We start from the raw sequence: 72089 nt of genomic DNA, 5'->3' as shown, positions 1-72089 counted from the left end.
TGGAGTGATGCTTTTCAAATTAGAAGAAGCAAAGAACATCTCTGAGCAAAGAAGCTAGTCATGGCTTGGAGGATAATCAGATCTTAAAAGTTATGATGAGCCGGGCTCAGTGGCTCAGCCTGTCATCCCGCACCTTTGGGAGGCTGAGATGAGTGGATGGCCTGAGCCCGCGGGTTCGAGACCCGCCTGGGCAGCGAGACCTCATCTCTACAATAAATCAAAAAATCAGCCGGGCGTGGTAGCGCATGCCTGTAATTCCGGCTACTCGGAAGGCGGAGGCGGAAGGATTGCCGGAGCCCAGCAGGCGAGGCTGCGGTGGTCGGGAGTGGCCACTGCACTCCAGTCTGGGCGACAGAGTGAGACTCCAACCCCCCCAAAAAAAGTTATGATGGACATGGGTTGGAAAGGGGGAGGAAGAAAGGCAATGAAGAAGAAATAGCAGCTAAGACAATGCAGAGATGAGGGGTTTTGGTGGAAGGAAATGGTAGAAATGAGACCAGGTAGACAGAGAGGCTGCTGTGAGAATATAGAGGAATGAGATCAAATATACAAAGTGAGAAAGTAGATAAAGAGAATTTCATTTTCAATCTAGAAAGATAATAAATAACTTCAAGAAAGCAGCATGGTTACTATACCTGAAAGAAATGGGGGCGAGGGGAGAGGCTCTGCTCTCAGTAAAGGACGATGACTGTGTATCCCTGGAGTCATCTGAGCAAATCAAGTAATTTCACAGTATTGATCATTGTTCATGCATCAGGCACTAGATTGGGTTCTTTCACTCAAACTACCAAGCCTACTTACCAAAACCACAGCAAAAAATCTCTCAGCTGTTCTCCTGTTCTCCCTGTTTCCACTGTGACAATCCCCCAGTCTCTTTTCCACAAAAAAAAATCCACCTTGTTCATCTAAACTTAGAAGAGATATGTTGCTCTTTTGCTCAGAACGCCTCAATGGCATTTCCTCTTCAGAGACGGAAATCACTAAATCTTAGAAAGACTTATTAGACCTCAGATGAAGTAGTTTCTGCTCACCTCTCAAGCTTCACTGTGCACTCGTTTATACACTTGGAATTCCCCAACCATGCTGTCTTTTAAAAGCCAAGAAATATTTCAAATATACAAGGAGATATAAAGAATTTCACATTGAACATGAGATCAGTTTTTCTAAAGTAGATACCTAAGAGTAGATTTGCTAGATCGAAGTATATGTACATCTTCAACATCAGCACGTAGTGTCAGCTGATCTCCAGAATACCAATGTACACTCTTATAGGGGTGTTCTCAGTTTTACATCTACTTGTGAAAACTGAGTATTGACAGATTTTGAATTGTTTCTATTTGTCCTGTGAAATGGTATCACAGTGTCATTGTAATTTATATTTTGTTCACTCATTCATTCGCCTATTCTAGAAATATTTCTTGGACAAAATAATAGGGGAACAGTATGAGTCTAAATGGACGCTATTCAAATGTATCCAACCCAGAAGGGGGGAGAGAGAGAAGAAGAAGAAGAAGCAATATTTGAAACTATAGTGACTTCATTTAAAAAATAGAATAAAGTATTGAAAGCTCAATCAATAAAAACTGGACCACCAGATGCATATAAATAAAATTCTGCCACTTAGGCAGGTCACATTTAAACTTCAAAAAACCCAAAGGCAAAAGAAAAAATTTAAACCAGCCAGGAGGAAAGATACAGTTGATGGACAATTTCCTTGTCAACAGGAAAACTTTGAAGCCAATTTTGTGTGGCGCAAATAAGATAACCTCCAAATATGGAAAACCCTCCTGTCCTTGCCCTGGCTTTCTTCCCCTTTGTCCCTCCTTTTTCTCCTCTTTGTCTTTCTTTCCCTTTCTGAACAATTCTTAGGTGGGACAGAACAAAGTTCGTCAGGTGGGACAGGACAAAGCACGTAATTGCTCTGAAAGCGAAAGAGACCACAGTGGCTCTGGGAGGACATTTCGAGGCTGAACAGGATGACGAGGACATCAGACGAGAGATAGAACCACATTGGGTTTTGTAGCAGAGTGGGAATGAGTGGCAGGAGAGATGGGACTTTGATTACACAAAGGGAGAATTCATCAAACAAATTAACTGAGCGTAATAGGAGTCAAGTTTCTCTCTGTTGGAAAAGATGGGTACATATGAATCATGACAAAGTAACACAGCAGAGAAAAGTGGACACGGTGGCCTTTAAAATAAATGATGTAGTGTCCACTGGATATTCACACGGAAAACAAAGAATTGCCGTTAATACCTAACACTGCAAAAAATACAATTCCACTTGGATTAAAAAAACTCAATGTGAAAAGCAAAATAGTAAATCTTTCAGAAAATCACATAGAAGAAATATTCATGACCTTAGAGTCCCAAACATAGGACACAAATAGGACCTACAGAGCAGGAAAAGATATTTGCAACTCGTATAATTGACCAAGAACACATGTTTAAAATAGTTTTTAACCTACAAATCATTAAGAAAAACTCAAGCAACCAATTGAAAAATAGTCAGAAGTCTTGCATAAGCACTTCAAAATAGAGAATAGCCAAATGTGTGGTAAGTAGATTAAAGTACACTTGACCCTATGAGTCATCAGGAAACTGAAATTTTAACCATTATGAGATATTACTGCATATCCCCTCAAATGACTAAAGTAAGAAAGTGAAAGCCCTGTTGGAGAGAATGTGCTGTAACCAGAATTCTCATATAATGCTGGCGAGAATGTAGATAGTTAGCAATCCTTTAAAAAAAACTGTTTGGAAGTATATTCTAACTTTGAACATTCTCTTGCCTTAAAACTCTTCAATCATTCTCTTGAAAAAGCACAGCAAGGAATATATATGCCAAAAGATATGGACAACAATGTGACACAACGCATCAATTTTTCTAATATCCCAAACTGAAAATACACAAATGTCTATCAACAAAATAACAGATAAAAAAATTACTGCATGGTAGCACAATGGATTAGTATACTACAATGAAAGTGAAGGAACCATTGCTATAAGCAATAACATATATGAATCTCATAAACATAAGGTTGAACCAAAGAAGCCAGACATGAAAGCGTACAGGCAATACCATTTCATCCCTACAACTTTCACAATTGGGCAAACTAATTAACAGTGTGAGAATCAGAATAGTGTTTATTCTGCAGAAAGAATAAGGAGGGAGCAGTTGAGGAAGGGCACATAAGAGGTTTCTGAACTGCTAGTCATGTTCTGTTTCTTAATTTCGTGTTCACTTTGTGATCATTCATTGGGCGGTAACATGCTTTATGCATTTTCTGCTCATAGGTTGTACTTCAACTAAAAGTATTTAGAAAATTAATACTAATTGGCATAGATTAATATAAACCAAAGTAGATTAAAAGATGAGTAAACAGTATAATTCCAACTCTAAAATCTTCTTTAGTAATAAATTTTTATAATTGTCATTATTTTCCTTTACTGAACAAATACTTATTGTCTACTGGTTGCCAGGTACACCCACCATACACCCAGTGATTACTCATAAAGGCCAGATCCCTGTCTTCAGGAAGTTTATCTAGTATAACCTTTCTGTAATGCGTTTATGTATTTATGATTGACCCTTGAACAATAGGGACTGAACTGGGCCACAAGTATTCTTCCACCTCTGCCATCCCAGACACAGCAGGACCAGCCCTTCCCCTGCTTACTCAACATGAAGACGATAAGAATTAAGACCTTGGTGATGATTCACTTCCACTTAGCAAATAGTAAATGTATTTTCTCTTTCTTATGATCTTCTTTATGACATTTTCTTTTCTCTAACTTACTTCATTATAAGAGTACAATATAGGCCAGGCACGGTGGCTCAGCCTGTCACCCCAGCACTTTGGGAGGCCAAGACGAGAGGATTGCCTGGGCCTGGGGTTTCAAGACCAGCCTGGGCAACTTGGTGAGACCTTGTCTCTATAGTAAATCACAAAAACTAGCTGGGCTTGGTGGCGTGCATCTGCAGGTCCAGCTACTTGGAAGGCTGAGGTGGAAGCATTGCCCAGTCCAGCAGGTTGAGGCTGCGGTGGCTGGAAGTGTGCCACTACACTCCAGCCTGGGCAACAAGAGTGAGACTCCAACTCAAAAAAAAAAAAAGAATACAATATTTAATACATATAACATATATAATATACACTCATTAACTGCTAAGGTTAAGTAATCGGTAAGGTTTCCAGTCAACAGTAGGTTATTAGTAGTTAAATTCTTGAAGAGTCAAAATTGATACATGCAAATTTTCAACTGTGTAAGGGTCAGTCCCTCTAACTTCCACATTGTTCAAGGGCCAATGGTATTAAATAAATAACTATTGAATGCCTGCAATATGCTAAACTGGGAAAATATTCCATCATTTAAAAAACAAACTTGCATTTATTTACATAGCAGATTTACTCCAGAACGTTTATCAGTCTGATTAGAAGCAGGGATGTAGAAGAACTGGAAAACAATCAAAGTTATCTCAGTGATGCATTTAATGTATAATATGAAGTACTACTAATTGAAAATAAAATGAAGGAAGGAAAGAAATAGGATTACAGGATTTCAATACAATTTTATTACATTAATTGCCTATAATTACAGTAAGCAGTCTAGAGAAATGGGGACAGTTTCTATAAGCTTGGCCAAAAAAGACAGTTAAAAATGATTTTAAGTAACATAGAGGTTATCAAAATATTTATTTGGAATTTCTTGAAAATGCATTTTTCCTTTTTGGTGAGTAAAGCATTTTCACTCTCACTCCCAAACGTGCTCAGGTGCCCGTACGCTCTACAGCGGTCCTGTGTTCATTGGTAGAACTAACATCAGCAAACAGCACTGGGTATTTCAGTGCCCCAAAATCCATTAACTCATTTGTATTTATCTCACCAACATCATCCAAAAGATGCAACAAGTCACAGTGTCCTTCTGAGTTCAGTGCTCCGACTAGTGGTTATCAGTCCCAACTGCACAATTTTTGGAAAACGTACAATTCTGGTCCAGCTTTGACTAATTTTGAGTTAGCAGAACTGCAATGGAACGCAAGTACCACCAACGTTAATTTAAACCTGTCAATTACCAAGAATTCTAAAAACAGAATCTAAGTTTGTAAGTTTGTGACTGTTATCTGCACTGCTATTTTCTCTTTCTGAATTTTCTTTAGTATTTCAGCAGATAGCAAGCAAATAGCAAAGTTTACTCAAGATATTTCATTGAATGACTTTATAAGATTACTGAAAAAACAGCAGAAATACCCTTTTAAAACAAAATGGTGAGAACACATTTATAAATTACTTTTAAATAGCAAAATAATTTAAATGGAAAATGACGAAATGAAAATAATTTCACAGTCCGAAAAGAAATATAGTACTACATTTGCTACACACTCAACATATAGAATGTCGTTTCCCTATTACCTAGAATTTATGTATTAAGCAACTAATACATAAATGTGAGAATGAAAGACTATCCTCACATTTGGTAACTTATCTATTTAATCAGAGCAAATTTCTACATTGAATTTACTCACTATATTTGAAAATTGTCTTATCTAAAACTCCACAAAAAACAGGGAGACCCCACATTAAGTGTTTAGGTCTACTAAGTAGTATTTTTTAAACCTAAGTGTAGTTTTGAGGGTAAAATTCATTGTAATTACTGGGTTCATTGAACTGATCAATGAGTTAATCTTGTTTTAGAAGTGGTTGTTTTTGGTAGTTGTTGGAGTTATATGTTGGCAGCGGGCCATAGAATCTTCTATCATACTGCTGGTAGATACAGGCTCTGGTATGAGAGTGGTGATGGTAATATTAGAATTTAATTTTTAGGTATAACTAACAACAGTTGCAAGAAAAGAGGTCATCAGGGAGTTGCCATTTCTGTCCAGTGACAGTGGTAACATAACTTACTAGATTTACTAGAAACAGTGATCGCTGTTGGCTTATGAATAAGTAGTGGAAGACTTTGTAGTGCTTATAGGTTCAAGCAAGAAGGTATTGAAAGGTTCAGGGAAGTTTTGTCTGTGGAAGTTGTATATATAGTAGAAATTGTGGTGCTGTAGAAACGATATTGCAGTAGAAACAAACATGTCTTTGTGGGATCAATTGATGTGGTGGTCTTCATTATGAAATTTCAGTAGGCATCATGGTGGTAGCAAATTGTCGTGATGTGATATGGTTACTGTGGTTATAGATTCATCTGAAGGATCAGTGGCAGTCCTGGCAGTATTGTGATCGTAGAGTATGTAGATGTTGTGGCTGTATTTTCTATTGATAGGCCAGGATGGTTACAGAGATTATAAAATCAGCTGATAATTGAGTTAGCACTATTTGTGTTGATTTTACTTTTGTCTGAGCCACTGGCAGTAGAAATTAAACATGATAGTTTATTTGTGTCAGCAAAAAACAGATTCAGACACTGAGGGGAAGGTTGCTACTGTGAGTGGGGCAAATTCAGAAGTGCAGGCAGTAGTGCCTTGGGATTCTTCGGAAGCAGTGATAATGAGTAGTATAATTTGAAATGAGAGCTGAGTTAAGGATTGAGATTGTTGGATGATCTATATGAGTGTAGCTTCAGCTAAAGTGGGAGTGGTGACCACTGTGGAGACAAAAGTGTGGAACTGTGATTGTAATATCATAATGGTCGTTCAGTAAACAAGGTGATGGCCTTAAACCTCAGTTACTATGAGCTGGGCAGTCATGGCTTTGGGCTCAATTGAAAGCATGACTGTGGTTGGGGCAGTGCATTCTGTTGAGGAACAAAGCCTGGAGTCCCAGTGGTAGGCTCAGACTAAGAGGGGGCGCTCACAGTTGTGCCAGCAGTTTCAGATGGAGTGCTACCGATAGTTTCTGGTGAGTTCAACTAAAGTAGTGGATGCTCTTGATGTTCTAAGTCACCTGAAGTGGAAGTTCAATTGGTTCTGTCTACAGACTCATTAAAGATGAGGGGCATGAGGCTGTCGTAAGTACAGTTGATGTGCTATATGTGGTTGTGTGGTTTGTGGTTAAATTGAATGAATGGCTACTGCTGTGGTAGTTTCGTCTTTTGAAGCAATAGTTCCGGAGACTATGGCTACAGACATGTTGAAATGACACCTGATGGCTATGATAGTCATGGTAGTTTCAGTGGTGGTCATTCCTGTTACATCAGTTTGGTTTAAACAACAGTCGTGGCCAAAGTGGCAGTAGGCTCCACACAGCTGCTAGCAGTGGTTGCTAAGGTAACCAGTTCGGTTGAAGTGTTGATAGCTATCGTGGTGGTGTGTTCAGTAGAATTGGTAGTGGGGGACACTGTTGTTTTAGGCTCACAGAAAGTGCTGGCAGTTCCACTCTTGGTTATTTCACTTAGGGACTGGCTACTGTTGTGCTTATGGATTCAGTAGAACTTGCAGTGGTGGCTATGGTGGTGGTAGCCTCAGGGGAAGTGCTAGCAGCTGGAGTGGTTGTTTCAGCTGAAGTTCCTGTTTCCATTGCAGTTGTAGGTTCAGTGGAGGAGATACTGGGGGCCACTGTGGTTGTAGCCTTTGTGGAAGTGCCAGCTGTTGTGGTGGTGGTTGTTTGGGGTGCAGTGGTGACTGCAGGTGTAGTGGTGGGATCCAAGAGAGTGGTGGCCATTATGGCTGTAGCCTCAGTAGAAGTTACTGCCGGTGTTGTGGGAGACAATTCTGTTGTAGTGCCAGCTGTAGTTGTGCTTGTGGGTTCAGTAGAACTGGTGGTAGCCTCAGTGGAAGTGCCTGCAGTTGTTGTGGTGGTCACTTCAGTTGAAGCACTTGTTTTCACTGATGTTGTGGGTTCAGTGGAAGAAACACTGGTGGCCTTTGCGGTTGTAGCATCAGTGGAAGTGCCGGCTGTTGTAGTGGTGGCTGTTTGGGGTGCATTGGAGACTGCAGGTGTAGTGGTGGTTTCCAAGGAAGTGGTGGCCATTGTGGCTGTAGCCTCAGTAGAAGTTGCTGCAGGTGTTGTGGGAGATGATTCTGTTGTAGTGCCGGCTGTAGTTGTGCTTGTGGGTTCAGTAGAACTGGTGGTGCTGACAATTGTGGTGGTAGCCTCAGTGGAAGTGCCTGAAGTTGTTGTGGTGGTCATTTCAGTTGAAGCACTTGTTTTCACTGATGTTGTGGGTTCAGTGGAGAAAACACTGGTGGCCTTTGTGGCTGTAGCATCAGTGGAAGTGCCGGCTGTTGTGGTGGTGGTTGTCTGGGGTGCAGTGGAGACTGCAGGTGTAGTGGTGGTTTCCAAGGAAGTGGTGGCCATTGTGGCTGTAGCCCCAGTAGAAGGTGCTGCAGGTGTTGTGGGAGATGATTCCATTGTAGTGCTGGCTGTAGTTGTGCTTGTGGATTCAGTAGAACTGCTGGTGCTGGCAATTGTGGTGGTAGCCTCAGTGGAAGTACCTGAAGTTATTGTGGTGGTTGTTTCCATTGAAGTGCTTGTTTCCACTGATGTAGGTTCAGTGGAGGAGGTACCTGTGGCCACTGTGGCTGTAACATCAGTGGAAGTGCCAGCTATTGTCGTGGTGGTTGGTTGGGGTGAAGTGGTGACTGCAGGTGCAGTGGTGATCATTTCAGTTGACGTGCTTGTTTCCACAGTGGTTGTAGGTTCAGTAGAGGAGGTACTGGGGGATATTGTGGTTGTAGCATCAGTGGAAATGCCGGCTGTCGTGGTGGTTGTTTGGAGTGCAGTGGAGACTGCAGGTGTAGTGGTGGTTTCCAAGGAAGTGGTGGCCATTGTGGCTGTAGCCCCAGTAGAAGGTGCTGCAGGTGTTGTGGGAGATGATTCCATTGTAGTGCTGGCTGTAGTGCTGGCTGTAGTTGTAGAAGTGGTGGCCATTGTGGCTGTAGCCCCAGTAGAAGGTGCTGCAGGTGTTGTGGGAGATGATTCCATTGTAGTGCTGGCTGTAGTTGTGCTTGTGGATTCAGTAGAACTGGTGGTGGTGGCTATTGTGGTGGTAGCCTCAGTGAAAGTGCCTGCAGTTGTTATGGTGGTCGTTTCCATTGAAGTGCTTGTTTCCACTGATGTTGTAGGTTCAGTGGAGGAGGTACTTGTGGCCACTGTGGTTTTAGCTTCAGTGGAAGTACTGGCTGTTGTGGTGATGGTTGGTTGGAGTGAAGTGGTGGCTGCAGGTGTAGTGGTGGGTTCCAAGGAAGTGGTGGCCATTGTGGGTGAAGCCTCAGTAGGAGTTTCTGCCGTTGTTGTGGGAGATTTTTCAGTTGTAGTGCCTGCTGCTGTTGTGGCTTTGGGTCCAGTAGAACTGGTGGTGGTGGCTGCTGTGGTTGTAGTCTCAGTGGAAGTGCTGGCAGTCACTTTGGTCACTTCAGCTGAGGTGCTTGTGTCCATTGTGGTCGTAGGTTTATTAGAGGAGGCACTGGTGGCCATTGTGGTTGCAGCTTCAGGGGAAGTGCTGGCATTCATTGTGGCTGTTGATTGGAATGAAGTGGTGGCTACAGAGGTAGTGGTGGGTTCCAGTGAAGTGGTGGCTAGTGTGGTTGCAGCAATAGTAGGTGTTGCTGCAGCAGTTGTAGAAGACTCAGTGCTGGCTGCTGCTGTGCTTGTGGGTTCAGTAAGACTGGTAGTGCTGGCTGTTTGGGTGGTAGCCTCAGTAGAAGTTTCTGCAGTTGTTGTGGGAAACTGTTCAGTTGTAGTGCCTGCTGCCGTTGTGGCTTTGGGTCCAGTAGAACTGGTGGTTGGGGCTACCGTGGTTGTAGCCTCAGTGGAAGTGCCTTTAGTTGTTCTGGTGGTTGTTTCACTTGAAGTGCTTGTTTCTATTGTTACAGGTCCAGGGGAAGAGTTGGTGGCGGCCATTGTGGTTGTGGCCTCAGTAGAAGTTGCTGCAGTTGTTGTGGGAGATGGTTTAGTTCCACTGCTGGCTGCTGATGTGCTTGTGTGTTCAGTAGAACTGGTAGTGCCAGATGGTATGGTTGTAGCTTCAGTGGATGTGCTTATCATTGTTGTGGTGCTTTTTTCAGGTGAAGTGCTTGTTTCCATTGCAGATGTAGTTTCAAAGGAGGAGGGACTGGTGGCCACTGTGGTTGTAGCATCAGTGGAAGTGCTGGCTGTTGTGGTAGTGGTGGGTTGGAATGAAGTGGTGGCTGCAAGTGTAGTGGCGGGTTCCAGGGAAGTGGTGGCTATTGTGGTTGTAGCCTCAGTAGAAGTTGCTGTAGTTGTTGGGGGAGATAGTTCAGCTGTAGTGCTGGCTGCTGTTGTGCTTTTGGGTCCTGTAGAACTGGAGGTGGTGGTGGCTGTTGTGATTATGGTCTCAGTGGAAGTGTTGGCAGTTGTTGTGTTGGTTGGTTGGAGTGAAGTGGTGGCTGCAAGTGTAGTGGTGGGTTCCAAGGAAGTGGTGGCCCTTGTGACTGTAGCCTCAGTAGAAGCTGCTGCTGGTGTTATGGGAGACGATTCTGTTGTAGCGCTGGCTGTAGTCGCGCTTGTGGATTCCGTAGAACTTGTGATGCTGGCAGTTGTGGGGATAGCATCCGGGGAAGTGCCTGAAGTTGCTGTGGTGGTTGCTTCGGTTGAAGTGCTTCTTTCTATTGTTGTAGGTTTAGTGGAAGAGTTTGTGATAGCCATTGTGGTGGTAGCTTCAGTAGAAATTGCTGCAGTTGCTGTGGGAGGCTGTTCAGCTGTGGTGCTGGCTGCTGTTGTGCTTTTGGGTCCAGTGGAACTGGTGATGGTGGCTGTTGTGGTTGTAGTCTCAGCGAACGTGTTGGCAGCTGTTGTGGTCATTTCAGTTGAAGTGCTTGTTTCCATTGTGGTTATAGGTTTGGTGGAGGAGGTATTGGCGATCATTGTGGTTGGAGCAGCAGAGGAAGTGCTGGCAGTTGTTGCAGTAGTTGGTTGGAGTGAACTGGTGGCTGTAGATGTAGTAGAGGGTTCCAGCAAAGTGGTGGCCAGTGTGGTTGTAGTATCAGTAGGAGTTGCTGCAGCAGTTGTAGAAGACTCAGTGCTGGTTGCTGTTGTGCTTGTGGATTCAGTAAAACCGGTAGTGCTGGCTGTTGTGGTTGTAGCCTCTGTGGAAGTGCCAGCAGCTGTTGTGGTGGTTGTTTCAGTTGATGTGCTTGTTTCTATTCCTGTTGCAGGTTCAGTGGAAGTGGTAGTGGTGGCCGCTGTGATTGTAGTCTCAGTAAAAGTTGCTGCGTTTGTGAGAGATGGTTTAGCTGTAGTGCTGGCTGATGTTGTGTTTGTGGGTTCAGTAGAACTGGTGGTGCTGGTTATTGTGATTGTAGTCTCTATGGAAGTGCCTGCAGTTTTGGTGGCGGTGGTTTCCGTTGATGTGCTTGTTTCCAATGTGGCTGTAGATTCAGTGGAGGAGATCCTGGTGACCATTGTGGTTGTAGCCTCAGTGGAAGTGCTGGTGGTTGTTGTGTTTGTTGGTTTGAGTGAAGTGGTAACTGCAGATGTAGTGGAGTGTTCCCGTGAAGTGGTGGCCATTGTGGTTGTAGTACCAGTAGGAGTTGCTGCAGTAGTTGGGAAAGGTTTTTCAGTTTCAGTGCTTGCGGGTTCAGAAGAACTTGTGGTGGTGGTGATTGTGGCTGTAGCCTCAGTGGAAGTGCCTGCAGTTGTTGTGGTGGTCATTTCAGTTGAATTGCCTGTTTCTATTGCAGTTGTAGGTTCAGTGGAAGAGGTAGTGGTGGCCATTGAGGTTGTAGCCTCAGTAGAAGTTGCTGCAGCCATTGTGGAAGACTTTTCGGTTTCCGTGCTGGTTGCTGTTGTCCTTGTGGGTTCAGTAGAACTGGTGATGGTGGCCATCGTGGTTGTAGCCTCAATGGAAGTACCTGCAGTTGTAGGGGTGGTTGTTTTAACTGACGTGCTTTTTTCCATTGTGGTTGCAGATTCAGTGTGGGCAGTAGTGGTAGCCATTGTTGTTGCAGTGTCTGTGGAAGTGCTAGCAGCTGTCGTGGCGCTTGGTTGGAGCAAAGTGGTGGCCGCTGTCTTAGTAGTGGGTTTTGAGGAAGCAGTGGTTGCCCATGTTGTTGTAGCCTTAGTAGGAGTTGCCACGTTTGTTGTGGGAGACTGTCCGGTGGCCGTGCTGGCCGCTGTTGTGCTTGTAGGTTTGGCATAAGTAGCAGTGGTGGCCGTTGTGGTTGTAAGTTCTGTGGATCTGCCTGCTGTGGTGGTAGTGGTTGGTCCAACTGAAGTGGCAGCTGCTGTTGTGGCCATGGTTTCAGTGGATGCAGTAATGGGGGCCACTGTGAACGTGGCCTCTGTTGAAGTCCCTGCATTCATTGTGGTAGTCTCTTCAGTTGCAGTGCTGTCCCCTTTTTTTGTGGTTGGTTCAGTAGAAATAATACTAGTGGTCACGGTGGCTGTGGTTTCAGTGTAAGTGCCTGTGGTCCTTGCTGTAGTCTGTTCAGTTGAAGTGGCAGCTGCCATTGTGGCTGTAGAATCTACAGAATCAGTCGTAGTGACCATAGTGGTTGTCACCTCAGGGGATGTTCCTGCAGTCTTTGTGGTGGTTGTTTCATTGGAAGTGGTGCCTGGTGCTATTGTAGTTGCAGCTGAAGCATTAGCAGTGGTCATTGAACCGGTAGGTTTTGTTACAGTTCTTGCAGTGGTGGTTACCATACTAGGCTTAGTTGAAGTGGATGTTGTGGTAGATTCTATTGCAGTAGAGGTCACCATAGGTTCAGAACTTGTTAAGGTTTTTCCAGTGGTAGACGAGGGTGTCCCATGACTTTGGGGAAACTGGATAATGATAGAGGCATTATTATTTTTCCCATTATACACCAGGGACACTATGAGTACTCCAATTGCTGTTGTTATCACACAGGCTAGGAGGCACGCCAGGAAGATTTTGCACAGAGACCCGTCACTAAAGAAATTTCGTGTTACCTACAGAGGATAAATTTTATTTTAGAATAAAATTACTAAAAAATAATTTTTAAAAATTAATGTCATTAATCATCCTTTTTATAGCATAATTTCTTCGGGTAGTTTTATAGTATCCACTCTTACATTTAAGTCTGGAGTTGATTTTTGCATATGGTGTGTGATAAGGGTCTGATTTCATTCCTCTCTGTGTGGATATCTAGTTTTCGCAACACTGTATTTTGAAGATCCTATCCTTTCTCCAGTGTGTGACCTTGATATCTTTGTTGAAAACCAATTGATCATAAATACATAATTTTATTTCTGGGCTCTCAATTCTATTCATCTGTCTATATGCCTTTTTTTATGCCAGTACCATTCTGTTTCAATTATTATAGTTTCATAATAGATTTTTGAAATAGATTATTTCATTGAAAGAATGTATAACTATAAAAACTATCTTAAGTAACAAATGCTGTGCAAATTTTAGTTTTCATTAGGATAGTCTTTGTCTTTTTGTATCTTTAATATCAGAACAAAGAAATTTCCACTGACCTCTCATGCTTTCTTATTTGTATGATTATATCTTTCCAGTTTAAAAATAACAAATGCCATTTCAGCAACTCCTTATACTGCCCAGGATACAGAATGGTTTCCGATCAAGGTTGAAAACATTTGAAATCAGAGCCAGGATGATTACAGGAGGTCCCACAGTTAAGCTCAGAGTCAGTCAGGAAAGCAGAGTGAGACATAAGGCAGATCACCCACAGATCAGGGTCAGGGTCTATAACACTTGACAATCTTCTACCTGAGGAAGGTTTACAAACAATGTCATTCACTGCGGATGAATTTGATGTGTTTTCACCTGCTCGGTACTTCAAAATTGAGAGCTCCAAATTTTTCTTTGTTTTCTATGACCCTCATCTATTTTCCATGAACTCTCTATCAAGATCATCAGCTCCTTAAACGAAGATACCCATAATCTTCTACCTCTCATATTCCCTCTCAGTGACTTAACATGTTCCAAGGATACTATAGATTCTCCAAAAAAGGTCGATGTTAATTGATTGAATGCTTTTCCCCCCAGTACTGGATCAAGAGTATTTTCATGTGGATTACATCTTAACCAAGTAAAACAGTGTTGCCCTAAGCATTACCTGACCGTGTTGAAATTCTCTGTTTGGAAATTCTGAGTGCCCAAGGGTTTCTGAGTCGGTGCAGACAGCAGTTACATTGGTACCAACATCACCAGTTATCTCAGCTGGTGCAGAAAACCAACATCCTGAATTGTGAGTTTCGTGATTTCGTGGGCTCCGGCATGACTATCGACAGAAAAAAATGGAAAAAGATGTCAAGTATACATTACCTATCGAGGAGTCTGGCTCTGGGCCCAAATCCTATGTGCGATCCTTCAGACCCAACAGAGGCCACTGTGAACTCTTCACCAGGCAGCCTCAAAGATTAAAGCCGCACCCTGCTCCCTCCTCTCCATCTCCCCCCTCCCCTCCCTCCACCCCCCACCCCACGACCCCCTCCCAGATTGGTGCGGCTACTGCATGGCGGTCTCTGGAGCTCTGGAGGGAGGTGCAGTCAGGAATTCTGCCTCTCCTTTCTCCACCACACCGCAGATCAATCTTGCTCTTGGGCATCTGGATCCCTAGCCCAGGTATTTCATCTGGAGGCCTGCTTGCTCAGTGAGGGGGTGCATGAGGTGCTTGCCTCAGCTGAGACATTGTTTAGGCACGTGGGTGGAGACTTCCTTGAAGAATCGTTCTCCACTCTGACTCAGTACTCGGCTCTTTTCCTCTTCTAGCCTTCCCCACCCTGTCCCCCAGCCCTCTGGTCCATACAATGGCAGAAGCCTTTGGTTCAAGGATCCCTTGACCATGGGATGATCCCCATCTGTGTGCTGATCTGTGCTGATCCAGAGAGCCCTTGCCAGTGTTGTTACATGGAGGAAAAAAAATGAAACATTTATGGCTACTGGTACCCTCTCCTATTTGACCTCTTGCTTATACTACTGCAGTAAGTGAAAAAGGGCTTAATCGTTACTTTCAGTTTGGCCCGAAGTCCTAATTGACCACCTGGACAACTAACAGCTCCCAACACCCATCGTGTGACACAGTCACTGCCCTTCTACCTGTGTATTTAAAAGATGGAAGAACTATGGAAGAGATGCCATTTAGCGATCACCCAACGTGAATTTTCTGGTTTCCATGTGCTCTAACCTCTCAGATCATACGCTACCGTTGATTGGCAAGGCACAACAGTTTCGTTTGAATTTGACGAAACATGCCCGAATATATACAAAGAGAATTAAATGCTGGAAAATGTTTGCGTACAACCATACTCATCATAGCCTTTATGGAGTGGGTGGCCCAAAGGAGAAAGAAAACGGTGCTGAGGAAGTATAAACCGAACGTTTCACTGTATCTATAATGGCTTATTTCTGATGTTCTTTGGTACATGGATGCTTACTACTATTCTTTAAATCTTTTAAACACATTTAAAATGTGCCTGGGTGTGGTGGTTCACGCCTGTGATCCCAGCACATTGGGAGGCCGAGGAGAGCAGGTTGGTGGAGCCCAGAAGTTCGAGACCAGCCTGGGCAACATAGAAAAAACACGTCTCTACAAAAAACCAAAACATTAGTCAGCTGAGTGGTGCTTGGGATGCTGAGATGGAAGGATCGCCTGAGCTTAGGAGGTCAAGGTTGCCATGAGCCATGATCATTGTGATGTGCCACTGTACACTGACCTGGGTGACAGAGTGAAATCCCAACCCCAAAATAAAAAATGAATAGAGCCTATATAGCAAAAAAAATTCAAAAGAATATTTCTAAAATGCACAAAAAGTTGTGTTCAAAGGAAAAGGTTGGGGGTTATATTTTTCTTAAAGAGGTTAGTTAAAAGAAAAAAGAATTTCAGACACTGTTTTGAGAAAAAGGACTGTAATCTGTGTTAAATATTCATGGGAGTATAAACTTAATTGTAAATTTGTTACATCCGAAAAATAGTATAGAAATATCTAGACTCTTCTCATAAGACAGCAAGAGTGTTAGCTAAATATATTCTCTTAACAACATTTATTAAATATCCAATCCTAAAGACATTTTGAAACACTGCTGGCATTGACAATTTAGACAATCGCTAACCAAACTAAATACATGTATAGACACTGATCAATGAAAGGCTACAAGTAAGAATACAAGAGAGTGTAATTGTGATTCAATATAGTCAAGAAGGAATACACTGGGTGTAAAGAATTAGCCATGGTCTATTTTACTAAATATATGATAGCATGCCAAAGAAATAAAGAAAATAGTTAGCAGTGATATCAAATAAGAGAAAATCTGATATACATGGGTACTTTACAAAATTCCATCTGTTTTTCAAAAGCTAACTGAAAAATCACAAAGATTTATCTTTTATGAAAGCTTCGTATATTCTTCAGCTATTTAGTATGCTAAAGGTGATGAACTTGGACTTTTTTTTTTTACTTTTGTAACTAAATAAAAACTCACTTGCCAGATCACCTTGCCAGAATTTCTTGAAAGTTCTTTAAAGGAAGTTGGTGGGCATCTATCAAATAATGGAGAACACATCTGGAGTTTGGGGGTAATATCATTCTTGCTGTCTTGGTTCTTCTGTCTCTTAATAAAAGTGGAGTCTCTGAAGTTTAAAATTTGGGCAATTAGGTAGCTGTGAATTAGGGTTAGCTCTTGATAGCAGCCAGTAATCTTCATTAGGCATCTGATATGCATTAGCTGTGCTTATGGGGTAACATTTTTAATTCTCAGTTCAGAGATTTAAAGAGATGGATGTACCATTTTTTATTTCCTAAAAGGGAAAAGCAAAGTCCTAAATTTTATTTTTATGTGACTTTCAGTTGCCATTTTAATGGGTAAAAGTGGCCCTCAATGAAAAAAAAAATTCCTATCACTATGTCCAAATATCCAGGTGTAAAGTAAAGCATTCAGTCAGTGCTAAGAGATGTCAACTTTATTTGAAAACTCAGTGCTGTCTAGGAGAACACTCAAGATGACTACCTGCTTCCTTGCCGTTACCACTGGGATCTTTTTATTTTCGTGTCTTGACACTGTGAAGACACAGTGACAGATTTGCAGGGGTTGAAGGAACATAAAGATCCACTTCGGGGTAGAGGAGTGTTGATCTAGAATCAGGAGAACAATTCCTCTGCTTTGTAACTTCCTCGTTAGTGCATGGGAAGAAAAATCTTTATCCACACAAAATGTAGCTATTCATTCAAACTTATACTGGTTTCATTTAGCACGCTGCCATGTCTTTCTAATACCAGGGGCTTTAGTCATAGACAAACAGTTATATAAAGCACAGTCATAAAACATACAGTACTAAATTATCTCTTCTAAAAATAATAGTTTGTAATTGAATTTTAATATTTCATTTTAGGGTCAGGCTCAGTGGCTCAGCCTGTCATCCCAGGACTTTGGGAGGCCGAGGCAGGTGGATTGCCTGAGCCTGAGGATTCGAGTCCAGCTTGAGCAACTTGGCGAGACCCTGTCTCTACAATAAATTTGAAAAAGAAAAATTAGCCAGGCATGGTAGCACATGCCTGTATTTTCAGCTATTTGGAAGGCTGAGGTAGAGGGATAGGTGGAGCCCAGCAGGTCGGCGCTGGGGTGGCCATGAGTGTGCCACTGCCCTCCAGCCTGGGCGAGGGAGTGAGATTCCAACTCAAAAAAAAAAAAAAATTCATTTCAACATAATTCTTTATCCAAAAAATGTAGTAAGAGTAGAGGCCAGTGTAAAGGATTTGCTAGATAATTTGTTTCCTAGGCTTAGACTTCATTAAAATATTCTTTTCTGACTTTCAAAGATATGTAGAAACCTGACAAGCGTAGTTACTACACAAAAAGTATTGACAGTTAACACAAAAATCTACATATACATTTAAAAAATATTATTCATTAATGCAACCAAAACCAGATTTGTTAGCTTCCCTTATATTATAATAACTTTAGAGCATTATTTAAACATATTATTAAATTGCTACCCCCAAAATTTTTAATGTCTTAGATCAGTGAATATTAAAAATAAACTTCTTGGACTATGTATTAACATGCAGAAAAATACAAGTTGTCTAATTAATAAGCTGTAATAGAATAGCTACAAATTGGTTTTCGTGTAGAACTTTGATTAGGAATTCCATTTGGGGAAGAACTATGCTGTAGTTTTTTAAAATTAGAGTTTTACAAATATAAAAAATAAGACCCTTATCTATCAGAGCACATCACAGAGGAGCCACTAATACTCACTGGCTGGATTCCAGAGTGTTCGATATTCACTATGTATTTCCCATGTTTTCTGTCCATTCTTGAACTGCCAATATCACAAGCTTAGCTCCAAAAGCATTTTTCAGTCTATCCATTGCCCTTTATACCTGCAACCTTGAGAAATAATTAAGTTGATTAATATTAAATCTACTATGAGACACCGGTGCCAGTGTGGATTAGACTAAATAATAAATAATTATTCTTCATAGGGGATCCACCTTGCAGGAAGAAGTGAGGTGTTGAGCAATTACGTAAAGACACAAGAAATCAATCTCACCTCTGTGACTACACTCTCCATACTACGCCACTGGGCAGACTGCCTGGTAGAAAGAACCGCAATCACATTCAATTCCTCCTCCTCTCCCCGTAGTATTATCTCACAAACTTTTCCTTCCAAACTCAGGAATAGCCCGAGATGGAATTCTGAATAAATGGATGTTGTTATTGTTTCTTTTCTAACCACACATGACTATTGTGACCTTCTTGGGTTCCTTCCAAAGCTCTAAAACTTTTCCAGCCTATTTTCTCTCTCTCTCTCTCTCTCTCTCTCTCTCTCTGCTTCTAGAGAAAATTAATCTGACTTGTCTTAGATTTCCTCAAGCCTAATGTGATAAAGAAATCTCCATGTATTCACCAAGATCCCTTTTTCTTCCCTCCTTTCGGATTCCATTTGGCTTGGTTACCCAAACAATCACTTCTGATCGTGCTTATGATTTATTAACAGGGCACTTGGCAGGCGAAGCTCTTCCAAATTACACTCAAAAGCAAAGGCCTTTTTTCTTATCTACAGAAATATCTTTGGTGGGATCTAAAAGATAATTGTCAAGAGTTAATTTAACCTCTGAAATGATAAGTTATCAATTGGCTCCCAACACATGTATCCAGGGAATCCCCAATAAAATTGGTAGAGAAAGTTGCTTGTGAATAACCTAAAAGTCCAAAAGTAGATTTCAAGTAGTAATTAATCCACAGATTACTTCTTTCAAATGAAGCAACAAAGACAAAGTAGTGACTCTTTCGTGAAAACTCATAATCAGATATCTACCAGGCTTCAAAGATAGGAATCAACTGATAACAGAGTTGCCAGAAGTCTGAGAGACCTTGCAACTTGGCCAGTCATTTTAAGGTTGAGGAAATTTGCACCTGGAGAGTGGAAGTGGTCAAAACCAGTTGAGTGGGGAAATTTCCCTTTTCTTAGTCTAATGTGTCTCCCACAATTAGTTTCTGAGTAGTGACATGATGGAAAGATGGACAGCTTAGTAGGAAGTCAAGTAAATTCCCTTTGGGTAAATAACGGAAGACAAAGATTCCAAAGACTTGGAGTTGGAAAGAATCCTAGATGGGATGTCTTTTGTGCATCTGGCATCACCTGAGAGCAAATCAGACTCTCAGGCAGGACTGCAGAGTCTCACTTTTTGTCCAATTTTCACTTTTGTCCAACAAGGATAATTAATCCTTATTCAAACAATGTTTGAGAACATTTTACTAAGCAATGATTCCAAGGGTGGTCATGAATTGTCTGAATATCTTTGGGAAGAAAAGTAGGTGTGTGAAGAAAGGTAATTTTTCTTAAATTAAAAAGTGGTTAAATTTTCAAATTGCTTATTCACTCAACAAGCGCTTATGGAGACTCTACTATACCCAAGCATTGTGCAAGGTGCTGAGTGTTCAATGGTGAATAAGAGCCAAACTTCTTACTCTCCTGGAGTAGAGAAAAACACATAATTGATTACATACTAAGTTTTTTTATCCTCTCTGAAGTTCTTTTTTAAAATGCATTCTTCAGCAAAAACCTTTCACAGGAATCCACTGAAGCAAAGTAAAATAACCTGGGGCTTACAGGACAAAAAAGACATGAAAAAGCTAGGGAAAATTCTGCTCCAAGAAAAACTAGGAAGCAGTGGCTTCTGGAACTGCATAAGTACAGTGATTCAATGACTTAACATCCCTGCAGGGATACTTGTAAAAGCAGAAGGAAGAAGCCTTGATCACTTTAGAGACAAGAATATCTCATACAAAACAGGACATGAGGTCACTTGGCTACACGCAATACATATTAGCACTAAACATGAACACTGGATAAGCCACTGAATTTAAAGCCACAGAGTATATTCATCATTCTGTCACTGACAAAATAATAACAAAATCCCTCTCTCACTTTTATTAATGGATTAATAAAAGTCACAAGAGCCTAAGTAAGACTAAACAAGTAAGTTACCATATACTTAAATTTTTAGTATAAAATTCCAACTTTTGTTATTAATATTTTTCCAAAGGACACTTTTTGTTCATTTATTGTATCACAGACCAACAGCTAGAGTAGAGTGCACCTGGATTATTACAATGTGCAAAGAGAATACAGATATCTTTCATTGGTATGCTATCTCCTAGGAAAGCTTTTATATCTGCAGAACTGTAAGCCAAAAGAATTTGGAAGTCCATATTAATTGAGAATGGTTGACAGTCTTTTAACAATAGGCTATTTTTTTAGCCAAAAGAATCAGAATCTGCTAATAAAAGTCATCTATCATTATAAAGCGAACCACATCATAGTGCCAAAGATTACAGCAAAATTGATGTGTTGATCACATGACCCACATCAAACATTTCCATGGCTGACATTTCACCACGATCTGATAGTAATCAAAACATCTTTGTATCTCTGCTTTGGTCTTTCAACGTGCTAAGAACCAATATGACAACTCCAGTTTCTCTTGTCTCTAGCAATTTTTAGACTAGTTCATTATTATTATTCATCATATTATAGTTCATTATACTGTGCTGAGTGATTAAATGTTAACCAAATTTATAGGTAACAGATTTCAAAGCCTTCAGTGGTGTATTTAAATTTTCATTTCCCATTCATTTAAATTTGAAAAGATAATTGCTCAAAATTCTCAGAAATTTTTAATAGCCAAGCAAAAGTCAAACCAATGCAACGACCATGCACACAAACAAAAATCAGGTAGGAAGGTGAAAAAACCAAAATTGTCCAAAAATGTGTTCAAGAAACTACTTCTCTCTTGTACCCCTCCAACAACAATAGATGTGATTTAAATAAATTAGGGGATTATTTTTCCTTAACATAAGGAAAAGGATACCAGAGGACAGTGCAGGTATGAGTGAGAGGTCAGAAAACACGTTTCATTCCTTGCTGAAGAATGTCACTGGGCCACACTAAGTGTGTACTTCTCTACACCTCAATGGCCTCTGAGTCAGCTGCATCTTGTCATTAATATTATTGTCATTTATTGGGGAGGAATGCCTATTTCAATGCATACCACACTGATCATATCTAATCCTCCTAATATCATCCCGAATTAAGTATCATTACCCTATTTTCCTGATGAAATACCAAAGCATTTAGGGATGGTTTATGAGACCCAAGATCAGTCTGTGGCTCCGCATTTATTCACCCAAGAAGTGGTTATTAAATTCTGCCTATACTTTGAGAGGACTGCCTGAGCCCACAGGTTTAAGAACAACCTGGGCAACTTTTCGAGACCTCATCTCTACAATAAATAAAAAAAATAAGCCGGGCATGATAGCGTGCGCCTATAGTTCCAGCTACTTGGAAGGCTGAGGCAGAAGGATCTTCAGAGCCCAGCAGGTCGACGCTGGGGTGACCATGAGTGTGCCACTGCACTCCAACCTGGGTGATGGAGTGAGACTCCAACTCAAAAAAAAAATTTCTGCCTATATTCACTGTGTCACAGCAGACACTGAGAAAAAAATTGGAGGAATGAAGGAAAGAGAAAAATATTTAGAAACTCACTCTCTTATGGATAGGAAAAAAAATCAGAAAACAATTAGAACCTCTGGTGGCACATCTCAATATAGTAAGAGAACATGATTATTTGCAGACAGCAAGAAAGGGTGTTGATAATGCCTGGAAGACTTGCCCACTAGCAAGAGGTTGCTGAGATTTGGACCCAATTACACCACAGGCTTAGAATTCCAGGGAGATGGCAAAGCTTATTCTTTTTGGAGACTGAATCTCTGTCCAGGGTTCCAGCAACTGATCAGCCTGAGAGAAGTCAAACAAAATATCAAGGCTTCCCACAGGTGTCATTCATTTAGAGAACAGTCAGGAGTCCAGGCACTCGTTGCCATTGATGTCACGGTCTGCCTGTGGTGAAAAGGGCTCTGGCATCTGAATAGGTGCCAATCCAAGGAAGTGGGACAGAGAAAGAATAAGACAAGGTGTCCAACCCTTTTGGAGAACTGAGGGAAACTAGTTACTAGAACAGGACTCTGAGGAGAGACCCCGGAGAATGTCAGGTCTAGAAACTGACTCACAAAGCAAGAACTTGCAATTAGTATGCAACCTAACATATCTACCTGTGAGGATTACTATGTGGACATCTTTGAGAGGGTCGCTATTTTCCCTAGATAGGTAGGCATGAGCCTAGTGAGGTTGGTCAGGGGTCGAGGAGACACTCCAAGCAGAACGTGGATTTACAAAGATCTTGAGACAGGCTTCTGTTCTGCGGAGTCTGTAAAAAAGAATGTGTCTGAAGGGTGGCGAATGGGCGGAGAGCAAGGCAAGCTAAAGTTCTAGAGGTAGATGGAGCTAGATTTTTCAGGGCCTTTTCATCATCAAATCTGGGGCACCATTGGCATTTAGGATGAGCCCTGACCTTCAGACCCCATTGAGAATACTAGCCATTCATGCTATTTGTCAAATGTTCCAGCTCCCTCTGCCCCCAACTCTTGATAAGGCTGCACTTTCCTGTGTTCCTTCTCAGTCCCCCTGAAGTCAAGCTTATTCTGGCTAGAGCTGTGAGCGAAAGAGAGATTCACCACTTTGAAGCCAGAGATTTAAACCGATGCAAATCATAAGACACAATCGAAGTCAATGTTCTACCAAGAGGCCAGATTCCATTAGCCTGAGCTTCAGAATGAGAACAATGATAAATGGAGAAGAACCTACATGTGATGAGCAAGGGGCAAGTAGTGTGAGCAAGAAATCAACCTTTATTGTCGTAAGTCACTGCAATGCTCAGGCTGTTCGTTATTGCAGCAAAACCTACCCCATTCAGACTAATCCAGGGACCTAAGGGGTCAGCAGTGGGACATCATACCTCATTAACTCAAGACTGCAACACAGAAATCAGGATCATGTAGATGGAATAGGACCCTGACACCCCAATATCCAACAATGGAGGTTTAACAATCTTGTCAGCTTAATCTGCCTCAATCCTGGTGGCTTAGAATTTGGGCAGGACAGAAGCCACTGCAGGGTGCTGGAGTGCACTCGGGTGGGAGGGATAGGGTGACAATGACAGTCAACATGAAGAATGAAGTCATTCAATACATGCAGAGAGCAAAGGCAGTGACGGACGGAGAATGAAGCCAGTCACTGAAGGCCTCTCGGAGGGTGGAAACCTTCACCAGATCTTAAAGGATATTAGAGGTTGGAAAAAGGGAGTGATGGTGGACATCAAAAAAGAGGAGAGCCTTTGAGAGAGAAGCTGAGAAGTCCCTTGGCTGTAGAGAAAAACTACAACAGGAGACTTCCTAGTGATGGCCAGGCTCCGCACTAAAGATTCTCACAGTCTCCTGGTAACCACAGTAGCTTCGTCACTGGCCGCCCCAGCCAACTCTCCTCCAAGCATGCAGAGGGGTCCCTAAATGCCACACCATGATGCCATGCCCCACTCAGCACTCCAATGAGTTCCTAACACATTCAGAAAAAAAATCAAATCTTTTTTTGGGGGGGGTGCAATTCAGGGTTAGGTATACAAACGTTGATTATGCAGGTACCCTTGTTGACGAGGTGTGCTCCTCCCTCCCCTGGCAGTTTTCCTCAACTGCCAATCCCACCCCACCCTTCCCCTGGTAGTTTCCCATCACTGCCAATCCCTTTCTTAGAGTATTATGATAATTGCTCAAGGTCCGCTTATGAATGAGAATGATTTGAAAAAACTCAAAATCTCAAAACTCAAACAGAGTACATGGTACTCTGTTCTTTGTTTCTGTGAGAGGTCACTGAATATGATCGACTCCAGATCCATCCAAGTTGCTGCAAAGTTCATATGTTTATCCTTCTTTATGGCTGCGTAATATTCCATTGTGTATATGTACCACTTTTTTAAAATTCAGTTCAGCTTTGATGGGCAGCATGGTTGGTTCCATGCTTTTGCTATTGTGAATAGAGTTGCAACAGACATACATGTGCAGGTATCTTTTTTGTAGAATGATTTGAAAAAACTCAAATCTTTGACAAAGTTTAAAAATGGGCCCTGCAAAATCTAGCCCCACCTACCTCAACAATCTTAGCTTGCCCTGCTATCACTCCATTTGCCACCCTTCAGACACATTCTCCTTCTTGACAAACTCAGGAGAAGCCTGTCTCAAGGTCTCTGTACAACAGTGTTCCTCTGCCCACTCCCAGCCAAATTCACTAGTCTCATGCCTACTTCTGTAGGCAAAAAAATGGCCCTCTCAGAGATGTCCCCGGATACGTCAGGTAACCGGGCAAGGGGGAATTAAGATTACAAGTGAAACTGAGATCACTAACCAGTTGACCTTAAAAGAGGAGATTATCCTAGATTATCCAAGTGGGCCAACATCATCACAGGGTCCTTAAAGGTGAAAGAGGAAAACGGAGTGAGTCACAGAAAGAAATGTGACTAAAACGGTCAGAGATGTTCTGCTAGCTTTGAAGATGGAAGAGGAGAACCATGAGCCAAGGAAGGTGGGTAGACTCCAGAAGCTGGATAAAGCAAGAAAACAGGTGCTAGAGGCTCTGAGAGGCTGCTGGAACCTCCAAAAGGAACGTCGCCCTGCCAACACCTTGACTCTATCCCAGTGAGATCCATGTTGGACCTTCTAGCCTTCAGAACTGTAAGATAATAAATGTGTGTTGCTTTGGGTTCCTAGGTTTGAGGTGTTTATTAGAGCAGCCGTAGAAAACTAACATGCCATCTTTCAGGTCTTCGTTGAAACCTCCCTCTCCAATTTAAATTACTTCTAGTTTCATAACCTTCCCAGTGTGTGTTCTTTCTTAGGACTTATCCTTGTTGGTAATAAAAATGTTCATTTTGTGACTATTCATTTAATATCTATCATCCCTTTCGGATCCAAATTTCCACACGAGTGGGAACCAGGCACCATTCTGTCCCCAGCACCCAGCACATGGTGAACTCTCAAGGCGTATTTATTAAATAAACACATGAAAAAAATCCTACTTGCCCGTAATGCATTTTACACATAAACAGACAGAAAAACAAAAACGAAATTCAGGAAGGTCTGCCCGTTTACCTGAGGCACACACCCGAGTGGCAGATTTGAACTCAGACGTTATTTGATTGTGTTAGTCCCAGGACTTCCCTCTAAGCTTGTGACGGCCTCAGTCATGATCCCTTCTTAGCAAAACCTCTGGGGGTAACACTTACTGACAGGGATTCCCTCTTGGTGAATCATTCTGTCCTCAGGAGCTTGTGCCTCGGAAGCAACTAGCAGTTCTGCAGCTCCACTCGACACCCTTCAGAACTGACTGAGACCCACAGGCCGCAGCACCCAAACTTGCCCCAAAATAGATCGAGGCGAAACCCGGATGCTTATTCATAAAATAAAAAGGGATTCAGAAGGCAGGACAGCAGGGAATCTTGGCTCTTTGTTACATAAGTATACTGCAAGAAGGTGAGATTTGAGCTTCTGATGTGTCTCCTCCCCGGCCCCATGGTACGACAGGTGGATTGCAGCCCTCATTACCCGCATCCTGTGTCTTTTGTTACCATCCTTGTGTCTGTGTTTAGTACCCATTTATGAGGGAGAACATGCGGTATCCGTAGCCGCAAAAAAGAACCAAATCACTTCATCATCGCAGGGGTGGAGCTTCTGGCTCTTCTGCCTGGCTTCCAAAGTGCAGGGATTTTATCTCATCTGCTCTCCTGTGTATCCAATGACCCTCCACACACGCCCCTTATGGCAGACACCTTCCAGCCAAGCCGGGCCCATCTCCTCCGTGCCGGGAGCCACCCTTCTGGTCCCACTAGGTCTCGCTGCCCTGCTTGGGATGTCCTTCCTGGTCTACCTACTTGCCACCAGCCCACATGGGAAGGGTCCTTCTGAAGCCTTCTCTGAAAAAGCTGCTTCTGAGAGGCTCCCCTCCGCCTGAATTTCCCCTGGGAGGCAGGGCCAGAGTTTCCTCTTGTGCACTGATAAGCTGACTTGAGCCGCTTCCTCCTTCCCTGGGTGCGTCCCACATTTAACTGGACGGCCCTGAGGTCAAGGCCCAGTCTCCTTGCATGCTCCCTTCTCACTCTGCTTGCTCTCCTCACTGCTTGTTGCCGATATGTATCTCATGCTATCTCTTTCCTTTCAAAGGAGGGGCAGAGGGGTGGGTGAATCTAACCCTCAGTTTGTGGCACAATGTCATCATCGGTCCTCGTGTGACTCTGTTTTTTCACTGTGATCTCTACACCTCGCTCTCTTCCTCCTTTGCCCAAGACGTTTGTCTGTTTGGGGTGCGTTTTTGCAAAATGGGTATGATTGCTTTACATTCGTGCTGTTTTTCCTTTTGCTTTTAAGACTTGCCAATAGTTCTCTCTATCCTAACAGCTATATGTTCAACCACCCCGTTGACCCATCTGCTTTCCCAGGTAGACAGATACCCAGGTGGTCTCCAGTTTCTGGTCATTGCAAATATAGTTGCAGCCAACACTTTGCCCAAGTACACTGATGAAACTGAGAAAAACTTTTTTTTGAGATATATTCTCTCTCTCTCTCTCTCTCTGTCTCTTCCCCCACCCTCACCCCACATCCCAGGAGCAGAATTGCTAGGTCATAAATACATGTAACCTTAATTTAACCAAGTAGTACCAGATTCTAGAATCACTGCCACCCTGTCCGTCACACCTTTTTTGCCAGTGCAACAGTGCAATAGGCCTTCAATTCCGGCTGTGCGATACCTGGAAAAGCACCATGTGAACTTTTAAATAAAATCAATGCCTGAGCCATGCCCAGGATGTCTGGATCTGACCTGGGTGTTGGATATGACCTGGGTATGACCTGGGTGTCGGATATTTTTAAAAATCTTTCCAGGTGATTCTAATGCATAGCAAGGGTAGGAAATCTCCGGTGTAAAGTGTGGCCTTATTGCTTTAATTTGCTTTTTCCTCTGATTGCTCATGATTTTGAGAATTTCTTCATACACTTGTTAACTTTAGGGGTTTCTTATTTTGAGGAACTCTGTTCCACAGTAAATTTGTATAATTGAAGGCAAGTTAAAATTATGACCAGGTATATATTTAAAAGGCAAAGCATCATGCAGACTGAGAGATATGTAACAGCATCAGGAGTGAACTATCTTACCCCCCTTAACCTCAGTGATGGTGGGATTAGGACATCCATCTTACTGTACAAGGCTATGGTCTTTGGAAGCCACCGCCTCCTCATCCAGGTGCTACTTTCTGAAGCACTTCTCAGCACCAGCAGAATTAGGGTTGGTGGCAGTGCAAGCAAGGACCCAGTCAGCAGTCTCTGCATCGCTGCACTCCGACAGTGCTCTCTTGGCTAGCAAGAGAGGAAGTTCCTCTCTCAGCACTCACTGTTACCGTCCCTGCCCTGGCATGTTACAGAAGCTTGTGGATCGCGGCTGGGTGAAGAACTCTGAGTGTCTGTGAGTGAGCTGGCAAGGGCAAAGACCTGTGCTGCCCAGCAGCTAACCCGATAGCATGTCTAGCTAAGACTTGAATATTCAGCAACATCAGAGATTGACTGGGAACCTGCACAAAGCTTCAGACCTAGGGTGCAATTCATTAATGCTGTGTGGAGGCAGTGCAGTAAACGAGAGGTACTTCTTTGTTCTCTACCTGTCCACTAAGGACTGAGTTATCCATGAAAGCCAGGGAACTTCAGGGTCTACAGTGGTGTCTGCTACCTGACCCCAAAGGAGAAAGCAAAAAAGTAACGAGTACAAAATTTTAAAACTAGCATTTAAAAATTAATAAACTAATATTCACTATACCTTGACTCATGTAATTATGTGTCAGTTGTAGTCAATGTGGGCCATGGCTGTGTTTTCATATGCTTCATATGAGAAGGGATGGGAATCTAAGAGATGAATGCCTCTGGGATACATCAGTCTGCAAACCCGGGAGCCTAAGCAGGACCCAAGTGACACCTCAGCACCAAGTTTCCCTACGTCTTCATCACTCAGCTGATTGACTGGTTGAAAAATATGAGAGAATGCCTAAAAAATCTGACCCAGCAATTCCCCTTCTTGGAATATACCTGGAGGAACACAAATCACTCTATGAAAAAGATAGCTGCGCAAGCATGTCTATAGCAGCACTATTCACAATAGCAAAAACATGGAACCAACCGTGCTGCCCATCGAAAGTGGACTGGATAAAGAAAATGTGGTACATTTATGCCACATGGAATGTTATACAGCCATAAAGAAAAACAAAATTATGAGCTTTTCAGCAACGTGGATGGAATGAGAGTCTATCATACTCAGTGATTTATCACAGAAACAAAGATCTGAGTATCACATATACTCACTCATAAATGGACCCTGGACATTTATCATAATACTATAAGAAGGGGATTGGCAGTAGTGGGACACTGCCAGGGAGGGCGCATAACATCAATAATGCTCACTTGTACCCCACATTTTAAAAATAAAATAAAATAATTTAAAAAAAAAGAAATGTCAGAGAATGCATTTTAAGGTCCTATTACATCGGTCCTATAACCCAGCCCTGGTTCTCCCCCTTGACTATACATCAGAATCACCCGAACAGCTTTCAAAAATTCCAGTGCTTGGGGTGCATCCTGCCCCCAATGACGTATGTATCTCTGGAAATGGACTGAGGAAATCAGGATATTTAAAATTTCCAGGTGATTTCAATGTGCGGCCAAGTTTGAAAACTGTTGACTTTGAGAATGCTTTCGATCGTCTCTCTTTACATACTTTGTTTAAATAAAAGAGGCAATTGATTAGAAGGATACAAAGGCTCTTGCAGGATTTCCAACAGCTGTAATGGGTCAAAAGCTAGAACTCTCTGAAGGAGAGCATGCCGCTGCCATCTGCTCGGTTAGGAAGAGAATCATCCTGAAGCACAGTTCTCTGTGAACGCTGCATCAGGGACTAGACTGTGGATTGATTTCTGCTCGCTTTCTGATCCTGATCGTCCTTTTTGCTGGCCTCACACTTGTCAAGCTCATGTTGGCAGATACTCATGAGCTCATTCAGGCCTCTCTGAAACGGTTCAACAGCTGGAAGAGCACCCCAGGTCTGAATGCGTAAATTAATTTTGCTCTCTGAAGGACGGGTGGTCGTGTAACCACAAAATTCCACTTCCAGGTTCTTCATAATCATCGAACTCAGAGACTTTCCCAGGGAGTGGGCCTCCTCATGCAACGCAAACGTCACACAGTGTCTACCTTTTCCAGCTGCCTGGATCATTTCCAGAGCTGTCTTCCTCTCGCCTTCAGTCACTGACATGTTCAATCCTGGTATTGTTCTCTCCAGCTCCTAGACCTCTTCCATCTCCAGGGCGGTGTCTGGGATCCTCAGTTGGTACTGGTGGATCGGAGCCTCAGTCCCATATTGCAAAACGTGCCAGCATATACACTCTTAATTTCATCAGAACCCAGGCTTCTTGTGGGAAACAAAGGCCGAACAGACCCCAGGAAAGTAGTTTCCAGAGGGAAGTTGTTTTTCGGAATTCTCTAAACGGTTTGCTAGATCTGCTAGACAAACTGGTAGAATTTTTCATTGCTCAGAATACCAAGAGCATATACCAAAAGGGCCGCAAGGTTTTGACTCCATATTTTCTTCTGATGTGTCAGTTTGGATATTTATGATCTCAAATTCACAACAGCAATTCCAAGGACAGGTCAAGATATTGGCCAGCACATACCCAAAGTGTACAATTCCATAGATTCATAGAAACAAGACTTCTCTCTAAACTATGAGCCCTCTGTCTCAGTCTTCAATAAGAACCTTGAAGTCAGAAGAAAAATTGAAGTGTTTCACCTCAGAGTCTTTTTAACACAAGGAGTGGGCTGGGAGGAGATGGGAGAAAGAGTAATCAAACATTCTTTTACTGAGACTTAAGCCCACCACCACCCACGGGGAAGAACAATCAAGCTCAGGAATCATGGTTGTGGGGTTCACAGCTTTTCTCCACTGAGATAAAAATAAACCCTGGTTTGAGAAAAAACGGGTTTGTTCTAACTATAATTGATGTAAACATTCACTAGTTTACACCACACTCATGAGCAAATTTTGGAATGCTGCATTTCAAGCCCTTGAATTCAAGTTTGGCAACTACTTTCCTTCCTCAAATAATAATGAGGTGCTGAGTCCCGTGTTTAACAGTTTCTTCTAGGAAGAGGAAAACTAATGCATTCTATATTATCTGCAAATTTACAAATTATTTTTCTCAGTTATAAATATTAGTCTAGGTTCAGCATTTAGCTATGGTCAGGGTTTGCCTTCTGTTAGCCATTTCCATTCAAGAAGCATAAACTTGATCACAATGTAAGAAGATAAAACTTGTTCAAACTGTTAAGAATATTTTAAAGAGATAATCCACAGAATGGGAAAAACACATTTTCAAGCTGTCCTCCCAACAAAGGCCTAACATCCAGCATCTACAAGGAACTCAAACCATTTGACAGGAAAAAGACAAACCCATTAAAAAATGGGCAATGGACATAAAAAGACACTTCTCAAAGGAAGATATACAAGCGGTCAACAAATATATGAAAATATGCCCAGGCTCAATGATCAATAATCATCAGAGAAACGCAAGCCAAAACTACAGTGAGATACCACCTCATACCGGTAAGGATGGTTATCATTAAAAAGCCAAAAAACAATGTGTTGGCATGACTGGAGAGAAGAGGGAATGCCTCTACACAGTGGTGGGAATATAAGTTAGTTCAATCTTTGTGAAAAGCAGTGTGGCATTTCTCAAAGTAACTGAACTTTCCTATGATCCAGCGATCCCTTTTCTGGGAATATACTCAGAAGAACATACATCGCTCTACCCAAAAGACACCTGCACATGTAGGTTCATTGCAGCACTATTCGCGATAGCAAAAATGTAGAACCAACCCAGATGCCCATCGAATGTGAACTGGATGAAAAAAATGTGGTACATGTCCGTGGTAGAATACTACACAGCCATAAAGAAAGACAAAATCATGTCCTTTGCAGCAACGTGGATGCAGACGGAGACCATCATGCTAAGTGAACTAGCACAGAAACAACAACAACAACAAAACCTGAATACAGCATGTTCTCACTCATAAGTGGGCCCTAAACATTGGGCACACAACACAAAGGTAGGAACAACCGATGCTGGGCGCTACCAGGAAGGAGGTATAAGGTGCACACAATCACCCACTGGGTACCATGTCCACTATCAGGGGAAGAGAGGGCTCTCTAGAAGCCTAAACCTCGCCTGCATGCAATCTACTTATATAGCCCATCCTCACATTACTCCACAACTCTAAATTAACATTTGAAAAAATAATAGTTTCAGAAACTGATTTTCTCTTAGGTTTTACATCAAAAAATGCATAATGAATGACTATTTTCTTATTCTGTGTTTAGGGCAAAAGCTAAAATTGCAGGGACGCCATAGTTATCAACAACAATTGTTAGATCCAAAACAACTGTTAGGATTGTCAAAAGGACTTTTTGAGCATCAGTGGCAATTATGGTGGTTACTTGGTGGGGACGGTCACAGCTTCAGTGGTGTGTGTCGTGTTCCCTTTCACAGAGGTCACATGTTTTTCCCACCAGAGGCTTAGAGGTTCCAATGGACCAAGCAGTCAGCTCATCACACAAGACTGTTGCTTGAGTGAAACTTTGAGATGAAAGATTAAGGGTGTGTGTTTCTTCTTCCATTATTTTCCACATGCCCATCAGCACCTGGTTACTGTGCTCACATAAACTAAGAGAATCACAGTCACCAGTGTGAATGACTTCCTTTCAGTCAGGAAGAATTGAAGTAAATATACAATCAAAGAAGAAATCATTTCCCAGAATATGGAGATGACAATGGCCAATATTCTCTACTTTCTGACTTCTCCCTTGTAAATCATGCATATTTAAGGGGAAAAAAATGCTGAACCACACAGAAAACTAGATCTGTCGACATACGTATTTTTCATTAGTCCGGCACAGGTTTTAAGAGTGGTTATAACAAGTTCATGTGGAAATATTTTGAGCTTCTACAACTCAAAATTTAACGCCTTCTGTAGAGGAAAAACCAAGAGGACATTTTACTGGTTCAAGAGGATTCTTTTTGCTTTTTTAATTGTAAAAGCAATGTATGCTCATTATTTAAAAATTGAAATTATTCACAAATGTTTAACACAGAAATGGTAAGTCCTCTGATTTCACCATCTGTAATAGCTACTGTTGAAAATTCTTCTAGGTCTTTGAAACTTATATTACTGTGTTTTATTTTTCTAAAACAGAATCATAATTATAGATTTGGTTCTAAGAAACCTTTGAATTTATTTTATTTCCATACCTGATTGTTTTTAATTTGTTCATTAATTTTAAGATCTGTGACTGTTATTGGGAAGAACCAATAGAAAGTCCTCTTGGTTTTACCTTTACAGAAGGTGTTAGATTTTGAGTTACACCAGCTCAAAATATTTCCACATTCATTCATTCCACCAACTAGCATTCCATAAATACTTAGTTGCCTTTAATGAAACAGGTACTCAGGTGCTGGCACTTTATAAATAATTGAATTATACCCAAGCAAGACATATAAAAGTATGATAGTTTTAAAAGAAAAATAAGCTCAGAGGCTTTTACGACTTGACAAGGAAGAAAAACAGAAAAAAATCATACTACCTTACCCCTGTAATTCTGTGATTGACAATTCTGACTAAGCGAGAATATTTGGTGTAAATTAAAACATTTTGACTTGAGTTTACACTTTCCCTGTTATTCTGGAAATACCTTAGCCATAGTCTGCAGGTCTGGTTACTTGGACTCAAAAAATGCTTCAGAAAGGAAGAAAAAAAGTAGGTGAATTGATATGGACACCAGAGGAAAGAGGCTTCCTGAAGTATTCTGGACTATTCTTTAAATGAAAAAATAGCTCCAAAAGACCTTGGACTCCAGACACTTGACAGCTTCATGTGCTCTGAGCAAGTGATTTTTGATTTGCACCCAGCAAGTAAAATGCCACTATTGGTGGAGTTTCCGTTAGAGAAACCAGTTAGCAGAGATGGCATTGTCCTGCTAGTCCACTGCTCCCTATACCTGCACAGTCGGCATCTGGGAGAAAGTCCATGCTCACTCCGACCCGGATACTGCTGCTCCCACTGGGATACCTGCCCCTTATCTTTACCTTAAGCACTACTAGCTTCCATGTTCATCATCCAGACTCAAATTCAAACCTCCAAGAAAACTCTTGTTCATCTTCCAGGCTCAAATCCATGTTCACCATCTAGGCTCAAATTCAAAACTCTATGAAAACTCCTCCAACAGGTCACAACTCTTCCTGCCTTATTATAGTCCGTACCATAAAATGTATCACTTAACTCTTACAGAATCTTTCGTTATTTTCAGTTGGTTACTATATCTATCTATTGGCTCTCAAACTAGCTTGCAAATACATTGAGAATAAGACTAAGCCTTAAAACATCTTAAGATCTACAGCACGCCCATAATAGGCACATATTGGTTGTCTGGTAGACTGGAATTTATTGCCAGAATGTTACAAATATAATTTACACACACACGCATGCATGCACACACACACGCGCGCGTGCAAAACTTCGCCCAGATCTCGGTCTAGCACATAGTGATAGTTGACATAGCATAAATAATAGGAGACAATGATTTAGAATAAATGAGTGGGCTGTTTCAGGATAGGTCAATGGGTTCTGAAAGCCGGGGCGAAATTTTTAGGCTTACCTTAGATCTGGAATCACTCACATGCTGTCTTCTGTCCCACTGCTCTCTGGTTTTCTCTCGGTCCCCAGAATTGTCTTTAATCTGGTAAACAACTTGGAGGAAATCTTGTTTTGCCTTTGACAGTCTCTTTCAAGGATTCCTGGACGATGGATCAGGATGAGCTTTTGGCGTGATCCGCCCGTGAAGGTTGGTGTGCTCAAAAAGGCTGGACCACGTCAGGGACAGATTCCCAGCCACTGACTCCATAGGATTCGAGCCAGCCCAGGGATCCTGGATCCTGGTGACCCAAGCCGAGACACACAACTCTAACCTGATACCCACCAAAATACAACTAAAACGCAGTTTCTGTTCCACTGGGACTTTTTATCCTTTGTGTTTTCAGCAGGATTATTTTTTTCTGCTATAGCTGAGGATGACTTCCTACTAAAGAGAACCAAAACATTTTACTGGAGACTGCTTTTTCAGTTTCTGATTTGTAAGTCCCTTTGTTTCATTGCCAAGTTCTTTCTGGGACGAAATTTTGAGATCATTTCAGAAGTCTGAAGCATGCCTGATACTGGCTCTTATTATTATAATGTTTTTTTGACACAAACTTTACGCCAATCAGAAAATCACACGTTCTAAAGACAGAAGAAACTTAAAAGCTAGCTCTTTGCTGGTAGCCTCAGATGGATCAAACGAGCAGTTTTACTGGTGTCTCTGTAAAGGAACTTGATTTCCTGATCCCTTCTACCTCAGCCATAAATAACATTACAGGAGAGGACTGAAATTGGCTCACTGTTGGCCTCCTGCTCTAAGGCCCACAGGGCAGGGATCTGGGTAGGTTTCGCTCAGAAACACATTCCAAGTCCTAGAAAAATGCCCAGCAAATAAAGGCACTCAGGAAAGACTTGTTGCTGAATGTGGGTTGCTCTGTTTTCAACTCTATTCTCGAAGGGTCTTAGGAGAGAGGCACTCTTTTCTTAGGCTTACACCTCACTGCTCCTCCTTTTTTTTGACTTGGAATTTCCCTCTGTTGCCCAGACTGAAGTGCAGTGACATGCTCATGGCCACTGCAGCCTCAACCTGCTGGCCTCAGGCGTTCCTTCCGCCTCAGCCTTCCAAGCAGCTGGAGCTACAGACACACACCACCACGCCCAGCTAATTTTTTGTATTTATTGTAGAGAAGAGGTCTCGCCAAGTTGCCCAGGCTGGCCTCAAACCCATGGGCTCAGGTAATTGTCTAACCCGGCCTCCCAAAGTGCTGGAATTATAGGTATGAGCCACCGCGCCCGGCCAATATTTTTTCTTGTCTATTTTTACCCAAAGAATGTTCCTGGAATCTGCATTTTTTTAAATCTCAGGTTTATTTTGTTTGCCTTTTTATTACAAATTTTTTCATTGACTTAATTACTTTTTTCCAAAAAATTCACACATAAAGTTGCTTTAAAAATACATGTGTGTTTTAACAAACAATGACATCCACCTCATCACAACCCAAGCTGAAATATAAAAATTGGCCAGTATTCCAGAAGCCTTTTTCATGCCTTCCAGATCACAGGGATATCTCCTGCCTAGAGGTAATCATTATTCTGATGATTATAGTAATTATAATAATTACTTGTTATATAATAATTACTTGGGTTTTTTTTGTACTTTTGCACATGCATATGCAAGTCTAAGTAACTTTTATTACTCGATTTTTCCTCCACAAGTTTGAAATGTGCATGTTTATCTTAGAACTTACAACTTATCAGAGTCTAATCTTATTCTAACCTCACCATTCTCCAAGAAAACACAAGAACCTTTTTTAAGTTTTCTTGGGTTTTTAGTCTTTATTTTTTTTTATTTTATTTGCATATATCTAGGAGGCACACGTGCAGATTTCTTCCATGTATATATTGCGTGGTGGCTACGTCTGGCCTCTCAGGGAACCCATCACCCGAATAGGTCTACTCTCTGGGATCGCTTCTGTTATCAACTCTCCTAAACTGAGTTTCCCCAGAAGTAGACGCTGAGATCAGAATCAGAGTAAATTCGCAGAAACAAAGAACTGAATATCACACGTTCTCACTCATAAGTGGAACTTGAACAATTATTATAATACTGGATAAAGGGATTGGCATAAAGGGATTGGCAGTAGTGGGAAACTGCCAAGAGAAGGGGGTATACCTCATCAACAAGGGTACCTGCATAATGAGCATGTATATACCTAACCCTGAATTGTATCCCACATCATTAAAATTAAGAAATGTTTTTAAAAGAATCTGAGTAGTCTGTGTGGGAGGGAGGTCATTCCAGAAGGCACCAACAGGGGAGTGAAGTGAGGTTAGAAAGAGAAAAAGCTAAATACAAAGTATTTAAATGAGCAGGTCACTATTGTAGGCACCTGGGGCTCAGCTCTGCTGAGAACTTCTGGAAAATGGTGCAGAACTGGGACTTTACAAATCACAGCCTGTGAGCCAAGCCTACCCGCAGCTTGATCTTGTAAACACAGTTTTCTTCGTGTTCATATTTTAATTTATCTTCATCGTTTGGATACCATCTCTGGCTGCTTTTTGCACTGCGACAGTGTTGTTGATAGTTGTGACAAACACCCCATGGCCCCCAAAGTCTAAAATATTTACTCTCTGCCCTTTTACAAAGAAAGTTTATGGGGCCCCGGTATCGAGCATACCTCAGAGTTGTCCTCTGCCAAAACCAGGGATGGAGAAACTGGGGTATTTATCCATCGACTCCCGGGTACCTTTGATTGAGGACTCCCAGGCACTTCCAGCCTGCCCCTACCTCCCCCTCCCCACAAAACACACACACACACACACACACACACACACACACACACTCTCTCTCTCTCTTTCTCTCTCTCTCTCTCTAACATACTCCCATAACCAGGAGTAGTTCTCAGGTGGAGTCTCAGATGTGCCCACTAAGAAGCTGTTGGCATGTCCAGAAAACAGTTCGTGCTGCACAGATTTAGATAGGGCACAAAAGTGCCTCCCTGAATCATATACGTAATCAAAAATAAATATTTCCTACTTTTTCTTCATGAACTTCTGTATGTTTCTTAAGCCTCTAATATGAATTATGTTGATAGAATGCTAGATGTTGAAACACTCTTGTATTCTTGAAATAAGCTCAACTTTATCGTGACACATTTTTTTAATTTTTAATTTTAAAGATGTGGAGTACAATTCAGGATTAGGCATACAAGAGGTCATCATATAGGTCAAGTTTGGGCTGCCCTTTGGTCCCCACTTCACCTGGTTTGGGATCAGGTACTCTTATTAACGTTATGTGCCTTCCCTTCCTCCCCTGGCAGTTTCCCGCTACTGCCAATTCCTTTCTTATAAAATTATAATAAATATTCAGTGTCCACTTATGAGTGAGAACATAGGGTACTCAGTTCTTTGTTTCAGCAATAGATCACTGAGTATGATAGACTCTAAATCCATCCAAGTTGCTACGAAGTCCATAATTTTGTCCTTCTTTATGGCTGCATAATATACCATTGTATACATGTACCACATTTTTTTTAATCCAGTCCACTTTCGATGGGCAGCATGGTTGGTTCTGGAGACATGATGCATTCTGAGAAACACATCCTAGAGCATTCTTACACAAACCTAGATGGCATAGCCAACCATATACCTATGCCGTGTGGTCTAGCCTATTCCTCTTGGGGTACAAACCTGTACAACATGTTACTACTGTACTGAATACTGTAGGTAATGGAAGCACCATGGTACTTATCTATATAAGCATAGAAAGGTCCAGCAAAAAATAGAGCACAAAAAAAAAAAAACTGCTGCATCTGTCTAGGGCACTTACTGTGAACAGAGCTTGCAGGACTGGAGATTGCTCTGCATGGCTCAGCGAGTGAGTGGGGAGTGAATTTGAAGCCCTAGGACATTGCAGCCCACTTCTGAAGACTTCTTAAACACACTGTCTGCTGTCCAGGCTCGATGGCTCAGCCTGTCATCCCAGCACTTTGGGAGGCCGAGGCGAATGGATGGCCTGAGCCCGCAGGTTCGAGACCAGTCTGAGCACCTTGGCGAGACCTCCTCTCTACAATAAATCAAAAACTAGCCGGGCATGGTAGTGCACGCCTGTAGTCCGGCTACTTGGAAGGCTGAGGAGAGAGGATCACCGGAGCCCAGTAGGTGAACGCTGGGTTGGCCATGAACATGACACTGCACTCCAGCCTGGGTGACAGAGTGAGACGCCAACTCAATAAACAAGCAAACACTGTTTGCTTAGGCTACGCTACATTTACTTTCAAAATTTTTTTTTCTTTCTTTCTAATAAATTAATCTTAGATTGCTGTAACTTTTTTACTTTATAAACCTTTTAATTTTGTATCTATTTGACTCTTTTGTAATAACAATTAGCTTAAAACAAAAACACATTGTATAGTCATGCAAAAATATTTCCTTTATACTTGTATTCTATAAGCTTTTTCTACTTTTAATTTTTTTTGTTAAAAGTTAAGACGCAAGCCGAGTTTGGTGGCTCAGCCTGTAATCCCGCGCCTTGGGAGGCTGAGGTGAGTGGATTGCCTGAGCCCGTGGGTTCGAGACCCACCTGGGCAGCGAGACCTCATCTCTACAAGAAATCCTAAAATCAGCCAGGCGTGGTAGTGCACACCTGTAATTCCGGCTACTCGGAAGGTTGAGGTGGAAGGATCCTCAGAGCCCAGCAGGTCGAGGCTATGGTGGCCAGGAGCGGCCACTGCACTCCAGTCTGGGTGACAGAGTGAGACTCCAACTCAAAAAATAAAAAAAAAGTTAAAACGCAAACACGCACACACTAGCCTAGGCCTACACAGGGTCAGGATCACCAATGTCACTCTCTTCCGCCTCCACCTCTCGCCCCACTGGAAGGTGTTCAAGGCCAAGAGCAGGCATGGAGGTCATCTGCTAGGATAGCAATGCCTCCTTCTGGGATCCTTATGGAAGGACCAGCCTGAGATGTTTTATATTTAACTTTTTTAATAAGTCGAAGAAGTACACTCTGAATCATGAGAAAACGTTAGAGTGAATATATTAACCAGTGACATTGTCATCTATTATTATTATTATTATTATTACTATCATCAAACATGGTGCACCGTGATAAGCATATGTGCTAGGCCTTTACACTAAAGAAAGCAGTAGCTTTCTTTACACCAGTATCACCACAACACATAAGTAACACAATGCATTACAACATAACAATGGCTACAACATCACTAGGAGATAGATGTTTTTCAGCTCCTTTATAATCTTTTGAGAGCACCGTTGTGTGGTGGCCCGTCCTTGACTGAGACATCATTGGGTGGTGCATGACTGTGCTTTATGGGTTTCCTTTTTGTGGATCAAAGAATTTGTACATACTGGTTGTTTTTTTTTGAGTCAGGGACTTACTCTGTCACCCAGACTGGAGTGCATGATCACAGCTCACCACAAGCCTCAAACTCCCTGGGCTCAAGCCATCCTCTCACCACAGCCTCCCAAGTAGCTGGGACTACAGGCATGCGCCACCGTGCCCAGATAATTTTTTTTTTGAATTTTTTATAGAGACGAGGTCTCACCATAGTGCCCAGGCTGTTCTCAAACTCCTGGGCTAAAGTAATCCTCTCACCTCAGCCTCACAAAGTGCTGGGATTACAGGCATGAGCCACCACGCCTAACCTTTAATATATTCCTCGTTTTTGATAGGTTATATCACATTGGCCTTTAGGAAATCTGTACTGACAGTATCCATCTCCTCGGATTTTGCAATTCTGACAGGTAAAAACTCATATCTTATTGTAATTTTAATTTGTGTGTCTTTTTAAAGAGAGATTAGCAAATAGTGACATCATATGGGTGCTGGTCATTTGTTATTTCTTCCACTACAAATTATCTACGTATATACTTTGCCTACACAGCTGTCATTTTTTATCTTTTGTTATTTATTACAAATAACTCTTCTTTTATGTGGCTCTGTATCTGTTTTTTTTTCTTTCTTTTCTTTTTCTTTATTTACAGTACAGTGGTTGGGCACAAACTGCTGGTATGGAATCCTACTTTGGATACTTTTTAACTATGTGCCTTTGTACAAGTTATTTCATCTTCCTATGCCTATGTTTCCTCACATGCAAATATTGCAAATGTTGACGTGAATACTTCCTACCTTCTAGAATGCTGTGAGGATTGAGAGAAATAAGGCTTGTAAAGTGCTCAGAACAGTGCCTGACATACGGCCGTCACTCCATGAATACAAGTCATTATTCCGCTTCAAGAGGTATATTTCTGAGCCTCGACCTCAGTTTCCTCATCTGTAAAACAGGCTGATGATACTGACGTCTTAGACTTATTATGGAGGTTAAAATAAAGTGAAGGACTTAGGGCAGGAATAGATATAGAACAGGGCCTTGTAACGTGTGTCTATGATATTATGTTCTATTATAATGGCCCAGGTAGAATATAAAATATTATACGGGTAATGTAATAATAGATCTTCACAATGTAATGGTTCTTTTGGTCACCTGAAGAGCATCATATAACAGAGATTGCCACCACTTAGCTTCGGAGTGAATGCTAGTATTTGTGGTGGCTTCTTATGTAAACTTAGTTTTTTTGAGCACTAACTAAATGTCCAGTATTTGACTAGCTGCTTCACGGTATTGTCGCATATAATTCTCACAGCAGTATGTGAGGTAGACACCGGTATCATCTATCTGCATTTTACAGGTGATGAAACTGAATTGTATGTAAATTTAAAACTTGCTCAGGGTCACATATTTATAAGTGGTAGACAGATTAAAACCAGACAATCTGACTCTAGAGTTTTTGACCTTGACTGCTAAAGTCTGCCGATCACTTAGCACTCTATGTAGAACCTGTAAGAGCTTTATCTTTACTCCTAGAATAGCAGGTTAAAACTCCAATTTTATGTGCAATTTAAAAAGAGGAAGAAAGCCTGTGGCATTTTATTAGCTAAGCTTCCTGTGATGACTAGCTGTCCACCCAATATAGAAATATAATCACATTTCCAAGTTACATTGATTTTGGTCTTCTATAAAACCTTACAGAATTATCAATTATTTTTCCATGGTGACAGGTCTACCCCGTAACAAAAAGAGGAAATAGAAAACATCTATGTATTTTTTCACAGATAATATTGGCTAGAAATAAATTTTTAAGTGAATTCCAGACTGAAATGACCAAGTTCATCCGCTTGTGTGTGGATCTGAGAGGTCTTGCGTTGTGTTGAAGTGCCATCTACAGCAAATATTGAAATCTCTGCACAAGCGTGTCTGCTGGATCCCCTTCCTGTGTTTACTTCCATATCAACTCCCTACATTAAGTCACACTCGATCAGTCGAGGTCCATTTTGACTCCGTGGTCATTTCCATTCATTATTCACATCCTTTGGAATGCAGGGGCTATTTTTGAAAGGAAATGAGCCAGTCCGACATATCTGGAGGCTTCACAGATGGCGTTTTTTAGAATGGTTTTGTTTCCATTTTGCTATTGAAAAGTCCTTTTAGACCCCTTTGCAACTTGCAATGATGCACTCACATAAACTGATACATGATGCCTGCTTCTGCTATTTTTCCTCTGCTTCACTTGGCAATTAAACACATGATTTCCCTGCAAATGACTATAATTTTTTGCTTCCATAATATTTATGTCAACTCCAAAGGAGCTGGGAGTTGGCATCCTGCAAACCTGACCATCTGAGGCAATGGCAGCAGCATGTAATTTCATCTGGATCCACTAATTACTGGATGATCAGAGCACCAGAAATAAAAAATCATATGCTGAAAAACCATAATGCGTGCCCTCAGCTGGCTAAATCAGTAATTTGAAACTGTGCGCAAATGAGTACATCACTTTCTGAGTGATTTATTGCTGTTTTGGGAATACATACTGAGCTTTGAAAATATTTCATTTGACCTGAACTGCAAACTTGGAGAGGAATGTGACTCAAAACGCCACTCAGACGATGTCAGGAGGTCTGGAGAAGTGGTCCTGTTCACGTCCAAAGGTATGACCAGAGAGCTTGTGTTCTCCAGAACCGTCCATGAGATTGTCTGGACATGGAGGCAGTAAACTGAAGGCAGAATTCAGGCTCTGACGCGCCCGTGGTTATGAGTGTGTCTACATTTGGGCCTCATGGAGAGAAGATGCGGTGTCGTGTAAGCTTGGGTTGCATCCCAGGAACTGCCAGTCTCCTCTTTCCACATTCTAAGTCCACTGAACCTTAAACAGTAAAGTAGGGCAGTTGCCTCGTTTGCATGTAACACAACTGAGATCTAGAGAGGTAAAATTACGCTGCCCAAATGATACACTGAAAGAGAGGCAGAGGCCAACTAAGGAACCTGGCCCTTTCATTCCAGTCACTTCCGCCTCACCACCCAAAGTCCTGGCTGTGTTCACAGGTTGGTTTCCCGCTTCACTGTAGAGGATTCACCCTGGCTTGCTCACCGGTCCCTCCCTGCTCAAGGCAACTGTCCTGATGAACAGACTCTGGCTTCACAGAAGCTCTTCCCTGCTCTGGATCTCCTACGACATTCCAGGTTCACATTCACTTGGAGACATTTAGTGGGCATGAATGGATGTACATTCGGATTTACCATTCCCTAGGCCCTGGATATATTAAAGCAGCATACAGTCCAGTCCTGCTACTCACAGTCGTTCTATTCCATAAAGTCTCCACAAATACTGATTTAGCAAATACTGAACTGTGTGCCCCTAATGGAAATATAGGGCTAGGTTTGTGAGAGCTTTCCCTCACATTTTATCAACTGAGCAATACAGAGTCATGTTTTATGTGTAAAGATACCATGCTTAAGATATATTGTTGGCCAGGTGTGGTGGTTCAGCCTGTAATCCCAGCACTTTGGGAGGCCAAGCTTGGTGAGAGGATTGCCTGAGCCCAGGGATTCAAGACCAACTCGGGCAACTTGGTGAGACCTCAACTCGCCAATAAATCACAAAAACTGGCTGAGAGTGGTGGTGTGCATCTGTAGTTCCAAATACGTGGAAGGCTGAGGCGGAAGGATCACCTAAACCCAGCAGGTCAAGGCTGCGGTGGCCGTGAGCGTGCCACTGCACTCCAGCCTGGGCGACAAGAGTGAGACTCCAACTAAAAAAAAAAAGATGTATTGTTGATTCACTAGTGTTGAACTCACAACCAATAGCACTATAACGTGTGCTTGAATAAAGCTTATCTAACACATATATTTCCTCAGTAAGGCACATTACATCCTTCTTGAGCTTAGGACATTAAACAGCATTTCTGCACTACACTTGGGAGTCATTTTAAATGATGAAATCAACACCAAAAATACAATTTTTAGAAGGACACTAGATAGACCATGAAAAGGACATTCGCTTACAATCTGAGAACTGAAACAAAGAGAAAGAGCATTTCCTTGTTTGACCCCACCTGGGAATGTGCACACCAGGAAACTCAAATGTTCTGCCACTCTACATCTCCATGAGTGACCACAAGTGCCACAAGTACTGATTTTAGACTTACAAATAAATTTTAGCAAGTAGTCATTTATAAATACAAAATCCATGAATAATATTATCCCTCTTTAGTCTTGACGCTCAATAAAAAACAGCACTTTATTAACAGATGCAGAAAACCCATTAGAATTTAAAATTGAGTGCACTTGGGTGTGCGCGCATAGACACACACACACACACACACACACACACACACACACACACACACACCCTTATCTCCTTATCTTTATTTTTCTCTGAAGCAATTATCACCATCAAAGACACTATGTATTTGGCTTATCTACTTCTGTCACAAAATTATCCAAAACTTCTAAATGAGCAAAAGAGATTACTGGGTGTTCTTTCAGTGTACTGCTGGAATTCACTGCTCAATTGTCTGGCCATTTACAATTTTGTAGGAACAGAAGTTAACTTGTAAATTTTTGTTGGGTAGAGATGCGAATGACGCCTTTCTGGAGGAAGAGATAAAACCAAAGTTTATGGTTTATGACCCTGCTGGTCATTATCTGATCTTGTATTCTAACATTGACTGTAAACATGCAACTTCTTGAATAATCTTTAAGCCTGTTTTAGCATCTGACTGATCCGCTTGCGACACAGTTTGAACGTTTGTCCCCTCCAAATCGCTTGTTGAAATGTGGCTTCCAATGTGGGAGGCGGGGCCTGTTGGGAGGTGTCTAAGTCAAGGGGGTGGAGGCCCTCAGGAAGGGCTGGTGCTGTCCCCATGGTAATAAGTGACTTCTTGATCCATTAGTTCACCCCAGCGCTGGTTGCTTAAAAGAGCATGGCACCCCTGCCCCTCTTCCGCTGCCTCTCTTATCATGTGTCACCCTAGCTTCCCTTCATCTTCTGACGTAACTGGAAGCTTCCCAAGGTCCTCACCGGAAGCAACTGCTAGCACCATGGTTCTTATGCCAAATGAACCTATTTTTAAAAAGTAAATTACTCAGTCTTGGGTAACCCTTTCGTAGCAGCACAGAAAGGACTAAGACACCTTGTTCATTAATAAGCTGAATACAGCCTTTGACATGTATCTATTTTTTATTTGCAAGACAGTCACCATTTGACCCTCATGAAAATTGTGTCTTAACACTTTGTTTATTACCTGTCTCCCCAAATTAGAATAGATGTTGAACAAGGAAGGAATGTTTATCTGTATTACAGCGTCAACTACCATTCCAGTCATGTTGTGTGTACAAAACCTTGTAAATTGAGAATTTCACTTTCAGAAATTCTCAATCATCTTTGACATAGTTCTTCTGGCTGAAGACTACTTGTAAACATGATTCTGTCAATCTCTGCTCTTCTTTGACTTTGTTTTTTCTTCCTAGAAAGAGCTAAAGGTCACGTAGGGAAAGAAAAAGTTGTTTAAATCTGTTGCTGTCTTGAGACTTCCTTCTTGGCCCAGGTTCAAGACATGACAAAGTACTTAAGTGGAATGTCTATTGGGAAAGAAAATGAGTCCCTGAAAATAATAATATGAGCAGAGACAGGTCACCTCAAAATAAACTGAAAACTACTGTCTAGCAAAAAAAAAAGTATTTGATAGTTTCCATCTATTCGTTAACTAAAGGAGTTTTTATGGGAAATTTGATCAAATCATTTCAGACCAAACTTTTTGGCCCTCCAACCAGGGATGAAAGAAAGAATGAAAAAACCTATTGGAACAGGAAGAAAATGATTGAGGACTGATTTTTCCAGTAATCAACCTAAATACCTGCTTTGGCTGCTTGGTTTAGTGATTTTTGGAAGAAATAAATGGGGGGGGTGGATATAGGGAGAGGAAAAAGATCCCCAAAATCCATCAAAGTAAGAACTTGAGCTTTAAAAACACACTAAGCAGGGTCCTAGGAGCACTATTCAATAGAAACACTAGGAGCAACAGATGTGAAGCACAAACATAATTTTAAGTTTCCCAGTAGTCACATTCAAAAAAGTAGAAATAGTATCTACTGACAGGTATGTGGACCCCTGATGGACTCCTAGCCAGAGTGATCAAGAAAAAGAGAGGAAAAGCCCAAATAAAAACAACCAGGAATGCAAAAAATCAAATCACAACAGAACCTGAAACAATAAAAAAAAATTATCAGAGAGTGCTATGCACACCTGTATGGAAACGCACTCGAAACCTAAATGAAATGGAGGACTTTCTGACATCACACAACCACCCAAGTTTGAAATAAGAAGAAATTGAGACATTAAATAGACCAAAAACAACCCAGGAAATCAACTCTGTCATAAGAAAACTACCTACAAATAAAAGCCCTGGACCAGACAGCTTTCCAGCAGAGTTCTACAAAACATACAAGGAGGTGCTGATACCAATCCTGTTGGAAGTATTCCAACTGAGAAAGATGGAACTCTCCCCAAATCATTTTATGATGCTAACATCATACTGATACCCAAATTGGCTAAAGATTCAGCCAAAAAAAGAGGGCTACAGGCTAATATCCCTGATGAACATAGATGCAAAAATACTCAGCAAGATTCTAGCAAATCCGATCCAACAACACATCTCAAAAATCATCCACCATGACCAAGTAGGCTTCCTTCCCAGGATGCAGGACTGATTCAACATCCGCAAGGCCATAACAGTAATTAAACACATCAAAGGATGTAAAAATAGAAATCACACACGATTAAATCATTAGATACTGAAAAAGTTTGGGTTTTTGGGTTTTTTTTCAAAATCCAGCATTCCTTCTTGATAAAAACCCTTGAACACCTAGGCATAGAGGGAGCATACCTCAAAATAGTAAGAGCCAGTTACGGTAAACCCACAGCCAACATATTGCTAAACAGACAAAAATTGGAAGCATTTCCCCTGAAAACTGAAACAAGACAAGGCTGCTCACTTCCATCCTCCTGTTCAACATAGGGTTGGAAGTCCTAGCTAGAGCAATCAGAAAACAGAAGCAAATCAGGGGCATCCAAATAGGAAAAGAGGAAGTCAAGTTATCCCTCTTTGCTGATGATATGATTCTATACCTCAAAAATCCAAAATAATTTGTCAAAATCTTCTTTCACTGATAAAGGATTTTGGCAAAGTCTCAGGGTACAAAATAAATGTGCAAAAGACAGTCGCATTCTTATACACCAACAGCAAACAGGCAGAGAACCAAATAAAAAGCACAATCCTATTCACAATAGCAACAAAAATAAAATGAAATGGCTTGGCATCTTCCTAACGAGAGAAGTGAAGGATCTTTACAACAAAAACTACAAAACACTGCTCAAAGAAATCAAAGATAACACAAACAAATGGAAAAATAGTCCATGCTCGTGGATTGGAAGAATCAAGATTGTTAAGATTCTACCCAAGGCAATCTACAGATTTAATGCAATACCCATTAAATTACCAGCATCATTCTTCTCAGACCTGGAAACGACAATACAGAAATTTATCTGGAAACATAAATGACCACAAATAGCCAAAAGAATCCTTGGCAAAAGAAATAAAGCGGGAAGTATCACACTTCCAGACTTTAAACTTTATTATAAGGATACAATAATAAAAACAACCTGGAATTGGTACAAGAACAGGCATATCGACCAGAACAGAGATTCCAGAAGCAAAACCTCAATTTCTCAACCAACTCATCTTTGACAAAGCCTCCACTTACAACCACTGAGGAGAAAATAACTTATTCAGTAAATGGTGCTGGGAAAACTGACTGACCACATGCAGGAGATTAAGACAAGATCCCTATCTATCACCATACACAAAAAAAAATCAACTATAAAGGGATCAAAGACCTAAAAATAAAACCTCAAACTATAAGAACCTTAGAAAATGCAGGAGGCACCCTTATGGAAATTGGAAATGGCAACCAATTTCTGATCAAAACCCCAAATGCCCATGCCATAAGAGATAAGATAGACAAGGGAGACCTCATCAAACTGACCATCTTCTGCAAAGCCAAAGAAACCATCAAGAGAGCAGGGAGACAGCTTACAAAATGGGAAAAAATATTTGCCAACTGTTTACCTGGCAAAGGCCTAGTTATCTAGGATCTACAAGGAACTCAGGCATGACAAAAAGAAAAAAATAAACAGCCCTATTAAAAAGTAGGCGAAAGAGATGAGTAGACTCTTCTCAAAAGAAGTATGAGTAGCCAACCAATACATGAAAAAATGTTCAGCCTCACTCCTCATCAAAGTAATGCAAGTTAAAGCCACACTGAGATATCACCTAACTGCCGTCAGGATGACTATCATGGATAACTCAAAACAACAGATGCCGGAGACAATGTAGAGTAAAGGGAACACTTCTACACTGTCGGTGAGATTGCAAACTAGTACAACCTCTGTGGAAAACAGTGTGGCGATTCCCGAAAGATCTAAAAGGTCAACCCTCCATCCAACCCAGCAATCTCCATTCTGAGAATATACCCGGAGGAACTCAAATCACTATATGAAAAAGATCCCTGCACACACATATTTATTGCAGCATTATTCACAATAGCAAAAACATGGAACCAACCGTGCTGCCCACTGAAAGAGGACCAGCCAAAAAAAAATGTGGTACACATGCACGATGGAATGTCACACAGCCATAAAGGACAAAATTATGAGCTTCGCCGCAACTTGGATGAACTTAGAGTCTATCATACTCAGTGATCTATCACAGAAACAAGTACTGAAATACTATTATTTCAACATGTAATCATTATTTAAAAATTAATGAAATGTTTTGCATTCTTCTTTTTTATACTAAGTTTTCAAAATGCCGTGTGAACATCACACTCACTAAGGATTGCAATTCAGGCTGCGCATCAAGTGTTCAACAGCCTCACATAGCTTGGGGCTACCATATTGGTCTGCGGAGGTCTGCAAAGAGGCCATTCTTTTTCACACAGCCCTGGGCGAGTCATACACCCTCTGGTAATAATGTTACAGCCAGGGATGTTCTCTTTATATGGCTAGTAGAAGTGAGATCACCAAAATGTATCAAAATGCCACCAGAGCACACAAGAGTGATGATTTTCTTTTTTCACTTTGACTCCTGTAAAGAATCGGGCTTTAGGCCATACCTTTCATCAGATATGCAGCCCTGAAGCAGTTTCTTCCTGAGAGTTTTCTGTCGTCCATTAGTTACTTCAGTCGTGAAGGCAGTTTTTAAAAAACGATTTAGAGTCACATGAAGGGTGAGATCTTATTACCGCACATTATCCTTTGCATTTTTACACTTATTGAGCTTTGACTGGTTCTTTTAGAGTCTATGCGGCTAAAAATTATTTTCTGAGTCCTCAAATCGTTCTTTTCCCCGTACACTCATGTTAACCTAATGGCCATAATCGTTTCTAATGATAACCGTCATTATCCTTCATATTTATATTGGCTTTTCACACATATTATATTGTTTGTGGCTCAGAGCAATCTCATGGGGTTCCAGTTTACAGGGGAGGAGATTGGGATTCCCATAGGGTTCAGAGGTTTGTCAAGGTCATACAGTTTTTTTACAGGAAGAGAAACAATCAGAACTGAATCCAGTCTTGGTTCATAAAACCATTTACACAAAGATATTTCCTGAAATGAACTATCAGATATTTTGGGTGCTGTTTTTGTTGTTGTTGTTGTTGTTTCTTTAGAGAAGTTAGTTATAACATTGCTGATACATAATTGTGAGAATTAGCAGCATAAGTATTTTCTCATGAAATTTTCTTGAATTTAAGTCGTTTTGTTTGCCTATTAAACAAATCATCATTTAAGGATTTTTTTCTGTCTCCCAAGGCTGCCAAAGGCAATGACTGGGAACTATTCAAGAGTGAGCAACTCTTCGCTTACTGTCTGGCTCACAGCAAGCAAAAAATATTTTGATGGATGAATAATGCACAAATTTGCTGCCACCCTTTCAAATACCCTTACAGTGAAGCATTGAAGAAGGGACATGTTATAGAGAGCATTTGACTTCTTTCGTGGAAGAGGAAACTTACGCACAAAAAAGGTTATTTTGGGACAACACTGTTAACAGAAATATCATCCAAGTCACACATGTGATCTTAGATGCCTTAGTCACCACATTTTTAAAAAAGATTTAAAAAAATAAAATTAATTTTAATGATCCATTTTTTATTCCAATATGTCTAAAATATTATCAGTTCAACACAAAGCAAACATCGTTTTTCATTGCTAGTGAGACATTTCCCCTTATTTCATTCATTTGAAATCTTGGACACTGGGTGTGTACGTCCATATCGCAATTCAGACTGGCTGCCTTCCGGGTGCCCACCAGATACATGTGGCTATTTCACAGGATGGTATGGTCTCTACAGAGAAAGAAGACTCAGCCCTCTTCTCACCATCACACAGACGTCGCTTAAGCCTCCTCCCATACCCCCATATCTGGTACCAGAGATAAACATTTGAGGAGAAAAGTCAAATGAGGCTCTCAAACTGTCACATATTAGAAAGCTAAACTGAGAGATTAAATGCACAAATGGACAATGGCCAGCCGTATATGACAAAAGAACTCTGACCTACAACCTGTAGCAGCAAGCAACCAGACAGACATGCCAACCTCTACAGCATTGACTACCAGCATTCACAATGTTTGCCCCTTCTTCCAACTCAGGACCAACCAGAGGAAGCCAAACATACTCCCCAAACTCTCTAGATAAGTTGCCCACTTCTAGGCAGCCCTCTGCAGCTTCCCCATGCGAATGCCTCCAGTCAGGGCACACCCAAAGCTTTCCCTTTTTTCCATTAAAAGCCTTCCCACTCTCCTGTCTGCCTCTTAGTCTGTGGCAAACACAAATGACAAATGATGGTGGCCATTGCCTTTGCAATCTCTGAATAAAAAACCTCTATTTGCTCTCATATGAGTAGTCTTCATAAAAATCTTTTATTAGCCTTTTCATAATGACTGACATAATCAAACATCCCCCCAGTTTTCCTTGTGGGTTCAGTTTTTCATTATATTTGCATCATTCATTTACTCTATGACTCTTTGCTATTTTTTACTAGGTGTCAGCCATTATGCTGAGTATTAGAAACTAAGCCAGGGACCAAAGATTCCACATTGGAGATGAGGCATTTCTCCTTATCTGTTTTTAATCGTTTTATGATTATTCCGCATGCTACTTCAGTAAACATTCCTACATGGTTTCTGGTACTCCTTCAGCAAGAGAGGAAGGGAATAACAATTGCCTATTAAATAAAATAACTATGGCTCACTCAGAGGTAGTTTAAGTAATTGTTCTCTAAAGTTGTGTTTATTAAGCATTCTCCTTTTGCACAGGCAAGGAACTGTGCTAAGATTTGATTGCATTAGACTTGAAATGATTCACTGTGGCTGAATTATAGACAATTCAAGAACCAGAAGTGCTTTCTTTACTTTGGCACTTTAAAAAATGTTACTAAAATTATTCTTAAATCTTAGAAAATATACATTGACTCATATTTTAATTTTATAGCTATTTGAACACTATGCATTTTTCAATGATTCTTTCATTTAATGTACTTCACTCTACATGGATTTTTCTCTGATTAAGAAAAACTCAGAAATTAACTTAAATATTTGATAAAATAACAAAAGAAGTGTTCTGAGATCTGGAATCTGTATGTATCCGTATTTCATTTCCCTTCATAGTGGTTTAGGTAGGCCACCTGAAAAATTACTTCAAAAATATCTTAATTAGTAATGATATGTATGCTATTATCACCTCCTTATTGCCAATTCCCTTGACATTCTCATACCTAGCTGGTCCAGCATCATGAAATCTAGACAGACTCAATTCACTTGTAGTGAAGGCAAATACTTACTGACCTCACTTAATGATACAAAGTCAAGTTTACCTTTCAAGTTAGTTTAGAGACTTTTAAAAATTGTATATTTTATAAAATTCTAGTGTACATTTCAAATAAAGCATGAAAATTATAGTAATACACATTCATCCAAAAAAGACATGTAAAAACATAAAAACTAGCCAGGCGTGGTGGCTCAAACCTGTAATCCCAGCACTTTGCGAGGCTGAGCCGAGAGAATTGCCTGAGTCCCGTAGTTCGAGACCAGCCTGGGCAACTTAGTGAGACCTCATCTCTACAATAAATCAAAAAATAAAATAAAATAAAATAAATAAAAACTTTTGAATTCTTCAAAATAAAATAACATCACATACCAAAACTTTTTATTATTATTCTCAAAAGAGACTCTGAAATCTTGGATAATTGGAATACACTCTAGGCATTAACAGTCAGTAGTAGAGTTTTTGTTCATCCCATGTCAAAGATGAGCTTCCATTCAGAACTTGACCACAAATCAGATACCTCTTGGTCCCAATGAGTTTAGATTATTGGATAACTTCTGAAAATTACTTCAGTTTTGTGCAGCAAGTTAACCCTTCAATAGTGAACAGAGAAATCAGTGAGGAATTCATACTCTGATAACCCTCTGTTAGTTCACTGGCTCAGTGATCAATTTCCCTGAATCTGTATAAATCACACTTAGTCACGCAAGGACCTCTCTGGCGCTGCAAAGAGCATCTCTCCTGGTAGTCTGTCTGTCTGGATCTCACACAAACTAAAAAGACTCTTCCTCAGCCTTAGAAGCAAGTTCCTGAAGATCAAGGATAAAAGATGGTGAGAGACAGACATGAAGAAACATATTACCTGGAGAAGCTGGTGGTTCTAGTCTAAAGCACATAAAGAAATTTGGTCATTGGGACTATTTAATTTCTTTTTTTTTTTTTTTAAGTCCAAGTCTCATTCTGTCGCCCAGGCTGGAGTGTAGTGGCTCGCTCATGTGAGCCATCACACCAGACCTTGAACTATTTAAAATTTTCAAGGGACATCCCAACAAGTCTAAGTAAGGTCTTAGTGTCATATCTTCCTCTTAGACTTGTGTTGAACAGTTCTTCAATAGGAATTGTTAGTCTGAGAGATTCAACTAAAAAAATAAATAACAGAATATGTTATGGGAGATGAGTAATATGAATGTCATCCAATAACATGGGTTTCACTGAAATGAACTCCCACTTCTTTGTATCTCCTGCAGTTCCCCTGGAACTCTTAAACAATTTGATCAGTTCAGTCAAGTTCTACCAATCTCTCCAATTTGCAAAAATACAAATTAACATGTGGAACCCAGTAGCATTTTTTGTCACACAATTTAGTTTAGACACACCTAAAGGTTAAACAAAGAAACCTTAAAGATGAATAGACATCACAACACTTCAAAGGGTGGAAGGATAATTTTTCTTTACACAGATTTGTTTTCAATTTAAAAAAATCAGTGACGTACACAACTGAAACTGGCAGCATTTTGAGCAACGACTGTTTCTTGATTTGTTGTAAACAAGCTGCTTTACCTCAGCTAGATTATCTGTAAAATGGAAATACTGTATAATAGTATTTCACAGAGTCACTGCAAGGATTAATCACAGAACTCATGATATATGCAAAATATACTTTAAAAACTAAAAGCTGGGCAACCCCCTCAGACCCCCTCCCACTGTGGAAGCTTTTCTGTCCTCTCAATAAATCCTGCTTTCTCAAAACAAAACTAAACTAAAAGCTATGGCACACTTCTGGCCCTTTAAGTCTATCTAGCAGGCTTAAACTTGCAGGTGGCAGTATGCTTAAAGGACAGTCCTGCTGTCCTACTAAAGTGTTACTGTAAACCTCCCAAGGACTTTTCAAGCAATTGCATTTATCTCCTTCACTTATTCCCAACCCGGCTTTGTTCACATTCTGACTTTGCTGAACTCTGAGCTTCTAACACCCCACTCTGCCCAGACTCTGAAACTCCTCCCAGAATAAATGTTTGATTTCAAATAATTTTAGATTTGCAGAAAGATTGCAAAGATAGTACACATATTTTCCCATATTGCCCTCGCCCAACTTCAATTTCCTCTAACGTTATCTCATGTTGCTGTGATACATTTGCTAAGTCTAAGAACCAAAATTGGTACATTGCTATTAACTACACAGTAGACTTTTTTCTTTCACCTGTTTTTCCATTAATATCATCTTTTTCTGTTCATAGACCAATTTTAGGAAACCACACCGCATGGAGTTTACATGTCTCTTTAGTCTTCTCTGTCTCTGACATTTTCTCAATCTTCCTTTGTTTTTAATGACCCTCTGAAGAGTATTGACCAGGTATTTTGTAGAATGTTTCTCAGTTTGGGTTAGCACGATGTATTTATCTCACCATTAGACTAGGCTTAGGGTTTTTTAAAAGAATAGCCACAAAGGTAAATCACCCTTCCTCATTACAGCATACCAAGAGTATCTGATATCCACATGACATCATTGGGATATTAACCCTAAGGGTAAGGTAGCTTTAATATTTAGCAGGTTCTCCACTGTAAAGTTACTTTTCCCTCTAGCCTTTGGAAGTATGACTTTTTGAAGGCAGGCAGGTTTTTAAGAGGCAGGTTGATTTTAAAAATGCTAGAGAATCCGAAGGAGGAACAATCAAAGGGGTAGGAAGAAAACCCAGAGAGAATATTGTTCTTGTATCCAAGACAAAGGCATTCCAGGAATTAGGGCATAGTCAACAAAGTCAAATGCCCCAAGAAGCAAAGTAAGACAATTACTGAAAAATGTCAAATAGAAGGTACGATAGCTTGTGTTTTAACTGTGTGATGGATGGGCTAATAACAGAAAGTGGACATAAAGTGTAAATAACATATTCTCAAAACTTGACTTTGTGAAGGAAGTGTGTGGAATCAGTGGTAGCTAGAGACTTGGAGTCAAAGAAAGCTATTGAGCATTCTTTTGTTTTGTTTTCAAAACAAGAGACTTACAAAGATTTGTATGCTGTGGAGAAAGAGCTCAGAAGGAGGGAGAGGCATGAGATGGAGGGGTTGAGGTTCAAGATCTAGGCACCTTCGCTGTGTAGAGTAAGTGTACATGGACTGTCACAATAGCTATTATCAGTTGAGTCAGTCTTCATTGGGTAATAGTTCTGAATTATTACTGATTGGCTTGTCAAAAATGCGCAGAGATTTAATAAGACAGAGACCACCAGCTCAGAAAGCACATTCTACAAGGATACCTGCATAATGAACATTGGTATACCTAACCCTGAATTGTACCCCACATTTTTAAAACAAAAAAAAATTTTTTTAAGTTATTTCTTAGATCTGTCCAAATCTCCAAGAAGCTGTTCTTTCAGAATTTTGGTTAACTTGTTTTAAGCAGGACAATTTAGTAACTCTCATGCCTTAGGTAAAATGGCTTTTCAATAAAGCCAGGCAGAGCACTGGCCAAGAAGATCAGAGACGGGACAGAATTTTTTGGTTTACATTGACATTCTATTTATCTTTAATAAACTCCTTTGGTTCTAACGCTTTTGTTTGTTGGGTTTTTTTTTTAATTATAAAGATGTGGGGTACAATTCAGGGTTAGGTATACAAATGTTGATTATGTAGGTACCCTGGTTGATGAGGTGTGCCCCTCCCTCCCCTAGCAGTTTCCCTCAACTGCCAATCCCACCCCCTGCTGATAGTTTCCCATTACTGCCAACCGTTTTCCTATGGTATTATAATAGTTCAAAGTCCACTTATGAGTGAGAACATATGGGTCTATGTTCTTTGTTTCTGTGATAGGTCACTGAGTATGATCGACTCCAAATCCATCCAAGTTGCTGCGAAGTTCATATTTTTGTACTTCTTTATGGCTGCATAATATTCCATTGTGTATCTGTACCACATTTTCTTTATCCAGTCCAGTTTCAATGGGCAACATGGTTGGTTCCATGTTTTTGCTATTGCGAATAGAGCTGCAAGAAACATACATGTGCAGGTATCTTTTTTGTAGAATGATTTGAGTTCCTCTGGGTATATGAGAAAGCATAGTATATTTTCTATGAAAAGTACTACTGCTTTTTAGCAGCTTGAAATTAGTAAATAAAAGCATAACAGTGCTTTATTTTTTTCATAAGATTAAAATTCATTCAAATTTTCTTATTTTCCCTGGGACAAACACAGAGGTTGTTATGGTGATAGTGTTGGTAGCCTTTGAGGAGAATGTCAGCAATTCCAATAAAATAAGTAGATTTTTTTTTTTTAGTTGGAGTCTCACTCCATTGCCCAGGCTGGAGTGTAGTGGCACACTCCTGGCCACCACAGCCTCCACATGCTGGACTCAGACGATCCTTCCGCCTCACCCTTCCAAGTAGCCGGAACTACAGGCACGCACTACCATGCCCAGCTAATTTTTTGATTTATTGTAGAGATGAACTTTCCTAGTTGCCCAGGCAGGTCTCGAACCCAGGGGCTCAGGCAATCCACTCGCCTCAGTCTCCCAAAGTGCTGGGATTACAGGCTGTGTCACCGAGCCTGGCCAATAAGTAGATTTTTTGATGTATGTTTTAAATATGAGTTAAAATACAGCATAGGACAAAAAACATTTAATAAAATGAAACCATGGAAATTTAACACAATGGGCAACTTTGGACAAAACTTATGAATACATTATTTGCTACAATTGAGCAATTTTTCTTCTGAGAATTTATATGAGTACTTATAATGAGTTAATGAGTAAATGAATGTGTTATGGGTGCATACTATAAAGTTGAAAAAAATTCACATTTTTAATATTTTCAGCAGCAGCAAAACATCAAGATCATACACTAAGCTAGAACGCTGCTCAGGGAAGAAGGATCTCTTCTAAAGGTCAAGTTTAAGTCTTATTCATGTTTTTGTCTCTAGCACTTGGTGCAGTGCCTGAATTCAAAATATTTTTTCTTGACTGTATTAATAAATGATTGAAGAACTCTGAAATATAATAACTAATCATATGAATCCATGAATAATTAAACATAAGTAGAAAAATTAGGTTTACTAGGCATCAGTCTTATTCTTAAACTCTGGACTATCAAACTGTCTCTAACTAAATAGTGTAGTAGTTTTGAAGAAGCTTAAAACATACGGACAGAGAATTACTCAGAGCAATGTACTTAATCGTGAGCAAGCTGTTTTACTTGTATGTGAGGGAAATCAATAAACTGATTAATTTTATCTCATAAAGCCAAGACAGAATTTATATAGGAGAAAAAAGAGAGAAGGAGAGAAAAAAGAGTTGAGGAACAGTGACTTCTGTTTACACATTTTGAAGCACATTGATTACTTAGAAAGGTCAGGTTGACCTTGAGTAAGCCGGCGAAGTGTGTCAAAGAACACAATTTGAAAGGTCTAAGCAAAGGCAGTAAACTGTGGCCTAAGGACCAAGTCTGGACTACAGGGAACCAACTGTGATCAGCCATGGCCCAGGGCAGCCATGCTCATTCATTTGCATATTGTCAATGACTGCTTTATACCACAGTGGTAGAACTGAATATCTACTGCAAAGATCACATCACTCAGAAAACCAAAAAAATATTTACTCTCTGGCCATTTACAGAACAAGTTGCCAACTTTGGTCTAAACCACACCAGTTGAAAGACAGAGATCATCAGACTGGATAAAAAAGTAAGACCTAACAATATATAGTCATCCAAGGGTATCAATGGGAAATTAGTTACAGCACTCCCAGCCCCCAATACCAAATTCATGAAAGACATTTATATAAAATGCTATAGTCCCTTAAATAAAATGGCATATATTTTGCATATAACCTACATACATCCTCTTACATACTTTAAATCATCTCTAGACTACCTACAATGCCTAAGACAATAGTAGTTAGGACACATTGTTTAGAAAATAATGACAACAAAATGTCTGTAATGTTCAAACAGACACAACCATCCTTATTATTCTGAATTATTTTTGATCTGTGGTTGGTTGAATCCAAGATGTTGAACCCATGGATGCAAAGAGCCAGCAGTAGTATCAATATAAAAAACAACTTCAATATAAATACCTAGGTAAGCTAAAACTGAAAACGTGGAAGAAAATATTTCACACAAACATTAATCAAAGAAAGCAAGACTAGTTGTTAATATTATTTAACAAAGCAAACTTCTGAGCAAAGAATGCTATCAAGAATAAAGAGGGGTGACTCAGGAGGTTGAGGCAGGAAGGTTACTTGAGGCCGGTAGTTCAAGGTTGTAGTGTACTATGACTGCACCTGCGACTAGTCACTGCACTCCAACCTGAACAACATAGCTAGATCCACCTCTAGAAAAGGAATACATAGGAACATTGCAAAATAACAGAGGAGGTTATTCTCCAAGAAGAAATAACTCCCTTAATGTTTATGCACACAACCAGAGAATTTCAAAATACATGTTGCAAAAACTGATGAAACTGAAAGGAGAAATATACAAATCCATAATTATAGTCAGAAACTTCAACACTCTTCTCTCAATAACTGATAAAACAAATAGACAAAAATTAGTAATTATGTAGAAGACTTGAATAACACCATCAAGCAACGAGACATTGAAATTTATGGACTACTCCAGCAATAAAAGTAGAATGCACATGTTTTAAATGCATTTTTTTCAAATGCTTATGCACTATATCATGAGCCATAAGACAAACCTCAAAAAATTAAGAGAATAAAAAACACACAAAATATTTCAGAGAAAAAGAGAACTAAACTAGAAATCAGTAACAGAAACAAATCTGGAAAATTCACAAGTATTTGTAAATTAAATAATACACTTCTAATAACATATGAGTCATAGAGAAACTATCTCACAAAAAATTTTAAAATATGTATTTGAACTGCATGAAAACTATTATAATATACTAAAATTTACAAAATGCAGCCATACAGTGCTTACATGAAGATTTAGATAATTAAATAATTATAAATAATTAGCTTAGAAAATATATTATTAAACAATTATAATATATTAAATAATTATATTAGAAAATAAGGAAGACAGGATTAAGATGGATGTCATGAGACAGCTAATATGAATATGTTTCTCCTACAGAATAAACAAAGAGAGAGAGTTTACTTAGCTCCCAGAGAGGAAAAGGACTAACGCACACCCCATAACTCATCAAAGAAGTGTTAATAGGTTGGGCATGGTGGCTCAGAATTGTAACACTAGCACTTTGGGAGGCCAATGAAGAGTGGAGTACTTGAGCCTAGGAGACAACAGCTTGGACAACATAGTGAAAACTCATCTCTACAAAAGTAAAAATGAAGAAATTAGTTCTGGGGTAGCCAGCAGTCCATACAAGTGGAGTTCTTTGGGTCCTTCCTCCTGCACTTTACTCGTAAGGTTTAACTGGGACTACAGGTATGTTGCACACGCCTGTAGTCCCAGCATGCAAAGTACCTGTAGTCCCAGCTTGGGATGCTGAGGTGAGAAGATCACCTGAACCCAGGGGACTGAGGCTGCCATGAGCCATGATCATTGCAATCATGCCACTGCACTCCAGCCTGGGTGACAGAAGTAGACTCTGCCTCAAAGAAAGAGAAGGAGAAATAATCACCACATAGTTCACAGAAGAGAAAAATAAATGACCTGGGGAACTAGTCAGACTCTCCTCTGGATCAGTCTCCAGACACAGTGGGGAAAGTGAGTAAGGGAAATTCAGGAGTCCTATGCTCCTGCAGCAAACTTGGAGAGAACCCCGAGCTTTGTGAGACCCTAGTTCCTCATAGCAGACTGTCTTACGCACAGCCATGCTCTGCCAATGCCTACATGGAGCAGTACAGAAAAAAAGAAAGCCCTGAGCAGCTCTGGCTGCCACATGCCAGAAACTCAACCCTTGTAGAGAGTTGCTTTCTAGTTAGCCTGGGAGGGGACGGGACTCAAGGTCAAACTCCATGGTGGCAGACAGTTCCTGTCTGGTACAGGCTGCCATGAGAACACGTCAGGCCCTGACACTTCAGACCCTGAGGCCGGCTGCACTTTGACATTCAGCAAGCAGACTGCCTCGGGTCAAGGCAGGGAGCCAGGTGAGATGCATCACCATAGCAACCTTTTGCTGGTATAAACTCTTCTCTGCCTTCACTGCACAACAGCATCATCCCAGTGACCTGGGACTCCCTCCTAATCCCCTCTGGGGTGCCAAGAGTCCACACACGTGGAGTTCTTTGGGTCCTTTTCCCTGTATTTTACTTGAAAGCTCAAAGCAGACAGCGAACTTAGGCAATCCCCAGAGCCCTGCCCTTCACCTAGTGTGGCTGGGCACTTCCTTGAGCATCCCAAGCCAGGAAGAAAGCCCACAGCCACCACTACAGCTGGCTCTCTCCACCAAGTGCTACCTCCTGGCCAGAGGTCAACAGCACAACCCATCACATCTGATATAATGCCTTGGCTATGAGGAAAGTCTGATCCCAGACCGTAGCTAACACCACTCTCTAAGCTACTCTGGCCACTAAGAAGTCCATGAACCAGTGCAGGTACCCAGCACAGGACTGCCACAGTGAGCAAATGAGAAACTCACCACACCAAGGTTATATATTCCCAAGGGAAACTTGCAGTGTTTATGACAGTCCCCTGCCACCTTCAAATAAAAAGAAATAGTCTACTCAAATGAGAAGGAACCAGAAATATATTCTGAAAATACCAACAAAAAAAAAAAAATCAGAGTTCTCCAACACTCCCAAAAGATCACACTAACTCTTCAGCAATGAACCCTAACCAAAATGAAATCTTTGAAATTCCAGACATAGAATTCAAAAGGTTGATTATAAAATTACTCAAAGAGCTTCTAGAGAAAATTGAAAACCAACATAAAGAAATTTTAAAAACTATTCAGGAAAATTATCCAAGAGATAGAGACCTTAAAAAAAATAAAAGCTAAAATTCTGGAAATAAAAAAAAATCATTTCAGGAAGCACAAAATGCAATGGAAAGTTTAACAGTAGACTAGATTAAGTAGAAAAAGGAATCTCAAAACTTGAAGACAAGTCTTCCAAATTAACCCAATCAGACAACAATAAATGAAAAAAGAATTAAGAGAATGGAACAGAGTCTCCAAGAAATGTGGGATTATGCAAAACATACAAGCCTAATCATAGGTATTTCTGAGAAAGAAAGAGAAAGCAACAGGTTTGGAAAACCAATTTGAGGGAATAAAGGAGGAAGACTACCTTGGCCTTTTCAGAGACTTAAACATCCAGATTTAAGAAGCCCAAAGAACCTCCCCAAAAATTAACTGCAAGAAAGTCATCCCCAAGGCATGTAATCATCCAGTTATGCAAAGTTAATGTGAAGGAATAAAGAAAAGAATTTTAAGAGCAGTGATACAAAAGCATCAAATAACTTACAAAGGTAAACCTATCAAACTAACAGCAGACTTCTCAGAGAAAACCCTACAAGTCACAGGAATTGGGACCCCATCTTCAATTTCCTCGAACAGAATAACAGTCAACCAAGGATTTTGTATCCCACAAAAACTGAGTTTCATAAATGAAGGAGAAATTAAGTCTTCCTTAGTCAAGCAAAGACTGAGGAAATTTGTCACCTCTAGACCAGCCCCACAAGAAATACTCAAATGAGTTCTAAGAACTGAAACAAAGGTCAAAATACGTGAGCAGAAAATGCTGTAAATCACAAAGCTCACAGGTCTATGGAACACCAACACAATAGAGAAATAAATAAATAAATAAATAAATAGATAAATAAATAAATAAACCAGATAACAACCAGTATGTTGAATGGAACAGTACCTTACAAATCATTATTAACTCTGAATGTAAATAGTCTCAATGCCCATCTAAAAAGATATAGAATGGCAGATGGATTTTAAAAAAACACAACCCAAATATCTGCTGCCTTCAAGAGACCAACTTAACACAAAAAGTCTTCTATAGATTGAAGGTAAAGGGGTGGGGAAAAAAATATTCCATGCAAATGAAAACCAAAAATGAACAGGAGTAGACAGTTTCATATCAGATAAAACAGAGTTTAACAACTGCAAAAAAGGAAAAAAGATAAATATAGTTATTATATAAGGATCAAGGGATCAGATCAACAAGAAGATATAACAATTTAAAATATATATGCACCTAACACCAGAGCCCCTAATTTTTTAAAACAAATTTTCCTAGACCTTGAAAAAGAGATAGACAGGCCAGGTGCAGTGGTTCACACCTGCAGTGCCAGCAAGAGGATTGCCTAAGTCCAGGGGTCTGAAACCAGCCTGGGCAACGTGGTGAGACTTCATCTCTATAATAAATTTTTAAAATTATCTGGGCATAGTGGTGCATGCCTATAGTTCCTACTACTTGGAAGGCTGTGGTAGAGGGTTCACGTGACCCCAGTAGGTTGAGTCTGCAATGGCTGTGAGCATACTGCTGCACTCCAGGCTTAACAACAGAGTGAGACTCCAATTCAATAAGAAAGAGAAAGAGACAACAATACAGTAATAGTGGTAGACTTCACTGACAGCAATAGACTGATCATCAAGGCACAAAGTCAACAAAGAAACACTGACGTTAAACTAAACACTAGAGCAAGTGGAGTTAACAGACATCTACAGAACATTTCACCTCAAAACTACGAAATACACTTTCTCATCAGCACATGGAAGATTCTTCCAGATAGACTGTACAATAGGGTCACAAATTAAGTGTCAATAAATTTTTAAAAATTCAAATTATATTAATACCTTCTCAGTTTAAAACTAGGAATTAACTCCAAAAAGAAGTTACAAAACCAAACAAAAACATGGAAGTTAAACAATGTGCTCTAAAATGAGCCTTGCATCAACAGTGAAATCAAAATGGAAATTTTAAAAATTTCTCATGACAAATGATGACAATGAAGCAAGTTATCAACACCTCCGGGGCACAGAAAAAGCTGAGCTCAGAGAAAAATGTATAGTACTTAAGGCCTACACTAGTAAAACTGAAAGATTGCATATCAACAACCTAATGTCATACTTCAAGGAATTAAAAATACACGAACAAACCAAACCTAAAGCTAGCAAAAGAAAAGAAATAACAAAAATCAGAACAGAACTAAATGAAATAGGAAATTTTTTAAAAATACAAAGGACCCATGAAACAAAAAGTTGGTCTTTGAAAAGATAAACAAAACTGATAGACCACCAGCTAGATTAATTAAGAAACAAAAAGAGAAGATTCAAATTAGATCAATCAGAAATGAAAATGGAGACATTACAACCACAGAAATTTAAAATATTATCTGAGACTATTATGAACACCTCTGCAAACAAACTAGACAATCGAGAGGAAATGGATACATTCTTGGCAATATACAACCCTTCAACCTTGAATCAGAAAAAAATAGAAACACTGAACAGATCAATAACAAATAGCAAGATTGAAACAGTCTCCCAACAACAATAAAAAATGTCCATGACCAGATGGACTCAAGCTGAATTCTACCAGACTTCCAAGAAGAACTGGTCCCAATTTTACTGAAGCCGTTCCACAAGACTGAAGAAGAGGGAATTCTCCCTAACACATCCTACAAAGCCAGTATCACTCTGATACCAGGAGAAGATGCAGCAAAGCCAGGAAAAGATACAATAATAAAAGAAAACTACAGACCAGTATCTCTTAAGAACATGGACGTGAAAATCCTTGGCCAGGTTAGGTGGCTCAGCCTGTAATCCCAGCGCTTTGGGAGGCCGAGGCAAGTGCATTGCCTGAGCCCACGGGTTTGAGACCCAGCTGGGCAACTTGGCGAGACCTCATCTCTACAATAAATCAAAAATCAGCCGGGCATGGTAGCGCACGCTTGTAGTCCCTGCTACTTGGAAGGCTGAGGTGGAAGGATCGCCGGAGCCCAGCAGGTCAAGGCTGCAGTGGCTGGGAGCGGTCACTGCACTCCAGTCTGGGTGACAGAGTGAGACTCCAACTCAAAAAAAAAAAAATCCTCAACAAAATATTAGCAAACAGAATTCAAAAGCACTTTTAAAAAAATCTACCATGACCAAAGGGTTTTATCATAGGGATGCAAGGGTGGTTTAACATACACAAATCACTAAACATGATCCACTACATAAACAGAATTAAAAACAAAAATCGTACAATCATTTCAATAGTTGCAGAAAAAGCATTTGTTAAAATCTAGCATCCCTTCATGATAAAAACCATCAGCAAAAGAGGCATAGAGGAACAGTTCTCAAAATAATAAAAGCCATATATGACAAACCCACAGTCAATGTAAATGTAAATGGAGAAAAGTTGAATGCATTCCCTCTCAGAACTGGAAAAAATAAGGGTGACCACTTTCTCCACTCCTATTCAACATATCATTAGAAATCCTAGCCAAAGCAATCAAGCAAGAAAAAGAAGTAAAGGATGTCTAAATTGGAAAAGAAGAAATCAAACTATCTCTGTATGCTGACAAAATGATCTTATACCTAGAGAATCCTATAGACTCCTCCAAAAGAATTCTGGACTTGATTAAATGAATTCAGTAAGGCTTTAGGATAAAACAAACAAACAAACATTGCACACAAATCAGTAGCACTACTATTCACCAATAGTGACCAATCTGAGAATCAAATCAAGAACTTAATCCCACTCACAATAGTGACAAAAGACTAAAATATCTAGGAATATATTTAACCAAGGAGGTTGAAGATCTCTACAAGGAGAACTACAAAACACCAATGAAAGAAATTGTAGAGGATACAAATGAATGGAGAAACATCCCATGCTCATGGATTAGAAGGATCAATATTGTTAAAATGACCACATCACCCAAAGCAATCTACAAATTAAATGCAATACCTATCAAACTACCAATGTCATTTTTAAACAGAATTAGAAAAAGCAATTCTAGCCAGGCTCGGCGGCTCAGCCTATAATCCTGCGCTTTGGGAGGCTGAGGTGAGTGGATTGCCTGAACCCGTGGGTTTGAAACCCACCTGGGCAACTTGGTGAGACCTCATCTCTACAATAAATCAAAAAAATAAAAATAAAAACTAGCTGGGTGTGGTAGCGCATGCCTATAGTTCCAGCTACTTGGAAGGCTGAGGCGGAAGGATCGCCAGAGCCCAGCAGGTCGAGGCTGCGGTGGCCGGGCGTGGCGACTGCACTCCAGTCTGGGCGACAGAGTGAGACTCCAACTCAAAAAAAAAAAAAAAAAAGGAAAAAGCAATTCTAAAGTTCATATTGAACCAAAAAAGAGCCTGAATAGCCAAAGTAATCCTAAGAAAAAAGAACAAAGCTGGAGGCATCACATTACCTGACTTCAAATTTACTACAAGGCTGTATTAACCCAAACAGTACTGTACTGGTACAAGAGCAGACACATGAACCAATAGAACAGAATGAGAATCCAGAAATAAACCCAAATACCCACAACCAACTGATCGTTGACAACGTAGACAAAAGCATACACTGAGGAAAGGATCCCCCACTCAACAAACCATGCCAGGAAAATTGGACAGCTACATGCAGAAAAACGAAACTTGATCTCTATCTCTCCCCATGTACGAAAATTAACTCAAGATGGATTAAAGAGTTAAATGTCAGAAGTGAAACCATAAAAAAACCTAGAAAAAAAACCTTGGAAAAACTCTTCTGGACATTGGCCTAGGCAAAGAATTTATGTTTAAAATCCCCAAAGCAAATAGCAACAAAACAAAAATAAGTAGAACTTAATTAACCTATAGTTTCTGCACAACAAAAGAAATTATCAACAGAGCAAAAAGGCAACCTACAGAATGAGAGAAGATATTCAAATACTATACATGTGACAGAGGACTAGTATCCAGAATCTACAAAGAACTCAAGCAAATCAGTAAGAAATTCAAACGACTTCATTAAAAAGTGGGCAAATAACATGAACAGACATCTCTCAAAAGCAGATATACAAATGGCCAATGAACATATGAAAAAAAATGCTCAACGTCACTAATCGTTGGGAAAATGGAAATTAAAACCATAATGAGATCCCAGCTTACACCAGTCAGAATGGCCCTTATTAAAATTTCAAAAAACAATAAATGCTGGTTCAGATACAGGAAAAAGGCAACACTTACACACTATTGGTGGGAGTATAAATTAGTACAACCTCTATGGAAATTGGTATGGAGATTTCTCAGAGAACTCAAAGTAGATCTACCATTTGACCCAGTGATACCACTATTGTCCCAAAGGAACAAAGGTAATTATATAAAAATTACCATGTAACTGCATGTTCATTGCAGCACAATCCACAATTGCAAAGATGTGGTATAACCTAAATACCCATCGACCGACCAGTGGATAATGAAAATGTGGCATGTGCACCCTATGGAGTACTATCCAGCTATCGAGAAGAATGAAATAGCAACAATTTGAACGGATTTAGGAACATCATCCTAAGGGAACTAACACTGGAACAGAAAACCAGAAACCGCATAGTCTTACATCAGTGGGAACTGAACTAAGGATCTGCAAAGATGTGGAGAGTGATATGGACACTGGCGATTCATAAAGCAGAGGTGCAAAGGATAGAGGAACGAAAAATCACCTGTTGGGTCCACTGTGCACAGGTGGGGGTGGTGGGTCCACTTAAAGCCCAGATTTCTTTGCCAGTATACAATGCAACCATGTAACCAAAAACTATGTGCATACCCTAAATCTACTGAAATTTTTTAAAGATTAAAAAAGGAAAAGAAAATTAAATCTCAAGTCAATGACCCTGTACGTTCACTTTAAGACATTTGAAAGAGAAGTAGGGGAAAATAAACCCCATAGAAATGGAAGGAATAAAATAATAAAGATAAAAACAGAAAAGAATGAAATTGAAAACAAAAAAGAACAGAAAGTCAGTGCAAACAAAATATAGGGTTTTTTTAAATAAATGAATAAAATGGGTGAACTTTTCCAGTCAAGAATAAGGCCAAAGGTGCAATAACTTTAGCAACAAAACAAAGACAGACTGATCTCTTTCAGAATGTGGGGTTGATCCCTCAGGTTTCACAAACCTCCAGGGAGCAACGAAAACAGCAAAGGCAGTCCAAAAAACCCCCAGAGAAACACAGCTTTCTCTTGCAGAGCCATCCTGACGGTGGAGAAATGAAGCCCAGACGGGTGAAACAGAGGCCCCTCTGCCAGTCTGTAAGATGTCAGCTAATAAATATATCTTCCAAAATATGACACAAATCAACGGGAAATTGTGGCAGCCCATGAGCCACTTAACTTTCTCCCCATTTGGGGGAAACTGATCGAGCTTCCCCTGTGTTGCCACATACATTAAGTCATTTGAGTCGCACAAGCCAGTGAGGTAGGGAGGACGGGGAGCCCTTTTTCCATCCAAGGAAACTGAGGTTCAGATAAGTTACTCCGCTCATTCAAGACCTCCTATTGAGCGAGCATTAAAGCCCAGATTCACACTCAAACTTTCCAATCTCTAGCGCCGATCCCTTCTCTCCACGCCAGGGCCCCCAAATTGGTCTGATTTTAAGAGTCACCTGGGGAGTTTGGCAAAAAATTTCAAATTCTAAACGAGCCTTTCCCCTGGTGATTCTGATTTGGCAGGTCTGAGATGGAGTCTAGAAATTGTGTATTTTTTTCAAAAGCTCACTAGGTGATTCTTATGATTGGGTCATCGGAGAGATGCTGACTAACACTGTCCCATCAGTCCCTTATAAAGAGGGATATTTATTCTCAGTTACTAGAAAGTGTTGACCAAAATGTTCGTTTCACTTCTCCACAGGAAGCTGCAAATTCTTCTAAGCCCCAGCCAAGTTATGAGGAGCAAGAGGAAGAGGAACCAGAGGACCAGTTTGATGTGGCAGTCAGTATAACTGATCCTGAGAAGATAGGGAATAGTATAAATGCGTATGTAGCCTACAAAGTTATAACACAGACGAGCTTACCAAAGTTCAGAAGTAAACAGTCTGTAATACAAAGAAGACCTATTTATAGGAAGTTTGGGGAGATACCACTTATAACAGAAATCTACAGCGTAGTCTCACATACGTACATGTATGTGTACATACAATTCAATAGACCCTAGGGTCATATGTAACACTTTACATTCAATGTCAGATTTTGAAATTATTTCATCAATTATATTTCCTTTGAATATAGTGTCCTCTTTGAAAACAAACTGAAACATTCATCTCAAAGTTCTTCATGCACATTAAAAATAATTTGCAAGACAAAATGAGCAAGAGAAATAATTTGTTCTGAAAAGCTAAAAAAAATTGGAACATCATTGTAAGAAACAAAGAACATCCAAATATAATTAATATGTGCAACCCAAAAAGAAGAAGAAGAAGAAGAAGAAGAAGATCTAGGTCTTACGAGAAGCTCTCAGAGAAACATTCTCAGAATGGCTTTCTTGTTCCTCCGCCAGCCGAGAAGAGCCTAACAGGAATGACAAAAGTGAAAGTTGGTAAGGAAGATTCTTCTTCTGCAGTTTCTTGAAAAGGGCTGAGTTCCATATGTTCTCACTCATAAATGGACCTTGAAAGGGATTGGCCGTAGTGGAAAACTGTCAGGGGAGGGGGGTGGGATTGGCAGTTGAGGGAAACTGCTAGGGAAGGGAGGGGCATACCTCATCAACAAGGGTACCTGCATAATCAGTGTTTGTATACCTAACCCTGAATTGTGCCCCACATCTCTATAATCAATCAATACATAAGAAAAATGGAGGGCTGCTTTACCTTTGGATTGTGAATCACCCCACTGTGTTGCAGGACCCCGACGTCAGAGAGTTCTTGGAAAAAGAAGAGCTGCCACGTGCCGTGGGTACCCAGACATAGAGTGGCACTGATCGCCTCCTGATGTTCAACAAAGGCCCAGATGCAGTCAGCAAAGTGCCCAACAAGATGAATGGACCAGACATTCGGTTTGAGGAGAAGCTCCAGGCGGTGGAGGGAGAGGAGCAGCGCATACAGAAACTGCATGCTGTTGCTGAAACTCTAGCCCGCCACGGGAAAGAGCTAGGGCTGAACACAGCCCAGTTTGCAAAGTGCCTGGCCATGCTCGGGAGCCCCGAGGACCACACGGCACTGTCCCGGGCACTCTCCCTCTCCCTGCTGGCTGAGGTGGAAGAAAGAATTGAGCAGCTCCACCAGGAACAGGCCAGCAGTGACGTCCTCCTACTTGCTGAGCCCCTAAGTGACTACAGTTGCCTCCTGGCCGTAGTCCACACCGCCTGTGACCAGCGCATGAAGAGATGGCAGGGCCGGCAGGATGGTCAGGTCCCACTGCAGAAGCAGCAGGAGGCCGAGGCTTGGCTGCGGTGGGCCAACAAGCCTGACAGGCTGCAGCAGGCCAAGGAGGAGGTTGCAGAGTGGGAGTCCTGGGTAACCCAGTATGAGAGGGACTTTGAAAGGATTTCAACGGTGGTCCAAAAAGAAGTGATACAGTCTGAGAAAGAGAAATCCAAGGACTTCAAACACCACATAGTCAAGTACCTTGAGGCAGAAGCAGCTGCTTTGCCAGTATTCGCAGAAGCAGCTGGCAAAGTACTAGGAGACGTACCTTCCTGAGGTGAGGGCCACCTCCTAACGGACACCAGAGCCCACTGCGTGACGCTGCCTTTTAGGCACCTTGATGGATTTCCACCTTGATGGACTCCAGTGATGCTCCTGCCGAGGTTGGACTGAATCCCTTCTTCCCTGCCCCCATGGCCAGCTATCCCCATATACCCTAACTGATATTTCACTTAGCTTCCACATATACTTTCTCACCCACGAGAATAGTTTCCTGCCTTAAGCAAAAGACCTGCCATAGTTGGTGGAATTATGGGACGGGATGGAGTATTGATATAAGTATGTTAAAATAAATGGATATTTTTCAGGATGTGGTTTAGGAACTGGGAATCATGTTTTCTGTTACTCCTGATGGTGCCATGAAAAGACTATGTCATAAGATATTTTAAAATCAGGGAAAAAGACACAGGTTTTTAAATGTTAAGATTGAGAAAGACAAGGCCAAGTCTTCTTAGGCATGGGGAATGGCCTGTTTCACCTCAAATGGTAAACCCCAGATGGCTTTGGCATGCTCATTTGTTTATCTTTGTTTGGTTGTCCTCACCTAGGCAGCAGAAACCGCACCTCTGGCCTGACAGCCCCCTTGCCCTAACTGCTCTCACCTCCCCCATAATTCGGTCTTCTTCCTTCACTGGCCTGGTTTCCTGGTCTACTCCATCTCTCCCTGGAACATACTGCAGGAGACACCCTCACAGCTCCAATTTCAGAAGCTGACCCACAAGCTTGCTCAGCTTCCTTTGCAAGCCAGCAGCAGATCAGTCACTGAGAAGTACCCACTGGCCAATCAAGGAGCTTCCAGATACACAGGTTCTTACGATCCAGGGTCTAAGAAGCAGCGTAACCTTGCCTCTCCCACACCAATCTGTCAGTCCCTTTCCAAGAAGAGGCTGCTGACAGGACTGGTCTCTGTGGACGCATTCGTGACTCCCTGAAAGAGCTGATGTGAGGCCAATAATCCTCCCAACAAAAGACCCTTTAATTAGCTCTGACGCTCTCTTCTTGCCCCAGGAGCCGAGGGGCCTAGCTCGGGCTGCTCCCATGGGGCGAGTCTGCTGTTGTTGTCTGCCAGCCACCCCCGAGGGGCTGTGCTGTGGGAAACTGGTCCTCCAAGTCCATCTGACAGGCTCTGCCGTTTTGTGAGCTGTCTCCAACTGCCTTACTCAAACTGGAGCATCCCATGAGAGGTACAGATAAAGCGCTTTGTATATCATAAAAAGAGAGTGATCACACTAGTCAAGAGAACTTAGAAAAGTTGTCTGGACTACAGTGCAACTGATTTGAACCTTAATGTCTGGGCTGTATTTGGACATGTGATCATGTTGGGAAGGACATTATGAATGAAGAGAAAAAAATCGGCAGCCACAGGAAAAAAGGAAAAATTATGGGAGTTTATGGGAGAAAGTGAGTTTGTGTTATTCTGTGATTCCCAAAATTAATTCTTAGCTAGTTAGGCTTAATACAGTTTGGCAGGTTGTAATTATCTTTGAAAATCCAAACTTCACCGGGCTTGGTGACTTAGTCTGTTATCCCAGCACTTTGGGAGGCTGAGACCAGTGGATTACCTGAGTAATCCACGGGTTCGAGACCAGCCCGGGCAACTTGGCGAGTCCTCGTCTCTACAGTAAATAAAAAAAAATTACCCAGGCGTGGTAGTGCGTCCCTGTAGTTCTGGCTGCTTGGAAGGCTGAGGCAGTAGGATCACCGGAATCCAGCAGGCCGACACTGGGGTGGCTGTGAGCATGCCACTACACTCCAGCCTGGGCAATGGAGTGAGACTCCAACAGAAAAAGAAAAAGGAGGAAGGAAGGAAGGAAGGAAGGACGGAAGGAAGGAAGGAAGGAAGGAAGGAAATCCAAACTTATGGAAAATTTTTTAAAAACTAAATCAATTATGGAAAGAAGAATACCTTTTCATGTGCCTAGTATCCTAAACTATCGCATCAAATCTCCAAAATAACACCTGGAAGGTGGACATCAACCTCCTCACCCCCCTCCCCATTTGACAGAAGAGAATAATGAGGATAAAAAGTTAACTTGTCCCATATCACACTGCTTACAAAATCAGAGAAGAGACTTAAAGCGAGCTCTGCTCACCCCTAAATCTCACAGGATGTCTATTAGACCGCCATTGCCTCTAGAAAGGCATAAAGGGGGTCCTATCACCATTGCAGACTTTACTCAGCTGAGATCTGTACACCTGTGACCTAAAAATTCTCATCACAAGAGGCAAATTCACTTTAGCAGTACAGCATCTTGCATCACATCAAATTGATGGTACTCATTTGAATTTTATTGGTTTTAAAGCTACATTGGCATTTAATTTGGAAATAATTTTATCTTATTTCTGCTTGAAAGCTAAAAGTATAAGGAGTGTATATGTAGTTTTATATTTGCACATTTCAAGTAACATAATAAACATATTTTTCAACATTCCAAGCATGTGAGATCGTTTTATCCATTAAAAGATCTCTGCAGAAAAGATCTCCAGTTCCGAGAATGTTGTATGAACACGTTGCTCAAGAATAGCCATTGACCAAAACAGACCTTTTTGATTTTAATGAGTTTCCAGAGTAGCAGCATGACTGCAGGATGAAAGAGTTGATATTTTTCTATGACTTCATTTTCTTTATTTTGCACCAGAGCAGAAAAACAAGCCCAGGATGGGGTGATCCACGAAACTGTAAGCACTACACTCATTTTTGTTCAACTGAAATCAGAACTAATTCTTGTTTAGACCTTATTTTTAAATTTCAAAATTTCACAGATGATGAAAAACATTGTGTTTTTTCATCCTCTTGAGTAACGAAGTAAGTGTATAATGTATATCCTCGGATTCCAGTAATACTATAAATATAAGGTATTTTAATCACTTATCTGGGTGATGTCGACACATTTCACAATGTACAGATGTGTTTTAAATATTTGCAATATCTGTACCTCTTGTTCCCTTTCCTACTTTCTGTCTGTTTATTCTATTGTAATAAATGGAATTAAATATTTAACAGGGAATGATCTCTTTTAAAAAGAAAAAGAAATGGTGTCCTGTGTGACAAATTGGTAAAAGTGAAAAATCAGAGAAGCTATTGACTTCACCACACCCTTCTCCAGACTAGCATGATTAATTTTAATTACTCAAAGGGTGTAAAAGGGAAATCATGCCTTACAACGATTATTCCAGCCCTTAAACCCTGTGCCTTCTGACCTAGGTGACATCATGCACATCATGCAGTCAACACCTAATGAAAGAAAAGTTCCAGGAAACCCATCCCTATCTATGAACAAAGACAGGTGCCCTCTCATCTCATTTCTGCTG

The 72089-nt window shown here is 40.8% G+C and overlaps 2 pseudogenes; one reads left to right on the top strand and one right to left on the bottom strand.

The window, feature by feature from the left end:
- Positions 1-29209: 29209 nt before the first annotated feature.
- Positions 29210-29611, bottom strand: LOC103255216 (annotated as a pseudogene).
- A 12357-nt stretch (positions 29612-41968) lies between these two features.
- On the top strand, positions 41969-68793 carry LOC103255215 (annotated as a pseudogene).
- Positions 68794-72089: the final 3296 nt, after the last annotated feature.

The sequence above is a fragment of the Carlito syrichta genome, unplaced genomic scaffold, assembly GCF_000164805.1.
Source record: "Carlito syrichta isolate Samal-C Ts95f unplaced genomic scaffold, Tarsius_syrichta-2.0.1 Scaffold287939, whole genome shotgun sequence".
NCBI classification, from domain to species: domain Eukaryota; kingdom Metazoa; phylum Chordata; class Mammalia; order Primates; family Tarsiidae; genus Carlito; species Carlito syrichta.
This window is presented reverse-complemented; position numbering and strand designations above follow the sequence as displayed.